Source organism: Melanostigma gelatinosum (assembly GCF_949748355.1).
Source record: "Melanostigma gelatinosum genome assembly, chromosome: 19".
Taxonomy (NCBI): domain Eukaryota; kingdom Metazoa; phylum Chordata; class Actinopteri; order Perciformes; family Zoarcidae; genus Melanostigma; species Melanostigma gelatinosum.
Window position 1 is genome coordinate 9,032,881 of NC_136652.1, and position 60,948 is coordinate 9,093,828.

General features: G+C 42.5%; 3 protein-coding genes across 6 annotated transcripts in view; 1 reads left to right on the forward strand and 2 right to left on the reverse strand.

Moving 5' to 3' along the window:
• kif3ca (kinesin family member 3Ca) overlaps positions 1–8,612 on the reverse strand; it is a gene marked incomplete at its 5' end in the record, with an annotated part of 17,582 nt that extends 8,970 nt beyond the window's left edge. For all 3 annotated transcript variants that reach the window (XM_079291296.1, XM_079291297.1, XM_079291295.1), the window contains one exon: positions 7,197–8,612. In XM_079291296.1, coding sequence (XP_079147422.1) covers positions 7,197–8,612 — 1,416 coding nt within the window. The remainder of the gene's footprint in view (positions 1–7,196) is intronic.
• Positions 8,613–38,428: 29,816 nt separating this feature from the next.
• Positions 38,429–50,912, forward strand: rab10 (RAB10, member RAS oncogene family). Its single transcript, XM_079290896.1, has 6 exons — positions 38,429–39,136; positions 43,467–43,527; positions 46,388–46,526; positions 48,166–48,255; positions 49,376–49,477; positions 49,901–50,912. Exons 1-6 carry the CDS (start codon positions 39,010–39,012, stop codon positions 49,985–49,987), a joined length of 606 nt encoding a protein of 201 aa, XP_079147022.1. The 5' UTR covers positions 38,429–39,009; the 3' UTR covers positions 49,988–50,912.
• A 1,581-nt stretch (positions 50,913–52,493) lies between these two features.
• Positions 52,494–60,679, reverse strand: lats1 (large tumor suppressor kinase 1). 2 transcript variants are annotated; one of them, XM_079291427.1, is made up of 8 exons: positions 60,540–60,679; positions 59,482–59,925; positions 59,004–59,121; positions 56,994–58,432; positions 55,889–56,471; positions 54,882–55,064; positions 54,665–54,771; positions 52,494–54,587 (listed from the first exon to the last, which is right to left on the reverse strand). In XM_079291427.1, exons 2-8 carry the CDS (start codon positions 59,827–59,829, stop codon positions 54,075–54,077), a joined length of 3,291 nt encoding a protein of 1,096 aa, XP_079147553.1. In that variant the 5' UTR covers positions 59,830–59,925; positions 60,540–60,679; the 3' UTR covers positions 52,494–54,074. The 2 variants fall into 2 exon arrangements, with proteins under 2 accessions (XP_079147553.1, XP_079147554.1); XM_079291428.1 differs by having other exon boundaries at positions 59,004–59,124.
• Between the last annotated feature and the right edge of the window lie 269 nt (positions 60,680–60,948).

Below are 60,948 nucleotides of genomic sequence, written 5' to 3' on the forward strand. Positions count from 1 at the left end.
TATGTCAAAAAACGAATTATACTAATTCACAAATGCAGCAACACCCCAATTAAACTCAAGCAATGTTTTGCTACACTGTCCAGATCCCCCGCTCTTTTTCTGAACTTGAAACAAAGACTTTCCGATAATGTCCGTCATTCCTTGTTCACGTAGTGCTCTAATAGCTGCAGGATGATGATGCCACATCACCAAAAAAATTATCGTTTTATCTGAAGAATACATTTTAAAATGTGGTCTACAGAACAACTACTACATGTGGTGAGATTGTTTTGTCATAAATGAATTATGTAATGTAATGTAATCCTGCTTTGACTTCATATCACATTTGAGTTCACAGTCTAGAAAGAAATGAACTTATTCACGGCAGTCATGGCGTCACAGGTTCCCATGACACTATAGGAATCATGTTTCTAATGTTAAGGTTCACAGAGGTGAAGATGAAAAGAAGAGAGGGGAGGAGGAGGAGGAGGAGGAGGATGAGAGGGGGGAGCAGGAGGAGGAGCAATTACTCAGTGACGAGTCCAAATCACCTTCAGTCACATGGGGGACGAGTCACTTCTCATTCGAGTCATCATTCTGTTTCCAGGCATCCATGCAGATTGATGTTTCGGTGTGTCTCACACACACACACACACACACACACACACACACACACACACACACACACACACACACACACACACACACACACACACACACACACACACACACACACACACACACACACACACACACGCACAGACAGACACAAAGAGATGCAGTCAGGATGTTTGATGATCTCTTCAGGTCACAGTAGAGCTTCAGTTTCTTCATAATGTCATTAGAAACCTTCCTGTATCTACTTCTCAGTCCTCGGCAGGCTCAGATTTAGAGTCCTGCATGGTTTCTCATACGCTCGATCAATGAAGCAGATGTAATGTCTTACAATGTGTGTCGGTGCTTTTGATAGATTTAAACTCTCAGCATGGTCTACCATGCGGCAACGCAATCATCTCCTCTGTCTGAGCAGGCAACATGATCTCATATTTACACGTCACAGAAGGCCCCGGCGTAGTATCTTGATGCAGACGGTTTGACCGTGGTGGACATTGTGAAGCGGTTGCAGTTAGAGCAAAATAAGTATGCTTGTTAAGTAACTTTGGCTACGGACGTAATGTCACGTGACTCAGTGACGTACCATCACATGACATAAAATCTGTACAGATCACTTAACTTTTGGTTCCACACAGGACACGAACACTGGTCCCCTGAGTAAATGTCCTGTGTTTGTTGGCCCCGTTCAGCCTCCCGCCCTTAGCAGACGTTGTCGCTCTCAATACTAATGACGTGGTCGGGTTTACATTGGAGTTAGTTGAAAGCCTGGTGCGTCTCATGCAGACGCTAAAGGGCGCTTTGTGCGTCGGTAGCAAGACGCCAAGGGCCACTGGCCAAAAGCGTCGGTGTTTGACAGTGGTGTATAAAGTACCCAAAAGCCATACTTGAGTAAAAGTAAAGATACCTTACTGGAAAACTACTCCAGTAAAAGTAAAAAGTCACCTATTAGAATACTACTTGAGTAAAAGTCCTAAAGTATCTGATATTTATTGTACTTAAGTATCAAAAGTAATTTTCTGATGTTAAATGTACTTAAGTATTGAAAGTAAAAGTACAAGTAAATGCTGTTAATGAAAAAGCAAAGGGTCAGAATTTTGAGAATTATGAAGTTTATTATTTTAAGTGCTGTGGCACCATGACCAATGACATGAGCTGTGTTGACAATAATTGGGTTGGCTGTGATTCATCCAGGAGCAACAATGTTCAACATAATATATTGTACATAAGTATACTTTTGCATCTACTATGAACTTATCATCATAATTCTCCGAAAAGCAGTCTGACACTATGAAGGAGTTGTAACAGTGCGTTTATAAGTCTGCTCATTAGACTAGAGGATGTAGAGGACCAATGCATAATATTATGTTCAGCAAAACATATCCACTTGATGCATCAGGTCAGTGTTTAGAGAAAGGACAGCTGCCTTGTAAACTCCTGTGGGCCTGATTTGAACACAATAGACAAAGGTTTTGCTCAAGCTGAATCTGCAATTGGGCGACTGCTGCCATCATAACTCCATCTGATCATCCACAACATGACTCAAATATCAAAACATGATCAATACTAAAGCAGCACCGAAAGGAACAACCCAGTCATTACTTGAAACTGAAAAATGTCCTGTTCATCTTCAAAAGAAGTTGGTTTTTAAAATTGCTCAGTCTCGCTCTTCTTGGGCTGAAGACTAGTCCTGCGATGCTAAATAGTCTTTCACAGGCCGCTGAGGCAGGTAGAGGTGTGTTCAGCGTCACAGACAGCTTGCGCACAGCTGCGAAGGATTTCCCTAATGCTAACGCTAATACTAACGCTAATGCTAACGCTAATGCTAACGCTAATGCTAACGCTAATGCTAACGCTAATTCACACTGTTTACGCGTACTGATAAGCTACTGCCATCAGTGTGTGAATGTGAATATTCTGATGGCAGGTGTCTGCCATCAGAATATTCACATTCACACACTGATGGCAGACACCTACCATCAGTGTGTGAATGTGAATATAACCAACAATGGGAGAAAATAATCATCAGACTAATAAATTATAAAAAAAATATACTTATGCAAATTCTCCTGATTATACTTTTACTACATGCTGTAAGATTTGTAAGTATGTTTACAGTGTAGTATGTGTTCTTTTACTTAAGTAAAGGATCTCAATACATCTACTTCCACCACCTCTTGTAAATCAAACCTGGTGGCACCTCCAGCAGCGCAGACAACAGTTGCAGCAACATTACAACACACAATCCACAGATGGAGAGCAGCACCTTGGAGGCCAGCGAGCTAATGGCAGCCTGCAGAAACACCAGCTGACCCAACACAGCTTCACAAGGCTGTTTCCTGACCCACTTACATGTGTTGTGTGGGTGAGAGAGAGAGGGAGGAAAAGGGAGAAGGGTTTTAATGATTGTATCTATAATTGGTTATTTCTGAGTTCATGTCTCCAGACACACACACACACACACACACACACACACACACACACACTTGCTCGCTATCTTTCTCTCTCAAGCTGTCTCCCTGCCTAGCAACCTGTATCTCATTGGTTATCAGAGCAGAGAGAAAAATGAAACCCTCAGGCCACACACTGTGATTGGTTGCCAAATATCACTCTCAGCCAATCAGAGGGAGGCAGAGCCGGGGCTTATTGATTAGAATGGAAATGTTTCAGGGTCACAACTTCATGAGTAATAAGGCAATAAATGATGAAGGATGATGTATTATTGACTATAGTGTATAATATAGGAACATATGACGTCATGTTAACACTTGACCAGTTATCCATTGACTTAAACATTAAGAAAATACCCAGAATTCCTCTCAGACATAGAAAAGATGTTTTAAGAGTAATAGGTGGGATTTAAAAAGAAACTTTCTGAGCATGAACAGTGACACCAGCACTGAGCTAAAGACTTTAAATGGATATAAAGGGATCTTTGTCCACATTCAGTCATAGTGAACTGACCTGTAACCAAAACATGTGACATATGCCTAGATTCAGTTGTATCCCCCCAGTGTACACATAAATAAAGCCTTTTCTCTTTAAAGGGTAATGGTCTTCTATTTGTTTTCTTTAAATATTGTCACCAAATGCTTTGAAAACATCAAAACAAGCAACGTGTTAGTTCATCTCCATCCATCAGCTGTGGCACTCCTCCTCAAGCCCTATTCATTCTTACTGAAGGTGTAAATCTTTGAAAAAAATGCTATCTGTGACGACTTAAAGTAAACTACAGTGAGTGTTCATGATAATGAAGGAACATGTCAGCCAGTACAACGGTGTGCTTCTTTTTGGACAACATTGGTGGTATTATGTATTTTTCTTATCGTCAACAAATCTCATGAACACCACAACCAACAGATTTGCGTCTTAGAATAAACAAGTGAACTTGTTCCTTGCATGAAGAACATTCCTTTGACCATATGCAGGCTTTCCTTCAGATACATCAAAGGCAGGAAATACCAGTTGTCCTTAATCATCTTCCTCCTCCTCGAGGGGGGGGGGGGGGGGGGGGCTTTTGCTGATTGTTAGCGCTGACAGCAGCCACACAGTCAGCATTAAACAAAAAATACAGCCACAAAGACCCACTGAACTGTGCCGTGTGATCGCAGATGATTTCACATGATTTAGCACAAAACAGCATCAGCCCCGAGTCACTTTGCAGGACAACGTGACGGGAAGAACTATGAGATGCAGAAAACGTATATGAAAGCACTCAGTGTGAAGGGCATCAGGATATACATTAGCTCTGTCTCATGGGACTTTCCCAGACCTCATACCTTCACTCAGAATGAAGAGGTGCCCCATATTAAAGATGAGGCATACTACAGAGCGTTAACACAGCCCTATAGTTACAGTTTATTGTCGGGCTTTGATACAGACTGCAATACTTTTGCCAATTTGAGGGATTTTGGACCTTTCGTTTGAGTCTATGCCGTAGTGTGCATTTATTATTAAAATAAACAAAATAGGTTTTTCTTTTGCGCATGTGAAGAGTTTTGTCTGATGTAATGCATAAAAGTAGAACAAGATTTGTTGTGTCTGATATCAACTGATTTTGCTTACATTAGCCATATTGTGGTAAACTGTGCATCCATGTCAAAATGAAAACAAATAAAAATGTTATACTGATCTCCACCATTTTGCCCAGCCAGACATGGAAGAAGAAGACAAACAGATCAACGTTTCAATAAGACCAGAATGTAATGCAGCCACAATGCATGCTGTGTTTTAAGATACGAGTTTAAAGTCTGGGTAAAGATTAAAAAAAAGACTTTCAAAATGCTATCTGACCTAATTGATAACATTGTGATCGTGAAACAAGTAATTGGGCTGTGGTAAGTTGGTGTTGGAACTGACAATCAAGCAGCAGAACCACTGATGATACATGTATGTGCTAGTTGTTATATTAGGGGAGGTGTTATATTAAGGATGGCTCCAGTGCGTCATCGAGCTATGATTTCAGCCCTGCCCATAATATCCTGAACACAAAAATGGTGAAAAACAGTTTAACGGTCTAACTCCACAGTTGAGTACTGTATAGTTCACTGTCATTTCAAGATTATTAAAATTATTTTTCTATAATGTACAATGTGTTTCGAAACAAATCTCAGATTTTACATTACCGGGACTTTAAAACTGTAACTTTTCTGAACTAGAAAATCTCTCTGTGTTATTACACTACCACCTACACAGGCTGTAGATTACCCATCACTCCTCTGCTTTGGGAGTTGTTAAAGGCATTCTGGTAGGTTTGAGGGAAAAGTAGAAACATATGCACAGAACATCACCAAATTGATAACAGAAAGAGAGGACACAACCTCAACCTGCCCTTCCATTGTTCCCACTGAAACTATCTTTTTCCTCCTCTCATTTCCTCACAAGAGGGCCTCTGCAGCTCAGTAAACTGATCCAGGCTGCAGCTACAGTGGACTGTCGTCACAAAGTCATTCTGCATGGCTGACTTATTGACTGGATATGGCAAATGAATCAGAGCAAGTAATTAATGCAGCTCCGACTCAGTCTTTGATTGCTGCACGTCGGGCAAAGAGAGAATTGACATTTTAAGCTACATTGGTCACCAGTTCCCGTCTGGACGTATGAGACATCCGACCAGACAGTGGGGAACGAGAAGCACATACACAAACACTGCCAGTCGTTGGAACCACTGGTGCCGGAGTCAGTTGCATCATCCGTTTGTCATCACAGCGAGTTAAAGTGGAGATTTAGCATCAATAAATGAAACCAGGCTGCACCTCACAAACTAGTTTTCACGTAGAGATTAGTTGTTCTTGCACCCAATAACTGCCAGAGGCCACAAAGCAAGTTTGGCTCTCTTTGGATTATGTATACAGATAGCAAAAAGTGATATTCAACCAGGTGAAATGTAAACAACATAATCACATAATTGGGAAAATCATATGGGAAATGTAGGAAATTAGTTTTTGAAGGGCTGGATCCATACTAAGGAACAAAGGTTGGGATATCACAGCCTCTGCTGCATATATTCTGATCATTGTGTTGTTTTCATCTGTCTCCAACAAGTCTCCAAGCTTTGTGGAAGTACATTACTCAATAGCTGGAGGGCCCCTTTAATGTAGAGCAGGGGTCTTCAACGTTTTTCAGGCCAAGAACCCCCAAACTGATAGAGATGGAGCAGGGACCCCCGACCTATTGTATAAAGTTGTGTTTTATAATAAACTGGGCCTAGTGCCATGTATAAACATACCTCTTTACTGTGCATTCAATACTAAGCTATTCAGATAATACATAGGTTCATATATTCATGTTTTTATTTTAAACATGTGCAAGGTACAGTGAGGGAGGCCGTGCCACTGCCATTTATAAACATACCTTGTCAGCTGATACCAATGGCAATATCAACATTGTCAATTGCATGATAATCATGCACACAAGCTATTCAGATTGATGTTTTCATTTTAAACATAATTGTGGAAACGAAAAATGGGTGATGGCCTATTAGTGCCACTGCCATGCATAAAGATACCTGTTATCTTGCATACAATACTGAACTATTACAATAATGGAAAGAGTCATGTTTGGAAAAAAATAATAATTTGTCTAATCAACTAAACATTTTGCGGACCCCCTGCAGTACCTCCGCGGACCCCCTAGGGGTCGCGGACCCCCGGTTGAAGACCTCTGATGTAGAGAGTTTATTTTCGACTAATACCTGTTTCACACACACACACACACACTGAGATTTAATTGGATATGAAGCTCTTTGTGTTGTAATGCCCCTTAATAACAGCTCATCAGATTATCACACTTGATAATCCCAAGGACCACATGTCCTTAATCTGACTTCCTGGTTAGTGTGCATGTGTGTGTGTGTGTGTGTGTGTGTGTGTGTGTGTGTGTGTGTGTGTGTGTGTGTGTGTGTGTGTGTGAAAGAGAGAAAGAGAGGGAGAAAGATGAAACCATGAGTGAATTCCATTTAAAAACTGAGCAGTTTATGGGTCTTGTTGGTTGTTTTACCCTGTTCTGTGTTTTCATGACACGTGTATTTCTGCATGTTTATCTTTTGTCTATGAATGTCAAGAATGAATGTATGAAGCTACTGACTCACAGGGTCGAGCTCTCACCTTGTACTTGGCGGTCAGTTGCTCAGTGGCTTCTTGCTCCTTCCTCAGAACTCCCATCATCTTCTCCTTCTCTCCCAGGAGCCTCTGCTTCTCCTCAGCCAACATGAATTGATCTTCTCTGATGTCCTGTTTTTCCCTCTCCAACCGCTGCTCCTCCAGCTTCACGTACTCCTCCGCGTCCTTCTCCACCCCTTCCTCCTCGTCCTCCTCACCCTCCGTCTCTTCATCCCCATCTCTCTCCCAGCCCTCGCCGTCCACCTGCTCCTTCTTCTGTTTGGTCCTCCACTTCCTGTGGTTGAGCTGAGCCCTGAGGCGAGCGATCTCCATCTGGAACTCGCGCAGTAGAGCATCCTTGGGATCTTCGTTGACTCTTGGCTGGTTCTGGATGTTCTTGGCCCGGTTGGCGTAGCGGAGGGTGGTGAGGGTCTCGTCGTAGTGCTGGGGGGCCGGGCCTAAGGTGGCGACCATGACAGTCTTTGCATTCCCGCCCAAAGAGTCTTGCAACAGCCGAGTCAGTTTAGAGTCCCGGTACGGCACGTGGCCGCTGCGCCCGTCGGCCAGTGCTGAGATCACGTTCCCCAGGGCTGACAAGGACAGGTTGATCTTGGCGGCCTCTTTCAGGCGCTCTCCCTGGACGCCTGACTTGGCCTGGCGCTCGCTGCCAGCCAGATCCACCAGGTTGAGGCGTCCGACCCGGATGTGTTTCCTCCCGTCGGGTCCGGGCTGGCTGCACTCCACTGTGATCAGGAACAGGGCGTGGGACCGAGACGAGTGCTCGTTCATGTCTGTGGCCGCGACAGCCCTCGCCTGGTTGCCCACGTTCATCACCTCCTCGATCTCCTTGATGCTCTTGCAGACACACGATGTGAGGTCGCGCACATACACCCCGGACTCTGGACTCTCCCGGAGCTCCAGGGCTCTGGCGTTGCCGTGGTTGGGATCGAGGAGATCCAGAACCTCCTCCAGGTAGATCTCGAGGTAGGACGCCCGCACCAGGTACTGCTTATCGGACTGCGAGCGAGATATGTGCGTGAATATGTGGTCGAAAGCGTTAGGGATCACACCCCGTTTCTCTGGGTCCATCCACGCCCCCTGCATGGTGTACGTCTTCCCAGTTCCTGTTTGTCCGTACGCAAATATGGTACCATTGAACCCTGCGAGCACCGAATCTATCAGCGGCCGCACGCTCTCGTCGTACAGGTCTCCCTGTTTGGAGTTTGCATCATAAACTGCATCGAAGGTGAATGTTTTTTGAGGCTCGCTGGCTGGTGCTCGAGGGTTTCGGAGGATCACCTGTCCGAGCCGCAGGTCCATCTGCACGATGCACCCCGCGGGCCCATTGGACTCATCCTTCCGGTTCAAAGGACGGCATCGAACTACCACCTTCACTGACTCACTGCTCTTATTTTTTGACATGACTGGCTTCCGTTTTTTGTTGTTGTATGCAACAAAAGGACAATCTATATCAGCTAACTCAAAACAGGCTGGCAATGATGCCTTTAATCAGACCTCCTGTCTGCCTGTGAATTGTGAAACCATTGATTTTTTGAAAATCATTAATGACAAATTCAGTATGGTTCTGGATCATATCATGAATAAAATAGCTACAGTGCCAAAGAACAGACTCCTTTAACCTCCAACACAATTCATGGAACATGCCACTAGTCGAATGGCTAATTCCCTTTCCTTATTGTCTGTAATATTCGCTCACAGATACACAGACGGTCATCAGCTTTCACGCGTTGGATCGACGCTCCATTGCCGGTCCAGATTCACTCGGTGAAAAAATAAATATTGAGCAATGCCGACTATAACAACATATTCAGATATCCCACTCATATGGTCCTGGTAGATCCGCTACACGCCGCCGTCCCGCATCCTCCTGCCCGCCGCTCACTGATGCTCCGATGGGCTTGTGGCTCTCGGTCTGTGCGGAGAAACGGAGCTTCCCGACTGTACGCAACACACACACACACACACACGCACACAGTCATTCAAATACCACACCCCACATCACTGCGGAGTGGAACAAAGGATCATGGGAAATGAAGTGTAGTTAGATAAAACATTATATTTGCTCTTTTTTTTCGTATGGGCGTCTTGAAAAAAATGCAAATGTTTCCTTTACATACATATTAATTAAGTATCTCTGGAAACTTTGGGAAAATGCTGTAGTTTAAACTGTATTTTACGGCCTCTATATACTATATTTTGTCTCTGTATAATTTCCAGAATCCTTTTACATTACATCACATTACAGTCATTTAGCAGACGCTTTTATCCAAAGCGACTTACAATTCAGATTCTATCATATATCACATATCTTCTCATAATCAAAAGAGACAAACTATTAGTTTAATTGGAATGGTCTTCATGCATCATAAGCTACTGTTAGCCCATGGTATTTACAATAACCAGGTGATATGATGAAACAAAACTGCATTTAAGTAAAAAGTCTAATTCAGATGAACTGCAGATAGAAAAGACACTGACAAATCTGGAGCTCCTACATCATGAATATCATTCTGACAGCCCTTTGTTTTGGAGATATGGGCAAACTCTTGGTACCTCTGCAATCAAATAAAAGTCCTTTTCATTTAATATAAAAAATCTCTCCAAAACCAATAAAATGTTACTTGATGACACACAAAAGGTATAACAAAGCTCCGATTTCTATCTCAGGGAGATATTTTTGAGATTATAATAATTGAGCTAGAACACTTGAATAAAACTACGTCAGTCCTATTATAGGGTGGGTTTTCTGTTTAATAGCAAGATATTATATTGAAATGGTATTCTTTCCACCTTTTTCTTTTGTTTGTTTTCTTAAAATGTTCGATTTGTGTTTTAATCCTGTATTCGATCTGAATTTGTCTTCAACTGAGTATTGCCTGTTCTTTTAAGTGTTGTAGCTCAAGGTAAGGAATCAAAAACAACACCAACACAATCAACAAATAGTTCATTTTCAAATGAGAATGAATCGGTTTGTACGATAAAAGACGAACCTCACACATCCGTTTCATCACATGTTTGATCTGACAATATGTCAAAGATTCGATGTCAGACACAAAAAGCTGACTTATTCTGTGAAGGTAAGTTTAGTCCACTAGATGCCTGTTTGTTATTGTATGAGCCCATTAATCAGTATTACAATATACATCTCCAAACTGCTGTAACTTTACCCCTGATTCCTAGTTGGACCCAGTGAATTGTATTTAAAACGTGTTTTTAAGAGCATGGCTCCAAAACGCCATATTTTCCACTGAATGTCCGCCCTGTTGTCCTGAAAAAACATATAACATCGTGACTTAACTTTTCAAATGTTGATTTCCAGGAAACTTTAAGTATAAATCGAGTAAGAAATTGAAACTGCAAGTGGCTCTTTTATCACCAGTCAGATTTTGGAACTTGTTTCCCAATAGTTCTCATACAACTGGGCTCCCAAAGCGGTACAAATTGAGGACAAGGGGACCAAATACAAAATGAATCATTACAAGGCTTTTTTAACAGTTTATTCATAACACAATACCACCACCTGGTGGAATAAGTTTGGAATACACTATGACCTGCAGGCAGTCGAAGTCACTGAAGGAGGCCAGGAGATCCATGAGAGCAAACATGACTGTTGCAGGTGTAACCTAAGAAGAGACACTGAAGGGGTTTCTGGGTGATTCCCATTAAAACCACCAACATTTCTCACATAGCATTTCCCTTTTATAAAAGTGTGCTTTGGAAATCAAATGACTGACTAAATATCCCTGAAATGTCTTGGGAAATGACTAAGAGTGATGCTGCAGTAACACAAAGCAGCTGGAGAATGCCCTCTGTAAGCTCAGCAGGGCTGGCCAAGGGAAAGAACCTGCAGCTCCTGTCCTCCAAAAACAAAGGGATATGTCTCTGTCCAAGGTGCTGATGCTGTTTTCGAGTTATTTCTTTTAAAACGTCCTCCTTTCAGAGCGAATGCACCACTTCTTGACATTCGTGCTTCCATCTACGGCCACCGGCCCTGGAGTCCTCTATCAAACGAATAGATTTGAACATGTGACACTGGGCTGAACAGGATGTGAATTGGTCCTCTATTAGAAGACAACCGTGGTGTTCCCTGTACACACACACACACACACACACACACACACACACACACACACACACACACACACACACACCTCATCCTAACTCTACATGGCAGTGCAGCGTTTGTCCCAGTGTTTTGGGGTTAATTCTTGCACAGCTATCATGTCCGATTGAGGGTCACGTGCTGTTGTTGTGACCGTCCAGACTGATGATAAATAGGGTACAGTGCTCATCAACACATGGATTAGGGGCCATTTAATCCCTCTTGTTCATTTACAAAACATAACCCCCCCCCCCTTCACTTCCAGCATTTGCATCTCATACAATTATTGCACCAAAATGTGCACGTTGAACACGTTCAAAATAGGTGATAGTCTCCTTTCTGACTGCCAGTAGACGAGTATGTCTCTCTGTGTTTTTTTCTCTCGCGTTATCTTCGACTTCACAATCAGTAAACGGTAGAAAATGTTCCAGTTTTTACTTGTTTTTCATATCTGTTACGTATGCAGTCTTTCTTCAAACTCGGTGCCGACTGATTTGGAACGATGTTTGAGTGCAGCTCGGACGACGACGGACAGATTTTGTGGCTGAGATGACAAAGAATCGGTCATAATAATCATTGCAACGTGCCGTGGGGGGTGTTTCCATCACTGCCGATCGGAGCTGGATCCGATAAATACCCGAGACTACTGCAGTCATTTGTCTGATGAGTGCTGATCGTAACCTTTCCCACTAAAGACACAAGCCAGATGTGAGTGTCCAGTAGGCTTCCTGAGCACAACAAACACTTATTTCATACCTTATCATCCACTCTCATATCTTCTTTCATCTACTCACGCTTTCTTCAAACTGAAAGCAACATAATAAAAATGTTCAATAAAGTTAAACAAACAGGGAAACTCACATATCACGGGAAAGTATCTGTATCATGCTGCTGTCATTTGGTCTTTCACTGGGATGTGTGGTTATTTGATTTCTGCTATGCCCAACATCGCCAGCAGAGGGCGCTCTAGGCAGTATACTGAGCATCAGCAGCGAACGTAGGTAGAGCAGAAGAAAGCCGTCAGCACTAATGAGTCAAGTGTCATCCAAAGAGAAAGCTGCTTCTCAACTGACCTGATAAATGTCCTATATTTACAGGTAAACTGACTTTAAACAGAAACATGTTAGATATAACATCTGTATTCACTTGAGAAGCCTTAGTAACTGTAAAATGCAGACATTTGATTGTAGTCGGGAATGAGTTTTTTTCGCGCTGCTATTGTTAAAATGGCGGAGCTCATTGAAATAATTCTGCTGACTAATGCTACTCTAAAAGACAGTCTGATTCTATGAGAGCTGAAGTTATATATATATATATATCTATATATATATATATATATATATATATATATATATATATATATATATATATATATATATATATATATATATATATATATATATATATATATATATATATATATATATATATAGATATATATATATATATCTATATATATATACATACATATAACGTTATATGATTTGAGGGAATGGTTATAGCAACGTAGTTAAGGAATGAGACAGTGTCAGGCTGAAGAGCTAACGTTAGTTAGCTACATGTACTGCTGTTTGAATGCTAAACGCTGCTAGCATGCTAACGTATTAGCTTATGTTAGTAATACTACATGCTATCCCTCCAAAGCCACGGTGTGAGATGAGAATGTTTTAAGATATATCTTTGAGAAAATAAGAGTTCAGTCAGTATTCACTGTTGATGTTTCTTTATCATCATTTCAGTGAGAAATGTGTCTGAAGTTGGAATCCTGTGATAGCTATTAGCTTGCTATTTGTGTGTGGGTGTAAAACTTAGCATATTGCTCCTAGCAGTTTGATATAACTCTTTCTTAGAGAAGACAAAATGGCTGACATAACTTTGTTTCATGTGATTTTATTTTACTCTGAGAGACGGGCAGCGTTGAAGAACTTGCTAATATTGATTGAGAGTGTGTGTGTTTGTAAAGTTGGAATAAAGTTCTAAAATACAGAAAAGAGAGAAGCGATATCTCAATTGAACCTCAACGATACTACTGGTAATATTGGCGTGTAACTATTAGGGGTGTAACGGTTCACAAAATTCACGGTTGGGTTCGGTACGATACAGTGGAGCCACGGTTCGGTACGTTTCGGTACAGTAGAAAACTATAAATGCAGAGAAATGTGGTTCGTTATGCGTACCGAACCGTGAGCCTCAACCGAACGGTTCAATACGAATACGCGTATTGTTACACCCCGAGTAACTACATATATATTTTGACGTCTTTGGGCAGTAGCAGCCACACTGTCAAAATGTCTTGCGAAATGTTCTAGTTTCAACGATATTTTATAAATTTTGAATTGTTTCTCTTGTCTGCGCTGCTCGTGGTTCATGTTAAATGTTATTGATGGCTGGTTCTTTAGCTATTTGTGCAACGTTTTCAGCAGAAGTGACTTTTGTTGTCGAACACTACCGGCATGGTTTTAGTGTCTTTTGCTTCTGGCAATGAGTAGTTTGAAACAAGTTTAATCTCACTGAAGAAGGTTTTTATTTCAACCTGAATATTTTTGTTGCCTGCCTACAGATGACTATATCTGGTTGTGTCCACGCAGGAACATGTCTAAAGTCCAAATGCTGAGATGTTTGGTCAACCAGCGACTAACTGCGGCTGCTGAGGAGATCTCTGGGATGTTTGAAAGAACCATAGCGGAGTACGAGGAGGAACTTTCTCGATCAAAAGAGGAGAACGAGCGACAACAGAGACGACTGGACGCTGTTCTCATCCCTCAGCTCCGGTTACACAGAGCAGGTTGGTTCACTGTTTATTCTCTCAGCTTCTTCATGACAGATATTTACACGTTGCTCTCTTTGATAACACCACGTGGATTTTGCAGCTTGTTGAATTCTAAAATGATTCATATGTTCATGGTCACATAAGAGTTTATTAAACATTATATTGTCTGGGTCCATTGCTACAATGGAAAGGGGGTGCAGCGTATGGCGGTGAAGGTTTGAATCCGAGCACTGACTATAACACTGTTATCACAACACTAATGTACAAAATCATCACAGAACACTACTCCCTAAAATATATCAGTTTATATACTCAGCAATACTGGTCATAAGTCAATAATATACATCAACAAACAAACAATTACTACAAGCATACTACCTAAAAGCAACAAACAATCGTGTGTGTGTGTGTAGGAGGGGGGGGGGGGGGTTCAACCGTGACCTATAGGTTCTAGGGGTGGGGGGGAAAACCGATACAGCATAGTATTGTGATATTTTGCGTGGCGATATTGTATCGATACACGGAAGCCAAGTATCGATCTTTTATTTTATAAACTATAAACTTTTTGGGAGCCTACTAGAAAAATAAAATCAATTGCTTTTTGAGTCCACTAGATGGTGCCGAGTTGTTTTCTGGCGAGGTCAGCAGAGGTGCCGGGTCAGCGTGATCGGTAGGAAGTTGGTCAAAACAAAGATGGAGACATCGGAGAAAGAAATCGGAAATGCACCGTCCGCGTTTAAATCAGACGTCTGGACTTATTTTAGATTTTTTAACAAGGAAGGGAAGAAGGACATGGATATGACACATGGATATGACTCCGTCGCAGCGTTTTTTTCACCGAAACAGCCGTGCCCAAGCTCTACAGAGAAGTGAAGCTTAAAGTTGAGGAATCTTTGAGTACAGCAGAAAGAGTTGCATTAACTTGCGATGCGTGGACGTCAAGCGCAGTGGATTCCTATGTGACTATAACAGCACAACATCTCACAGAGGACTGGCGACTGCTGTCTCACGTTTTCTCCAAACTAGAGCAGGACACGTAAATCCCACCGGGGCAAACAGACCTCCTGCAAAATGCAGCACAAGAATGTGGGATTGCAAACCTGGTGGTTGTAACCGACAACACTTCTAACATGCGGGATTCCTGCATGTGAAGTGTTTCGCTCACACGCTCAATCTGGCCTCACAACGGGGTTAAATCTGCCAACAGTAGCCGGCTCATGGGGAGAGTGCAGCGCATAACTGTCTCTGCCCTCGATGTCCACGCATCGCAAGTTATACTGAGTTATATAACTCTTATATCCTACTTATATAAGTTATAGACACGTTTGCATTCAGTTCAGTTGGACTATGTAGTGATACAAACACTTCAGTTGGTCAGGTTCATGCAACATTTATGACATTGTTGGTCAGTCTGTCTGCTTGACAATCATATTTTGCTGCAATAAAAATGATTGAAGTGAGATGAACAGACTGGAAACTTTATCTTATTAGATGAAACATGTTGACACAGTTTTCCTTTGGGGACATAATTTGAAGTTGAAAAAAGTAATAAATCGCAATATATGTTATCACAATACTCAGCATATCGCAGTATCGTGATAATATCGTATCGTGACCTAAGTATCGCGATGATATCGTATCGCGGGACCTCTGGTGATTCCCACCCCTGATAGGTTCCTGAGAGCAGTCTCTAGACCAGGGGCCACCAACCTTTTTGAAGCCGAGAGCTACTTCAAGGGTACTGAGCTGTACGAAGGGCTACTTGTTTGATACAAACTTCCTGAATAACAAAATTGCACAGATCACCTTTTAATAATAATAATATATGCGAAGAGACTGTCTGATCACGTTTATGTTAATTATTCCTCACAATAATTAACAATTATTTCCACAACAATGATGGTCGGAAACAGATATATTTAAACATGAAACATTTATTTGTTAATCTCTTTCAACATTTGAAAGTCAGAGGACTGTAACGTTTTTGAACAAATCGTGAACTCTGTCCCATGTTTATACAAATGATCAGTTATGTAAGATAAAAAAATCAACTCTTTCACCTTTTTAAATGAATCCTATCACATCAGTACTAATCACCAAATCTGTAGCATTTTTAACAAATCAAAATCTTTGAACACACTTTTTGAACATATTATTTTTCACATTTTTGTACAATATTTGAGTTGAATGTTGTCATGGTGTTTTAAATGAAAACATGTTATCTCTTTCTTTGTCTGCAAATGTTAGTGGGAAGCCTGGCACTGCATACCGTTTACCAACGCACTGTAATCTGGTGTATAATTTGACACTGCAGCTCTGAGTGAGTCTTGTAGATGTGCATCAGTGAGGCGTGTTCTGTGTTTGTTCTTGATGAAGTTCATGTCAGAAAAGGCTGATTCACAGAGAGGTTGAACCAAAAAGGCAGGCAACTTTCAAAGCTGCTGTGCATACACCTTTGTATTTGTCTGTGTCCACAAGGCACCAAAAGTTTGGTGCAGACTGATGGGCTTTGAGGTGGAGGTCATTTTGCAACGTTACGATTTCAATCTCCACCTGTCCAGCATCCAAGTTCAACGTAGCACTTAGTTGCTCAGCAATGCATATCATGTCCACTTGCATGAAAGGATATGAAACAAATGACACACATGGCTCAAGTTGATCAAAGTCACAAAACCTGTTCTCAAACTCTTGCCCTAGTCTGTTTATGACTTGAGAGGACTTTTCTCCTGCTTTGTCAAAAACCCCAGATGCTGAAGCATCGTCATTCAACACTGACTGTACGGAGGGAAAGTGCAGCGCTTTGTTTCTCTGTAAATGCACAGAGAAAATGTTCAACTTAGCTTTAAATGCGTTTACAGCACTTATCATGTCAGCAACAGTTTTACCTTTGCCTTGCAGCTCACAGTTCAGATGGTTCAGTTTCCCAGTGATGGCCGTTAAAAAGGCAAGGTCAAGGATCCACTCAGGGTCCTCGAGCAGCGAGGCGTCTTCCCCTTTGGATTGCATGAACTCTTTGATTTCGCCCAAAAGTGCCAAAAAACACTGCAAAATTCGTCCCCTGCTGAGCCATCGGATTTCTGTGTGTAGTAACAGGTCACCGTATTCAGCTGACAGCTCCTCCAATAGCACCTTGCATGTCCTGTGTTGTTTGGCTTTGGAACGGATGCCATTTATGATCTTCACGACAGGAGTCATCACATGATCAAAGCCGGTCACTTTTGCACATAGCGCCTGCTCGTGAATGATGCAGTGGTAATGGATACATTTTGGAAGTCTGGGTCACCTTTACATTGTGCAATGAAGCCGACATGCCGGCCCGTCATGGCGGGAGCCCCATCTGTTGTCACCGACACCAGCTTTTCTAACGGGACCTTTTTCTCCAGAAACTCTTCACCGCGTTGTAGATGTCAATTCCCCTCGTTGTTGTCTTCAGGGGCAGAAGTGTCAGGACTTCTTCTTTTGTGGAGCAATCATCGAACATCATCGGCTGAGCTGTACTGGTGCTGTCCACGGACTCGTCGCACTGGATGCTAAACCACCTGCACTGAACCAGATCCCGGTCCAGTTGCTCCGTTAAGTTTTCGGATATAGCCGACACTCTTCTTACCATCGTACTCGCCCCCAGTTGCACATCAGAGAGAGCGGAGATGGCATCGGGACCATTCTTCTCGTCTTTGAGCACAGTGTTTGCAACTATCATCATTGCTTCTTTCAAGACCTCCCCGTCCGAAAAGGGTTTCTTGTTCAAAAAACAAGAAACTGTGCAGCTCTAAACGAAGCTTCAGTTGTTTTTTGTGATTTTAGCACCGGTCTCGTGAAAAAAGACTGTTGTTTGCCCAAAGCTGCCTTTAAGTCACGCACTTTTTCTTTCCGTAGTGCGCCGCCAGGTGGGTAGTTCGCATGGAAGCTATTGTGACACGTACTGAAGTGTCTCTCCACATTGTGCCTCTTTACCGTCGCAACAGTTGCCCCGCAAATGACACACACATTTGTCTTTCACTGTCGTGAAAAATAACTCTTCCTCCCAATCATTGTGGAAGGAGTATGTTTTCTTTCGCTTTTCTGCCATGTTTTCTTCAGTTTGGGGGGTAAGAACCACATCTAGCTTCGTAGCTTTTCCCATCGGAGCTGCGCCCACTTCCTTGTCTCAGCAAAGAGTGAGCTGGCCATTTGACATTTGACATGCGCACAATATTGAACTTTGACTTCAGACAGTCAGAGTCCATATATATACATAAAACATTTTAGTTTTTAAATGTTATATTAAATATTGTCATATTACATTAATTACATTAATGCAAGCGTTTTTGATCAGAAAAAGAACAGCGACTACATTATTTTAGACAGAGCTCCATGGTGACTCGTGCTATTTTTAGAACATGCCTTGCGGGCGACTCGCGTGGTGCCTGCGGGCGACCAGGCGCCCGCAGGCACCGTGTTGGCTACCGCTGCTCTAGACGAAGTGTATTAGTTCAGATTGTGTCAGGAAATAAAAGTGTATGTTCAGGAGACTATTTGCTCAATACTAATATTTCTTTGTAACGTCTCTGTGTGTGTTTACTTTTTCCTGCAGACGTCCAGCAGCTGTTGGTGGTTAAAGAAGAGGTTCCCCCTGAGCAGCAGGAGTGGAGCTCCAGTCTGGACCAGGAGGACCCAGAACCCCCACACATTAAAGAGGAACAGGAGGATCCAGAACCCCCACACATTAAAGAGGAACAGGAGGATCCAGAACCCCCACACATTAAAGAGGAACAGGAGGATCCAGAACCCCCACACATTAAAGAGGAACAGGAGGATCCAGAACCCCCACACATTAAAGAGGAAGAGGAGGAACTCTGGACCAGTCAGGAGGGAGAGCAGCTTCAAGGGCTGGAGGAGGCTGATGTCAAGTCCTCATTCACTCCTGTGAAGAGTGAAGATGATGAAGAGGAAGCTCAGTCCTCACAGCTTCATCAAAGACAAACTGAACAGATGGAAACAGATGCTGATGGAGAGGACTGTGGAGGACCAGAACCAGGCAGGAACTCAGATCCAGATAGACATCCAGAACCAGATACTGATGAGAAGACTGGAGACTCTTCTGACACTGATGAGGGTGGTGATGGGAAGAAGACCAGAGCACCTCAGTCAGGTTTAAACTATGTGAAACCTGATGAAGTCCATGTCAGTGATTCAAGACGTAGTGCTGGTGAGAAACTATTTCGCTGCTCTGAGTGTGAGAAAACATTTGGCAAGAGACAGACTCTGAAGAGACACATGAGAACCCACACAGGAGAAAAACCTTTCAGCTGCTCAGTCTGTAAGAAATGTTTCAGCCAGTGTCCAAATTTAAAGAAACACATGAGAACCCACACAGGAGAGAAACCTTACAGCTGCTCAGTCTGTAAGAAATGTTTCAGCGAGTGTCCAAATTTAAAGAAACACATGAGAACACACACAGGAGAGAAACCTTACAGCTGCTCAGTCTGTAAGAAATGTTTCTGCCAGGGTTCAAATTTAAAGAAACACATGAGAACACACACAGGAGAGAAAACTTAGAGCTGCTCAGTGTGTGATGAAAGATTTCGGCACAAGTCAGCTCTGAAGCTTCACACGATTACTCATACAAGAGACAACCGGCTTCATTCATTGATTGATCCTCTCACGTAACTTTTGTAAAGAAAGTGAATACAAATGTTCCTCTAAAATGCTGTTCAAGCTACTGTACATAACCTAATATAAAGTAATAAAGAAGTGTGAGCATGTTCATGGTTATGTTAGTTTTCATAGCTCATACACAATAGACAACACAAGCAGTTCATGAAATAGTTCCGACATTTTGATCCAGTGATTCATGAACAACATGGACACACATTTTGCCATTTATTTCGTGTCGCTCAGTAAACTTTCAAATAAAAAGTATTTCAATTGGATTTCTTTAAAAATGTTAACAGAACGGTCAAGTGGATGCGTTTAAATCGCGAGTCCACCACCAATGAAAGGTTCCTAATTGACATTCCATGGTCTTCATGCTGAGCGACACACAGAAACAAGACAAACCGTATCCATGTACACAAATGACTTCATTTGACTGTTTCACGCGTAACACTTACCACGTGGAACTGGCTGCAGCCCGGGTACAGCACATGGGCCAGGAACAGCTCCGCAGCAATGCAGCCCAAAGACCACATGTGTTAGTGAGAAGTCCCAAGATGAGCTCTGGAGACCGTAGAAAACAAAAAGATACATGCATTGTTTTAGCTTCTTTTTTTGCTTCGGCTGCTTTAGTAGTAATAAAATCGAACTCTGCAGTGTTACCGATTACTTACTGGAAGACATGAATGAAACATGTTAAACGGTCAGTCGGCTGTGGCGTACGCCAGATCAGTTCATATTTAGTTTGTTTGTTTTGACGTTATTTGATTGTTTATGTATCAAAATGGGCCTGCAATCTACATTTGGTTGTTTAACCCTGTTGTATGACAATGAATGAATAAAATTAATATAAATGACCTTGTAATAAAACCTGCCGGTTATACATTAAAATGGATTGTCGTTGGCTGATAAAGAGAAGCCGACTTTTGTCTAACTGTCTGAATTCAAGGGCCCATTGTTAAAAAAAATAAAAACTACCAAGAATTTCAATGAATTCTGTCATTGTTACTGCAAATGTGCCATCATGCAGGAATGGAGAGTTATTCCTGCAGGTGTCCACCTCCTGCATGCCTTTTACATAAACCTCTTGTGATAGCCTACCTGCTGCAGTGTTGGGCGGATTTCTTTCACAGAGAGGGAATCTAGTAAAATAATAATAGTATTAAGAGGCGTCTGTTTGCAAAAGGACCACAGACTTGTTTTTCTCATATTCAGCCAGAGGAGGATCGGTTTAAAATCCACATTGTTTGACATTTAAGGATGTTTCTCTTGTTCTCTCCTCTTCATTGAAAATACATGACAGTACTTCATTACTCAAATAAAACGCACTTCATCAGAAAGTCTTTCAAAGTCAGGAATGCACGTAAAAATACCCATAAAATACAAATTTCAGTCAGTTTTCTGTTCTGAAAAATAACAATTGACTAATTCTTTGATGCATCCATGATTGTAGCTGTGAGAAATGTATGAACATAAACTTTGTGTTTGAAACAAAAATAAAAACAAATGTGTGGCCATACGTGCAGAGAAGCACCTGTCAATGAGGATCCATGTAGGTGTGACATGCAGGATGTTCATGCTATTCCCCCAGATCTTCCAACCAACTAGACTCTACTGCAGGCATGGGCAAACTACGGCCCGCGGGCCATATACGGACCCGTGGGCTTTTTAATCCGGCCCGTCCAATATTGGTACAAAATTATCCAAATTATAGTCAAGACCGCATTCATTTTGCCTTTTTCCTGCAATACCCGGTGTTTCAGTTGATCCCACTGGATCAGGGGTCGGCAACCTTTACTATCCAAAGAGCTATTTTTCACCAAATAAAATTTGTCTGGAGCCGCAAAAGCTATTTGATATCATAGCTTATAAAGTTTTATATAAACGTTTTATTTATATTTATATTATATATACAAAAACTATAGTTTTGTCGTATTTATGAAAATATAGAACAAGAATAAAAAATTCAACAAAGTATCTTACAGTAGCTTAAAGGCTATAACATGTTTTACCTCAGACAGACTGCCAGTCGCTGCTCTGGCTCAATAGGATGCTGGTCGTTGGTCCTCTGCCTGCGTGGATCTGTTCAAAGCTTTTAATGAAAAAGTGCTGCAACAGTCGCAAACTCGCATCTCTGCTGGTGTCAATAGTTTCCTTCCAAAATATTCGCAGGCTCCTGTTGCGTAAAGTCCATAATAGTGTACAGCCTGTTAGGTATTTAAAAACAGCAGAGCTTTGAGCTAACCGCTAACATTAGCATGATGACATGCTCACAATGACAATGCATTTGAGAATGCTGAACTTTAGCAGGTACAATGTCTGTTTTTAATCACATTTGTTTTGCAGATGTTTGCTTGTTAACCAAAAATTTTGACAAAGTGAAAATTTGACCTGAAGATGGTCCTCGAGGAAAAGTCAAGAGATTGCTAAAGTAATTATGATTCATCCTTTGGGGAATATGAACATCTGCATTCAATTTCATGACAATCCATTCAAAAATTGTGAAGATATTTCATTTTAAATCGCATACATCAACCTCATGGTGGTGCTTAAAGGAAAAGTCGGAGGATGGACAAAATGAGTCAGATTCATCCTCTGTGGATATGAACATCTGTACCAAATTTCATGGCAATCCATGCAGTGGTTGCTGAGATATACATAGTCACATGGATGCATGTAATTTGTGAATGAATTTGTCTCCTAATTGACTTTCCATTGGCATTAAAAAAAACATACAAGTCGTGTCCCTGTAAAGGGGGTGCGCGAGAGGAAAAATGTAATGGCGGTGCAGTCCTGTCTCCTAAAAATTACGTTCCCCCAAAACTAAAATGCATTCTCAATTACGTTTTACCACGAACGTATTTTCTCCCTGATTACGTTTGTGTTTGACGTACAAATACGTTTCTCATCAGCATATCTTTGCCGTACTCTAGTCTTTATTATTTTTCTGTGATCTGCCTCGCCTCTACCCCGCCACCCACGAGTTGTTGACCCGCGGCCTGTTCCGAGGGCTGACAGACCTGACGATCAGGTGCCTCACGGCGGGGACGGCTGGAGACCTCGCGTCCCAGCGCCAACGGGTGAGCGCGCGCCACTCGGAACCATAAAACCAAGTCCCGGATTTCACCCGGGGGACATTCTGGAGGTATTGTGACCGGGTGATGTGCCTCGTTGCTGGGGAGGTATGAGCGGCGGGGTGTTATGGAGGTATATATTACAACTCGGTGTTGTTCCCGTGTGTGGATGAGCGCATTTCTGCCGAAGACAGGCGGCGTGTTGTGGTATTCTGACCGCGTAATAGGGAGAAGGAAAAATGTTAAAGAGATGGTGGAATGTATGATTGGAGAGAGAGAAGCGAAAAAGTTGGACGTGATCCCGGTGTCCAACAACACTGTTGCGCGCATCGATGCTTTGTCCGAAGACATCCTGGCTACATTAGTCGGTCGCGTGAAGAAGAGTGAGTTTTACTCTCTGCAAGTAGACGAGCCTACAGATGTGGCCAATCTGGCCAATCGTCCGTTACCTTCGTAACGTTACGTCCGTTACCTTTTCGAAGGCACGGTGCAGGAAGAGTTTTTGTGTTTTTTATCTTGTAAACAAACGCCACGCGCGAGCAAACTGTTCTCTCATTCGTCCGATTTGTATGCGGCTCTGTTGCTTTTTTTTTTTTAAGGTGCGTGTGTGTGGGGGGGGGGGGGGTTGGGGGTGCGCGAACCCGGTCGGGATGTAGAAGGGGGTGCGTGGCCTAAAAAGTTTGGGAACCGCTGGTTTACAGGGACACGACTTGTATGTTTTTTTTAATGCCAATGGAAAGTCAATTAGGAGACAAATTCATTCACAAATTACATGCATCCATGTGACTATGTATATCTCAGCAACCACTGCATGGATTGCCATGAAATTTGGTACAGATGTTCATATCCACAGAGGATGAATCTGACTCATTTTGTCCATCCTCCGACTTTTCCTTTAAGCACCACCATGAGGTTGATGTATGCGATTTAAAATGAAATATCTTCACAATTTTTGAATGGATTGTCATGAAATTGAATGCAGATGTTCATATTCCCCGAAGGATGAATCATAATTACTTTAGCAATCTCTTGACTTTTCCTCGAGGACCATCTTCAGGTCAAATTTTCACTTTGTCAAAATTTTTGGTTAACAAGCAAACATCTGCAAAACAAATGTGATTAAAAACAGACATTGTACCTGCTAAAGTTCAGCATTCTCAAATGCATTGTCATTGTGAGCATGTCATCATGCTAATGTTAGCGGTTAGCTCTGTTGAACACGGTGGAGGTTTTGCGAAGTCGTGATGTCTCTACCGGCAAAGCCGTTGTTTAAATCAGGCATATGACTCTGAGGCTCTCATAAGGTTGAACCTGTTAAACAGACATGCTTCTGTCGTCAAGAACCCTCCGTTGCACTGAAGTGTACGGTGGGACACATACACACATACACACACACACACCCCCAGGCGTGCTTCTTGGTTCATGGGAAGTCCAAGAGTTGAGCCAGCAAATTCACACAAAGAAGGAAGACTGAGGCGCCACCTAGGCGGGCGGAAAAAATAGGGAACTTCCAGACAAAGTAAAAAAAAAAACCGAGTCAGCAGTTCTAGGAAGCTGGTAGGGCGTTAAGGTCATTAGTTAAGCCTCGGGGTACATAGAAATAAACTTACCCATGACAGTGAAGTCACGGGAAATGCTGACGGGGTCATATAAAGACAAAAGCAGACTGGGCTTTCAAAGATTATGCTGGAGTAAGGGTTTTTGGGCCTAATCAATCAAATGATGTTGGAAATTCTGTTTGAAGATGTGTTCGATGTGAAGGGTAAGAATGCGTTTGAAGTTAGGGATCAGAGGACCAGACTAGTATAAATACCAGCAGTTTTGAAACAGTTGGAGTTGAAGTTGGGAGGAGGACGGAGTTCGGAGTTGGAAGGAGTCTCGAACCCCGTGCGGGCTTCTGCCTGCACGGAGGTGAAACTTTAACTTTTTGCAGAATCTCCGGACTTTGAGAGTCAGAGTTTTTAAGAATACTTAGAAGATTCTTTTTTGAAGTCGAGTCAGGAGAGAAAGATTACTCTGTCCAGTCCTGCGCTGGGTGAATCATTAACTTTTTCCTCCGTAGGCTACACAGCCAGCCCGTCTGCTGGCTGAGTCAGTGCTTTTTAAGATCCTTTGTCTGTAAACTACTCTGAAGGGGTTTTTGAATACTTAAGTGATTTTTCTTATATTTTTCAGTTAACGATTTCTTCTCTGTATTTTGGACCAAGAGACTACACTTTGATTTAAATGCAACTAAATAAATAACGAATTAGTTTCTTCGACCAAATCCTTTTCTTCATATTTTCTTGAGAAGCCAGCCCAGAGAAGGGGTTACGCCTCAGCAGCGGATCCCCTTCAGCCCCTGAGGTAAGTTGTGTTTGATCCAGCTCGGTACATTACTGATGGCATTCTTTATATGCTCCAAACTCCACCTGATACTTATTCTAATAAAAAAAAAAAAAAATGAATTAATTAATTTTTCACTTTTTTTATTATCGGATTAAAAATCGTGAGGGGACACCCCCCGAAATCACGTAACAGCTCAAAGCTCTGCTGTTTTTAAATACCTAACAGGCTGTACACTATTATGGACTTTACGCAACAGGAGCCTGCGAATATTTTGGAAGGAAACTATTGACACCAGCAGAGATGCGAGTTTGCGACTGTTGCAGCACTTTTTCATTAAAAGCTTTGAACAGATCCACGCAGGCAGAGGACCAACGACCAGCATCCTATTGAGCCAGAGCAGCGACTGGCAGTCTGTCTGAGGTAAAACATGTTATAGCCTTTAAGCTACTGTAAGATACTTTGTTGAATTTTTTATTCTTGTTCTATATTTTCATAAATACGACAAAACTATAGTTTTTGTATATATAATATAAATATAAATAAAACGTTTATATAAAACTTTATAAGCTATGATATCAAATAGCTTTTGCGGCTCCAGACAAATTTTATTTGGTGAAAAATAGCTCTTTGGATAGTAAAGGTTGCCGACCCCTGATCCAGTGGGATCAACTGAAACACCGGGTATTGCAGGAAAAAGGCAAAGTGAATGCGGTCTTGACTATAATTTGGATAATTTTGTACCAATATTGGACGGGCCGGATTAAAAAGCCCACGGGTCCGTATATGGCCCGCGGGCCGTAGTTTTCCCATGCCTGCAGTAGAGTCTAGTTGGTTGGAAGATCTGGGGGAATAGCATGAACATCCTGCATGTCACACCTACATGGATCCTCATTGACAGGTGCTTCTCTGCACGTATGGCCACACATTTGTTTTTATTTTTGTTTCAAACACAAAGTTTATGTTCATACATTTCTCACAGCTACAATCATGGATGCATCAAAGAATTAGTCAATTGTTATTTTTCAGAACAGAAAACTGACTGAAATTTGTATTTTATGGGTATTTTTACGTGCATTCCTGACTTTGAAAGACTTTCTGATGAAGTGCGTTTTATTTGAGTAATGAAGTACTGTCATGTATTTTCAATGAAGAGGAGAGAACAAGAGAAACATCCTTAAATGTCAAACAATGTGGATTTTAAACCGATCCTCCTCTGGCTGAATATGAGAAAAACAAGTCTGTGGTCCTTTTGCAAACAGACGCCTCTTAATACTATTATTATTTTACTAGATTCCCTCTCTGTGAAAGAAATCCGCCCAACACTGCAGCAGGTAGGCTATCACAAGAGGTTTATGTAAAAGGCATGCAGGAGGTGGACACCTGCAGGAATAACTCTCCATTCCTGCATGATGGCACATTTGCAGTAACAATGACAGAATTCATTGAAATTCTTGGTAGTTTTTATTTTTTTTAACAATGGGCCCTTGAATTCAGACAGTTAGACAAAAGTCGGCTTCTTTTTATCAGCCAACGACAATCCATTTTAATGTATAACCGGCAGGTTTTATTACAAGGTCATTTATATAAATTTTATTCATTCATTGTCATACAACAGGGTTAAACAACCAAATGTAGATTGCAGGCCCATTTTGATACATAAACAATCAAATAACGTCAAAACAAACAAACTAAATATGAACTGATCTGGCGTACGCCACAGCCGACTGACCGTTTAACATGTTTCATTCATGTCTTCCAGTAAGTAATCGGTAACACTGCAGAGTTCGATTTCATTACTACTAAAGCAGCCGAAGCAAAAAAAGAAGCTAAAACAATGCATGTATCTTTTTGTTTTCTACGGTCTCCAGAGCTCATCTTGGGACTTCTCACTAACACATGTGGTCTTTGGGCTGCATTGCTGCGGAGCTGTTCCTGGCCCATGTGCTGTACCCGGGCTGCAGCCAGTTCCACGTGGTAAGTGTTACGCGTGAAACAGTCAAATGAAGTCATTTGTGTACATGGATACGGTTTGTCTTGTTTCTGTGTGTCGCTCAGCATGAAGACCATGGAAGGTCAATTAGGAACCTTTCATTGGTGGTGGACTCGCGATTTAAACGCATCCACTTGACCGTTCTGTTAACATTTTTAAAGAAATCCAATTGAAATACTTTTTATTTGAAAGTTTACTGAGCGACACGAAATAAATGGCAAAATGTGTGTCCATGTTGTTCATGAATCACTGGATCAAAATGTCGGAACTATTTCATGAACTGCTTGTGTTGTCTATTGTGTATGAGCTATGAAAACTAACATAACCATGAACATGCTCACACTTCTTTATTACTTTATATTAGGTTATGTACAGTAGCTTGAACAGCATTTTAGAGGAACATTTGTATTCACTTTCTTTACAAAAGTTACGTGAGAGGATCAATCAATGAATGAAGCCGGTTGTCTCTTGTATGAGTAATCGTGTGAAGCTTCAGAGCTGACTTGTGCCGAAATCTTTCATCACACACTGAGCAGCTCTAAGTTTTCTCTCCTGTGTGTGTTCTCATGTGTTTCTTTAAATTTGAACACTGGCTGAAACATTTCTTACAGACTGAGCAGCTGTAAGGTTTCTCTCCTGTGTGGGTTCTCATGTGTTTTTGTAAATTTGAACCCCTGTTGAAACATTTCTTACAGACTGAGCAGCTGTAAGGTTTCTCTCCTGTGTGGGTTCTCATGTGTTTTTGTAAATTTGAACCCTCGTTGAAACATTTCTTACAGACTGAGCAGCTGTAAGGTTTCTCTCCTGTGTGTGTTCTCATGTGTTTCTTTAAATTTGGACACTCGCTGAAACATTTCTTACAGACTGAGCAGCTGTAAGGTTTCTCTCCTGTGTGGGTTCTCATGTGTTTCTTTAAATTTGGACACTGGCTGAAACATTTCTTACAGACTGAGCAGCTGAAAGGTTTTTCTCCTGTGTGGGTTCTCATGTGTCTCTTCAGAGTCTGTCTCTTGCCAAATGTTTTCTCACACTCAGAGCAGCGAAATAGTTTCTCACCAGCACTACGTCTTGAATCACTGACATGGACTTCATCAGGTTTCACATAGTTTAAACCTGACTGAGGTGCTCTGGTCTTCTTCCCATCACCACCCTCATCAGTGTCAGAAGAGTCTCCAGTCTTCTCATCAGTATCTGGTTCTGGATGTCTATCTGGATCTGAGTTCCTGCCTGGTTCTGGTCCTCCACAGTCCTCTCCATCAGCATCTGTTTCCATCTGTTCAGTTTGTCTTTGATGAAGCTGTGAGGACTGAGCTTCCTCTTCATCATCTTCACTCTTCACAGGAGTGAATGAGGACTTGACATCAGCCTCCTCCAGCCCTTGAAGCTGCTCTCCCTCCTGACTGGTCCAGAGTTCCTCCTCTTCCTCTTTAATGTGTGGGGGTTCTGGATCCTCCTGTTCCTCTTTAATGTGTGGGGGTTCTGGATCCTCCTGTTCCTCTTTAATGTGTGGGGGTTCTGGATCCTCCTGTTCCTCTTTAATGTGTGGGGGTTCTGGATCCTCCTGTTCCTCTTTAATGTGTGGGGGTTCTGGATCCTCCTGTTCCTCTTTAATGTGTGGGGGTTCTGGATCCTCCTGTTCCTCTTTAATGTGTGGGGGTTCTGGATCCTCCTGTTCCTCTTTAATGTGTGGGGGTTCTGGGTCCTCCTGGTCCAGACTGGAGCTCCACTCCTGCTGCTCAGGGGGAACCTCTTCTTTAACCACCAACAGCTGCTGGACGTCTGCAGGAAAAAGTAAACACACACAGAGACGTTACAAAGAAATATTAGTATTGAGCAAATAGTCTCCTGAACATACACTTTTATTTCCTGACACAATCTGAACTAATACACTTCGTCTAGAGCAGCGGTAGCCAACACGGTGCCTGCGGGCGCCTGGTCGCCCGCAGGCATGTTCTAAAAATAGCACGAGTCACCATGGAGCTCTGTCTAAAATAATGTAGTCGCTGTTCTTTTTCTGATCAAAAACGCTTGCATTAATGTAATTAATGTAATATGACAATATTTAATATAACATTTAAAAACTAAAATGTTTTATGTATATATATGGACTCTGACTGTCTGAAGTCAAAGTTCAATATTGTGCGCATGTCAAATGTCAAATGGCCAGCTCACTCTTTGCTGAGACAAGGAAGTGGGCGCAGCTCCGATGGGAAAAGCTACGAAGCTAGATGTGGTTCTTACCCCCCAAACTGAAGAAAACATGGCAGAAAAGCGAAAGAAAACATACTCCTTCCACAATGATTGGGAGGAAGAGTTATTTTTCACGACAGTGAAAGACAAATGTGTGTGTCATTTGCGGGGCAACTGTTGCGACGGTAAAGAGGCACAATGTGGAGAGACACTTCAGTACGTGTCACAATAGCTTCCATGCGAACTACCCACCTGGCGGCGCACTACGGAAAGAAAAAGTGCGTGACTTAAAGGCAGCTTTGGGCAAACAACAGTCTTTTTTCACGAGACCGGTGCTAAAATCACAAAAAACAACTGAAGCTTCGTTTAGAGCTGCACAGTTTCTTGTTTTTTGAACAAGAAACCCTTTTCGGACGGGGAGGTCTTGAAAGAAGCAATGATGATAGTTGCAAACACTGTGCTCAAAGACGAGAAGAATGGTCCCGATGCCATCTCCGCTCTCTCTGATGTGCAACTGGGGGCGAGTACGATGGTAAGAAGAGTGTCGGCTATATCCGAAAACTTAACGGAGCAACTGGACCGGGATCTGGTTCAGTGCAGGTGGTTTAGCATCCAGTGCGACGAGTCCGTGGACAGCACCAGTACAGCTCAGCCGATGATGTTCGATGATTGCTCCACAAAAGAAGAAGTCCTGACACTTCTGCCCCTGAAGACAACAACGAGGGGAATTGACATCTACAACGCGGTGAAGAGTTTCTGGAGAAAAAGGTCCCGTTAGAAAAGCTGGTGTCGGTGACAACAGATGGGGCTCCCGCCATGACGGGCCGGCATGTCGGCTTCATTGCACAATGTAAAGGTGACCCAGACTTCCAAAATGTATCCATTACCACTGCATCATTCACGAGCAGGCGCTATGTGCAAAAGTGACCGGCTTTGATCATGTGATGACTCCTGTCGTGAAGATCATAAATGGCATCCGTTCCAAAGCCAAACAACACAGGACATGCAAGGTGCTATTGGAGGAGCTGTCAGCTGAATACGGTGACCTGTTACTACACACAGAAATCCGATGGCTCAGCAGGGGACGAATTTTGCAGTGTTTTTTGGCACTTTTGGGCGAAATCAAAGAGTTCATGCAATCCAAAGGGGAAGACGCCTCGCTGCTCGAGGACCCTGAGTGGATCCTTGACCTTGCCTTTTTAACGGCCATCACTGGGAAACTGAACCATCTGAACTGTGAGCTGCAAGGCAAAGGTAAAACTGTTGCTGACATGATAAGTGCTGTAAACGCATTTAAAGCTAAGTTGAACATTTTCTCTGTGCATTTACAGAGAAACAAAGCGCTGCACTTTCCCTCCGTACAGTCAGTGTTGAATGACGATGCTTCAGCATCTGGGGTTTTTGACAAAGCAGGAGAAAAGTCCTCTCAAGTCATAAACAGACTAGGGCAAGAGTTTGAGAACAGGTTTTGTGACTTTGATCAACTTGAGCCATGTGTGTCATTTGTTTCATATCCTTTCATGCAAGTGGACATGATATGCATTGCTGAGCAACTAAGTGCTACGTTGAACTTGGATGCTGGACAGGTGGAGATTGAAATCGTAACGTTGCAAAATGACCTCCACCTCAAAGCCCATCAGTCTGCACCAAACTTTTGGTGCCTTGTGGACACAGACAAATACAAAGGTGTATGCACAGCAGCTTTGAAAGTTGCCTGCCTTTTTGGTTCAACCTCTCTGTGAATCAGCCTTTTCTGACATGAACTTCATCAAGAACAAACACAGAACACGCCTCACTGATGCACATCTACAAGACTCACTCAGAGCTGCAGTGTCAAATTATACACCAGATTACAGTGCGTTGGTAAACGGTATGCAGTGCCAGGCTTCCCACTAACATTTGCAGACAAAGAAAGAGATAACATGTTTTCATTTAAAACACCATGACAACATTCAACTCAAATATTGTACAAAAATGTGAAAAATAATATGTTCAAAAAGTGTGTTCAAAGATTTTGATTTGTTAAAAATGCTACAGATTTGGTGATTAGTACTGATGTGATAGGATTCATTTAAAAAGGTGAAAGAGTTGATTTTTTTATCTTACATAACTGATCATTTGTATAAACATGGGACAGAGTTCACGATTTGTTCAAAAACGTTACAGTCCTCTGACTTTCAAATGTTGAAAGAGATTAACAAATAAATGTTTCATGTTTAAATATATCTGTTTCCGACCATCATTGTTGTGGAAATAATTGTTAATTATTGTGAGGAATAATTAACATAAACGTGATCAGACAGTCTCTTCGCATATATTATTATTATTAAAAGGTGATCTGTGCAATTTTGTTATTCAGGAAGTTTGTATCAAACAAGTAGCCCTTCGTACAGCTCAGTACCCTTGAAGTAGCTCTCGGCTTCAAAAAGGTTGGTGGCCCCTGGTCTAGAGACTGCTCTCAGGAACCTATCAGGGGTGGGAATCACCAGAGGTCCCGCGATACGATATCATCGCGATACTTAGGTCACGATACGATATTATCACGATACTGCGATATGCTGAGTATTGTGATAACATATATTGCGATTTATTACTTTTTTCAACTTCAAATTATGTCCCCAAAGGAAAACTGTGTCAACATGTTTCATCTAATAAGATAAAGTTTCCAGTCTGTTCATCTCACTTCAATCATTTTTATTGCAGCAAAATATGATTGTCAAGCAGACAGACTGACCAACAATGTCATAAATGTTGCATGAACCTGACCAACTGAAGTGTTTGTATCACTACATAGTCCAACTGAACTGAATGCAAACGTGTCTATAACTTATATAAGTAGGATATAAGAGTTATATAACTCAGTATAACTTGCGATGCGTGGACATCGAGGGCAGAGACAGTTATGCGCTGCACTCTCCCCATGAGCCGGCTACTGTTGGCAGATTTAACCCCGTTGTGAGGCCAGATTGAGCGTGTGAGCGAAACACTTCACATGCAGGAATCCCGCATGTTAGAAGTGTTGTCGGTTACAACCACCAGGTTTGCAATCCCACATTCTTGTGCTGCATTTTGCAGGAGGTCTGTTTGCCCCGGTGGGATTTACGTGTCCTGCTCTAGTTTGGAGAAAACGTGAGACAGCAGTCGCCAGTCCTCTGTGAGATGTTGTGCTGTTATAGTCACATAGGAATCCACTGCGCTTGACGTCCACGCATCGCAAGTTAATGCAACTCTTTCTGCTGTACTCAAAGATTCCTCAACTTTAAGCTTCACTTCTCTGTAGAGCTTGGGCACGGCTGTTTCGGTGAAAAAAACGCTGCGACGGAGTCATATCCATGTGTCATATCCATGTCCTTCTTCCCTTCCTTGTTAAAAAATCTAAAATAAGTCCAGACGTCTGATTTAAACGCGGACGGTGCATTTCCGATTTCTTTCTCCGATGTCTCCATCTTTGTTTTGACCAACTTCCTACCGATCACGCTGACCCGGCACCTCTGCTGACCTCGCCAGAAAACAACTCGGCACCATCTAGTGGACTCAAAAAGCAATTGATTTTATTTTTCTAGTAGGCTCCCAAAAAGTTTATAGTTTATAAAATAAAAGATCGATACTTGGCTTCCGTGTATCGATACAATATCGCCACGCAAAATATCACAATACTATGCTGTATCGGTTTTCCCCCCCACCCCTAGAACCTATAGGTCACGGTTGAACCCCCCCCCCCCCTCCTACACACACACACACGATTGTTTGTTGCTTTTAGGTAGTATGCTTGTAGTAATTGTTTGTTTGTTGATGTATATTATTGACTTATGACCAGTATTGCTGAGTATATAAACTGATATATTTTAGGGAGTAGTGTTCTGTGATGATTTTGTACATTAGTGTTGTGATAACAGTGTTATAGTCAGTGCTCGGATTCAAACCTTCACCGCCATACGCTGCACCCCCTTTCCATTGTAGCAATGGACCCAGACAATATAATGTTTAATAAACTCTTATGTGACCATGAACATATGAATCATTTTAGAATTCAACAAGCTGCAAAATCCACGTGGTGTTATCAAAGAGAGCAACGTGTAAATATCTGTCATGAAGAAGCTGAGAGAATAAACAGTGAACCAACCTGCTCTGTGTAACCGGAGCTGAGGGATGAGAACAGCGTCCAGTCGTCTCTGTTGTCGCTCGTTCTCCTCTTTTGATCGAGAAAGTTCCTCCTCGTACTCCGCTATGGTTCTTTCAAACATCCCAGAGATCTCCTCAGCAGCCGCAGTTAGTCGCTGGTTGACCAAACATCTCAGCATTTGGACTTTAGACATGTTCCTGCGTGGACACAACCAGATATAGTCATCTGTAGGCAGGCAACAAAAATATTCAGGTTGAAATAAAAACCTTCTTCAGTGAGATTAAACTTGTTTCAAACTACTCATTGCCAGAAGCAAAAGACACTAAAACCATGCCGGTAGTGTTCGACAACAAAAGTCACTTCTGCTGAAAACGTTGCACAAATAGCTAAAGAACCAGCCATCAATAACATTTAACATGAACCACGAGCAGCGCAGACAAGAGAAACAATTCAAAATTTATAAAATATCGTTGAAACTAGAACATTTCGCAAGACATTTTGACAGTGTGGCTGCTACTGCCCAAAGACGTCAAAATATATATGTAGTTACTCGGGGTGTAACAATACGCGTATTCGTATTGAACCGTTCGGTTGAGGCTCACGGTTCGGTACGCATAACGAACCACATTTCTCTGCATTTATAGTTTTCTACTGTACCGAAACGTACCGAACCGTGGCTCCACTGTATCGTACCGAACCCAACCGTGAATTTTGTGAACCGTTACACCCCTAATAGTTACACGCCAATATTACCAGTAGTATCGTTGAGGTTCAATTGAGATATCGCTTCTCTCTTTTCTGTATTTTAGAACTTTATTCCAACTTTACAAACACACACACTCTCAATCAATATTAGCAAGTTCTTCAACGCTGCCCGTCTCTCAGAGTAAAATAAAATCACATGAAACAAAGTTATGTCAGCCATTTTGTCTTCTCTAAGAAAGAGTTATATCAAACTGCTAGGAGCAATATGCTAAGTTTTACACCCACACACAAATAGCAAGCTAATAGCTATCACAGGATTCCAACTTCAGACACATTTCTCACTGAAATGATGATAAAGAAACATCAACAGTGAATACTGACTGAACTCTTATTTTCTCAAAGATATATCTTAAAACATTCTCATCTCACACCGTGGCTTTGGAGGGATAGCATGTAGTATTACTAACATAAGCTAATACGTTAGCATGCTAGCAGCGTTTAGCATTCAAACAGCAGTACATGTAGCTAACTAACGTTAGCTCTTCAGCCTGACACTGTCTCATTCCTTAACTACGTTGCTATAACCATTCCCTCAAATCATATAACGTTATATGTATGTATATATATATAGATATATATATATATATATATATATATATATATATATATATATATATATATATATATATATATAACTTCAGCTCTCATAGAATCAGACTGTCTTTTAGAGTAGCATTAGTCAGCAGAATTATTTCAATGAGCTCCGCCATTTTAACAATAGCAGCGCGAAAAAAACTCATTCCCGACTACAATCAAATGTTTGCATTTTACAGTTACTAAGGCTTCTCAAGTGAATACAGATGTTATATCTAACATGTTTCTGTTTAAAGTCAGTTTACCTGTAAATATAGGACATTTATCAGGTCAGTTGAGAAGCAGCTTTCTCTTTGGATGACACTTGACTCATTAATACTGACGGCTTTCTTCTGCTCTACCTACGTTCGCTGCTGATGCTCAGTATACTGCCTAGAGCGCCCTCTGCTGGCGATGTTGGGCATAGCAGAAATAAAATAACCACACATCCCAGTGAAAGACCAAATGACAGCAGCATGATACACAGATACTCATATACAGATACTTTCCCGTGATATGTGAGTTTCCCTGTTTGTTTAACTTTATTGAACATTTTTATTATGTTGCTTTCAGTTTGAAGAAAGCGTGAGTAGATGAAAGAAGATATGAGAGTGGATGATAAGGTATGAAATAAGTGTTTGTTGTGCTCAGGAAGCCTACTGGACACTCACATCTGGCTTGTGTCTTTAGTGGGAAAGGTTACGATCAGCACTCATCAGACAAATGACTGCAGTAGTCTCGGGTATTTATCGGATCCAGCTCCGATCGGCAGTGATGGAAACACCCCCCACGGCACGTTGCAATGATTATTATGACCGATTCTTTGTCATCTCAGCCACAAAATCTGTCCGTCGTCGTCCGAGCTGCACTCAAACATCGTTCCAAATCAGTCGGCACCGAGTTTGAAGAAAGACTGCATACGTAACAGATATGAAAAACAAGTAAAAACTGGAACATTTTCTACCGTTTACTGATTGTGAAGTCGAAGATAACACGAGAGAAAAAAACACAGAGAGACATACTCGTCTACTGGCAGTCAGAAAGGAGACTATCACCTATTTTGAACGTGTTCAACGTGCACATTTTGGTGCAATAATTGTATGAGATGCAAATGCTGGAAGTGAAGGGGGGGGGGGTTATGTTTTGTAAATGAACAAGAGGGATTAAATGGCCCCTAATCCATGTGTTGATGAGCACTGTACCCTATTTATCATCAGTCTGGACGGTCACAACAACAGCACGTGACCCTCAATCGGACATGATAGCTGTGCAAGAATTAACCCCAAAACACTGGGACAAACGCTGCACTGCCATGTAGAGTTAGGATGAGGTGTGTGTGTGTGTGTGTGTGTGTGTGTGTGTGTACAGGGAACACCACGGTTGTCTTCTAATAGAGGACCAATTCACATCCTGTTCAGCCCAGTGTCACATGTTCAAATCTATTCGTTTGGTTTACAGGCAGCTCGCGCACCCCTGGGGGTGCGCGCACCCCACTTTGGGAATCCCTGCTCTATAACATGAGATGAAGTTTGTTTTCGTGACTTGTCTGAGTATGTGCCCCTGTACATGTTTTTCATGTGACTGAGTCGGGGGAGTTTGTCTGTTTACTTTGATTGCAGGTCAGTGAACACAAGACAAACAGGGACTTTGTGGGCAGCCCAAATATTCTTGCAGCCGGACGAATATGGCTGGCAGGAGAAGGGGGCAGGAGCTGCAGGCCAAGTGCAGCCAACCATATCAGCCTGTCTTCTTCACAGCTGGGAAACATGGTCCGCTACACGCTGTCAGCCTGGGCCTGAAGCCGAGGAGGCCATGAGTTTTTGATGCCCAGGAATGAGAACGGGAGTTTTACATACAACAGGCCATCCCACTGATATTGTCTCCAGCTACCAGTCTACACTCCATACCCTCCATGCTGGACTTGAATCAGCTACCCCCAGCTCCCAAGTAAAGTCCCTACGGACTGAGCTATACTGCTTAATTTATTTATTTGTTTATCTGTTTTATCGAACAGGGATGATTCAGAGCTGAGCTAAACACACAATGCAGTTGGGACGTCCTGGTGGCCGAGTGATTAACATGAATATGACCTGAACTGTGCTCAGTGTTGGTCTCCTACTCTCCCCCTTTTTTCCTGGCACCTTTCAACGTCCACTGTTGATTGAAGGCGTAAATGCTCAAGTAAGAACAAAACCATGACGCCATCTGGTTTCGCTGTCAAACAGGCAACATGTGAAACCAGAATTCCTCCTTAAATGTACATAACTATCACAGCCAGTACAGTGAGAGCTGTGAGTGGTAGTCTCTGGATGTTTGTGGGAATGAGAGAGGAACCCTGGGGCCCCATGCAGCAGAATACAGGAATGCATCCTGACCAGGGAGGATTTTTGTGTTAAGACATGATTTATTGAAATAACAAAGATTGCTTAACTGTTGAACAGAGCAAAAAAATACAACAACAAAAAAAATGGGCTGACATTAAGATGTTCTTCATTAAGCCAATGACATTTCATGGTTCTGCCCAAAGAAAATCGGTGAGCTCACATGCAAACTTCTGCTGTGTATCACATTTTAAACCTCTGTAACATCTGTTTCAGGCTTTGCATCAGCTGGTTTCTGTTATTGGCTGCATCTTCTTTCTCTTTTTGGTCATGCTGTCGGTGTGGCTCTGAACTTTTCAATGAAAACATTAGATGATTAATGTGGTATTGTACAGACAGTCATGGTTCCCAGAGGATGAAGAAGATCTTCCTGATGTACACGTCATTTGTGATATTTCACTTATTGATAATTGTTGATAGTTATACACAGTGAACCGCTGACTATGTCTTTAAATGACTCTGTTGCCCCCTAATGGCATGTTAACAAGACACTGCAGCACAGAACTGGTCGCTGTATTATTTCCTTTTCTCTGACGTACTCCTATTTCTTTCTACCTATCATTATATCTTTATGCATTTAATTTCAGGCTATCTATTTCTGTATTGCTTTCATTCCCCCCCCCCCCATCTCTACATCTGTCTTTCTTTTTTACTTTTGTGGCAAGTCTGTACTCGGCAGTAGAAAGCAGGACATACTCAACATTCCGAAGGAGTGTCTGAGAGTCGAACTCTGACAAGCGGAAGAAGGAAAGAGTCACACTCTCACAAACACACACACAAAGAGCCCACATGAATGCTGTGTACATGCATACTCTCTCGGTGTGTTTCCAGTTATTAAAGGACTTTAGAGGATACATGTCCTCACAGTTCACAGGGCAGAGGATGTGGAAAACGCCCGTAACAAGCACACGAGTACTTATATGTGACATCACTTTGCCTGACTCACAGCTGGGATAGTCATCGCATCAAATTTCAGCTTGCCATGAAAACTGAAACACACATCCGGCTGTGAAAGATCCGCAAGAAACTGGTCGCCATATTGGATCATTAGATGCGTTTTTATACCGTGATGTGATGGGAGCATTGAGCCTAAATGTCCGACCAATTTACGCAGTAACGTTTGCCCTTTCTGTCAATCTAAAATACGCCTTTTTTACCCCTCGATGTGTGCGACTGTAGCCAATCATAATTGAGTATTCAAATAAATGACAGCGGAGTCGGCCAATCAGAGGCGTGGATTTTGACAGAAGGGGCGGGAGAAAGGCGTGTCTGTGGGCCTAGGGTGTCGCCGTGGAGGCTCCCATTCGAAGGCGGTCGTCTATATTTCGGTTGTAATCTCTCCAGAAAAAAAGGCGAAATAACTCCGAGAAGACTGTGAATTCAACAGACTTCAACGTTGAGATACTTTTCTAATTCTTCCTTGTCCCGCATGTGGCAGGGCTGTGGAATGACGGGGCGTGCCGAGAATTTGAATTAGCTCGCCGTTAGTTTTGAAGAAAGAGTGAGTCGAGAGAGAGGAGCCATTTTGTCCCGACTGTGTGGGAGAAAAGAGAGTGGAAAAGAGGAATCACACGGGAGGAGATCCTATTTTTTGCTTTCTTTTCTCATGCTGTAAGGGGGGTAAACAGTCGGGCTTGGGAAATTGAACTTCTCGGACACGTCCACGGGCACGTTATTTGGGAGGTATTTAGCCAACTAACGTTAGCTTGCCAAGCTAATCAACAAATCCCAGATTGTGAACTGTTTCACAGTCAAGAGAAGCGGGGCAGTTTGGTCAAAGGAGCTGGCTTTAGACTCTACACAGGCGTGCTAGGTTATCCGGGGTTGTTTTTTTGTAACTTGTCTGGGTCAACACAAGCTGTTCTTCAATGGCGAAGAAGACGTACGACTTGCTGTTCAAGCTGCTTCTGATCGGAGACTCGGGCGTGGGGAAGACCTGTGTGCTGTTCCGCTTCTCTGACGACGCTTTCAACACCACCTTCATTTCCACCATAGGTAAGAAGACTACATATACCGGATGATGTGTTGGTACAGGTGTGTCTGATTTCTAACAGCTGTGGAGACTCGCCTGACTTTCTCCTGCAGCTGTAAAGGGTCGGCAGGACACAGCGTTATTAGGTTAGCCGGTATGCTAGCAGCACGTTAGCTTCTTTCCAGGCCTCTCCTGGACAGCTAGCGTTACTTGTGCCACTTTATATGAGCTCTTAGCTTAAACCACAGTCACCCGTGTTTCAAAATGACAGCGACTTTAATATCACACATGGTTGTTATTTTGGTTCAGCTCGTTAGCAATGGCGAAGTAAAACCGGTTTCGGTGCCATCATTAGGTTGCTGTCATGGCACTTGACCCAGTGGCTAGTGAGCTAACGAGGCTAATACCGGGTATCGGTACAGGGCCGTGCTGCTATTACAAAAGTACTTAAACACAATCTCCCCCTGTAACTGAGAAGTGTTTACCTTTCAATATCAACATTCATAACTATGTGCATTTGTCCATGTAAGGCATTATACATTAAAGGTAACTAATCTCTGGATCTTTGTTCAGAATTATAGATGCCACTTCATTAGCATTTATTAGGTAATCAGTTATTTTTACTGAAGTAAAAGAAGGAATATTATAATACAAACATTTAATTACATATTAAAGTCCTGTTAAACTACTCAAGTTTTATTCGTGAAATTAACTTGACGTGTCGAAAGGAAAGTACCGACTACTGAAGATGTCCTGGTTTCAGATTGTCATATACTGTCGTTACCGCTACATCAATGTGTAAACAAAGTTTTATGAAATCATATGATTTTTATGTAAAATCTGAATCTGCCATGTACCTACTAGTGTCTAGTTGGCGACTAATTTAAGTAGAGTATAAAGTGAAATATTTCCCTCTGAATTGTTGTACAGTAGAAAAATAAAGTTGCAGAAACTGCTACTTAAAAAATACTTAAATAGAAGTACCTAACTACTTCAGTAAATGTACTTGTAACTTCCATGACCGCTCCAAAGACGACCATAAACAATTTATCATGGTGGCATCAACCCCCCCCCCCCCCCCCCCCTACGCATCAAGCTCACATGAGTCAAGTGTCAAACTATGTCAAATCCCTGCACGGCTCCATTTACTCCTGTTGCCCAAGATCAGAGCTGAGTAATAATCTAACATTATGTGCTTTGCGTAACCACATGAAGCTGATTGTTTGCAATGCACTGGCATTATATCCTTGATCTCTACATTTCAGCTTTAATTTCAAGCCATGCTTTTTTGCAACTTACAGTGTTGACAACTTTGCTGTATGTCTAAGAACACACAACCATAATGGGGCGACAGTGTTCCCAGTGGCTTCCAGTCTGGATTACATTTGTTGAGGTTCAGCAATGAACAATCACTCTGTTGTAAAGCTGGCTGTCACATCTGTTTGTTTGCGGTTCTGTTGATGTTTTGCCTTTGCTCTGTCTCAGCCTATAGTGATTGTGTTGTATTACGCTCTCAAAATGTAGTCGTAGTCTGCTACCATATGAGAGTCCAGTCAGTTTAAGATGTGATGGTCAGTTGCAGTCAAAGACCAGCAGTGACCTTTGCTCCGTGCAGCGTTGCTTTAATCAATGCCTGTAAGTGTTTGCAGTAACTGCAGGTGCTTTTTCCCTTGCGTGCTAGAACAACTCGGCATATTCAACATACCCTGAAGCTAAATTTAGGAATAAGCTTAAAAAGAACCTGTTTCACATAAAGGATGACATTTTAATATAGGATCCATATTATGTGCTTTGTTTCTCGTCTAATGTATCCAAAATCTTTTGTTTACAAGTCATTTGAAAGTATCAACATGATAAGAAACGGGGACAATCATAGTGCTGTAACTTCTCCGCAAGACCTGAGAGATACTGACAAGGAATCACAAACCAGCATAACTGTCATGTCAGGATTTTTAGTAAAAAGTTTCCCTTCGAGAGCTGTGCCCTTTACAAGCTACAACACAGTCATGAGCGTCTGTCTCAACTTGTCTTTGTTCTACATCTGTATTCAAAACAAAGCAGCCTGCCACATGATCAAAAGTTAAGAAAATGGACAACATAACCTCTCAGCACACCATACAATCAGACCTGTAGTGATCAGGGAGCTCAGATTTGTAACAATAGATTTTTAGATGTTGCTTGTTGGTTCTACTATAATTAGTGGGTTCGTCTTTCTGCCCGGTACTTTTTAGGGCTGCGATGGTTGCTAATGTTTTGGCAGACCCTACTATAAGTCCAGTGGACGCAACAAACTATTTAAGTGATTGCTTCATAGCGCCGTAGTGCAGAAAGTACAAAATGTACAGTCCAAAGTTTGCAAAGATTCTACCCCTTAGCTTTTTAGAAAAGGCCCGACACAGAAATCGGGTACAGCCCAAGATGTCAAAAGTGTAAAGTCTTTGCAGGAACAGGACTTTGTGAAGAAGCCGCAAAACCAGGACATATGAAACAGGAGTGTGTTCGTCTTCTGACACAGTGCTCATACCTTTGGAGACACGGATGCACAGCTGCTTCTCAAAATACCCCCACTGGAAACCCCCCTTAATCATCCTCATTCCCAATCTCTCTCTCTTCCCCCTTGTATGTTTGAGGTTATGCATATTAAGAGGGCTGAATATGCATGATGTTGCCATCTGAAATTTCCACAACGCGTCATGAATTTTGCATGGAACTGGTGATGTCTGCAGTGGAATTCCTTGTTGGTGAAGGAATGGTTCCCCTGGGTTTGATTAAAAGAGAACTGACTGTAAACCACGTACTTTCTGTTAAAGATGTCCAATTCAAGTGTCCTCCTCCTTGTGTTGGAGTGTTCCCGTTTTGCAGCGATCGGGTTAACGTGTGATTGCACAATGCACATATTTTCTTTTCATCAGGGGAAAACAAACTAACTTCTTGCTCGGAGGAAGACATTTAATATTGGGTCGAACCCGCTGAGCTTGATTTTTAAGAACACAACTTTTAGTAATAGTAAGAAAACACACCTTTCGTCCTTTTGTATTATGCCCAATATTTAATTGCTTCTGTTGAATGTTTGTAAGCCAAAATGTCAACGTAGACTGGGCTTAGTAAGTCTTATCTGCAGGAATCTTTGTCTCTTTTTGTTCCTGTCCAACTACATCTTTCTGTCCCGTCCCCCCTCCCTCTCTCTGGGGAGTGCATGATATTTAGTGAGTCACACATTGGCAGCCAGTTCCTCCATTATTCTGTAGCCCTGCTCCACCTAGAGCACAGCTGTTTCTTGGGACTTTTTAAACCAACCACAATGTCTGACCAGAGCTGAAATTGAAAGCTCACGATTTAACTGGAAAAGTCAGAAAACCGTAAACGTTCATGCATCGCCCCCTTTGCAATTGGCCTCCTCTTGGGTTTCATGATTATGACACAGATGATCATCTCCGAAACCTTACTATATATTATAAACATAACAATAAATCATTAGAATTGTTTGTGTACATTTCACTTATGCACCTTGTGATTTATACTCTTTAGCTGCAACTAGAAGCTGGTAGTGACTGCAAATAATGCTTGTTTTCATTATTGCGTGATCTGTTGATTATTGATCTATTGAGTCACTTTTCAAGCAAACGTTTTGTGGCTCCAGCTTATCTAGAGGGATGATTTGCTCCTTTTCTCAAATTTACTCAAGCCACCGGGGTCGTTGTCAGTACTTTTAATGAATTGCCTGTTTCAGATAGGTTTTTTTTACGAGTCAAGATAGAATACAGATTAAAAATGATAATAAGTAGGATAGAATATGAGGCAGTTGGCCAAGAAAGACGTGATGGCAGCCAACCTCCCGAAAGAACACGCAGTGGAGCGTCCTCGTATCGAAAGATAATTAAAACCAAAGCCCAACCCAAAGGGAAACTGAAAGAAGTCTGTTTCATAGGAAAAATGATGTGCTTTCCCACCACAGCTGGTCCTCTCATGCAGCATGAGTCCAAAATGCTCCAACTAGAAATAAATACTAACACACTGGAAATATGTATAATATGATGTTTCTAACCAGCTGCTTTTAAGCATAGGTTTTACACGACACAAGGTTATGGCACAGTATCTAACGGCGTTCTGGGTTTCCCTGTGGTCACCTGACTTTTCTCAGTAACCTGATTTGTTATCCAGCTGCTGATCTCCCCAGCTGTGCATTGATTGGCTCAAAGGCTGGGCATGATATTGCAGAATTGGGGAAGAGATAATGTTATTGTCTCTCTGTTATTCATCTCTGTCTCCCATTGTCAGGGCTCCATGTGCTAGTTGGTCATATATTTTTGGTGGCTGCGTTTACTGATGTGTTTTTCTTTTTTTTTCCTACAGGAATAGACTTCAAGATCAAAACTGTTGAATTACAAGGAAAGAAGATCAAACTACAGATCTGGTGAGTCAATACAGTTTGTATACGAGTGCTGACTGATAAAATGTGTTGTGATATGTGCATGCACGATAAACATGAAGGGAAACACTGCCTGACGCTCAATGAATACGAAAAATCATTTTATTTAGGTATGGTTACCTAAACCCGGTATTAAACCGGCCCCGGGGCTAAAGACCGTAGCATTCGTTATCACGCTGAAGCCTCTCCCGCAGATCAGATAGGCCACGGTACGCAAGTTGACAACAACTACGCTAGTTACTCTTAAGTAAGTGCAATTAAAAAGCTTCGCAAGTATGAAGCCAATCATTTATAATAGACGTGTGTAAAGCAGAGCCGCAGTCTCTTATCCACCGCCGCTTTGTTCCCACAAGCGCAGCTCGCTAGCTCGGCTAACAGCAAATAGTTACAAACGAGAGTACGTTATTTTGTTGAAAGACTTGGAGTTCCCTTTAGACAGCAGGGTTCCAGTGTATGTGTCCGAGGATTTATTGTGACAGGTGAAGCGGTGACGCACTGCTGTTGTCTGAGTAAGAACGTCGTTGCCGTCTTGGTGCAGACTACAGAGCCTCCGTGTTATTATTTCATTACCTTCGTAAAATATAGCTGCAACACAACCCGTGGCTATACAAGCTAAAACATAAGCTGTCTGTTTAGCTTCATGTCCCACGTATCTTAAAATTGAAAAGATTCTTGCAAACTCAGCTGCTAGACAAAGCAGCTCCTCCCCCTGCAGGCAGTGATTCACATCAGAGGACATCAGACACCGACTGATGTCTGTGCTCTTCATTCTGTCTCAACTTTACTCATTTTAGATTTATTCCCAGTAAGATGCTGAGTTTATAGGATGACTTTCCTAGTTATGTTTAAAATATGAAATTCTAATCCAGTACTGAATCAAACAACAACACTGACATAGATGTACTACTAATATGCACACTTTGATATTTATTTATTTATTGCGAGTCATATCCTCTGCGCAATATAGATTTCCCTCATGTCGCGCAGGCCTGCTTTATACCCAGGTCAGGGTATTGTGTTTACAGGAGTACTGGGCCGAAAAATCCACTGACGATGCGAGAATCGTCTTTCACGTCAGCCTCTCCTGTTATATCATAGTGGAACATCTGTTGGACAAACCTCCCTCAAGCCCAGAAATATGCTGGAACAGGAAATGTTCATCAGTCCATCAGGAGGTCTGCTGCGGGGCTGTCATTGTAGTCCGTAGCTGCTGGTGTCGGGCAACTGACTAACAGTCTGTAGTGCTATGTGGAGCCATTTTCTCCCTCATACATGGCTGTTAAAGTAAACGGAAAATTAAAAACATTGTAGGGATGCTGGGATTAACCAGTTTTGCCATAACCCTGGTTTGTTAACGTCATTACGTAGTTTCAAAATCGTAAAAATTGAAGAAGTCACAATATCTACGGTGTCATGAGCCCTGTGTTGTTTCCTTGTGAAAACAAGTCTAGCAAGACATGTTTGTTTGTGCGGTGAAATCTCCGCTTGTGTGAGTCACGTAACACGTGTGTGTGAAACAAGGAATGGACATACCAGCCTCATATCTGCCAACAAAGTGCCTTAAATCGGCAGCGTGGCAGCATTTTGGATATAGAAAATGAGCAGCGATTCATGTGAACTGCGGATTAATTACAGTTTCTACATCGTCAAAAAAAAGTTTTACTTTGTTTCGCAATCGGCTTATATTCAGTAAAAATATGCAATCTGGAGATAAGCTAAATGCTTTCTTCATACTGCTACATTTTTTAAATCAGCAGCAGGATGAGAGCTGGTAAATTTGGCAGCAATGACGTACGGAGGTTCCCTTTAGTTACCGTACAATCCTGTAAAATGTAGTTTTGGTGTGAGACTTTATTAAATAGTCATTTGAAGGAGATGTTTTCACAGCGAGATGTAATTATAAGCAATCACAGCTCTCGTCACCGACCCGTGAGCGCTCATCAGAGACGCTCCGTCACGAGGATGCGCCCCCGCTCTTATCACGTGCGTGAGCCTCGGCTTCACGTGCGTGCGCCCCGGCTTCACGTGCGTGCGCCCGGGCTTCACGTGCGTGGTGTGAGACTAATTAAACAATGCAAGGTTCTGACCGACGGTGAAAGTGTGGAGAGAGACTGAGCCAATGTCATTGATTAACACCAGTGGTGGAAAAGTAGTGACGCCACTATTTCACAACAAAACAACACTTTGTGAGAAGTAAAAGTCCTGCATTCAACATCTTACTTCATTAAAAGTATGTATTTGAGTATATAGTCAGGAAAATGTACTTATAGTAAATCCACAAGTAAAGTGTGTGTGTGTGTGTGTGTATGTATGTGTGTGTGTGTGTGTGTGTGTATATATATATGTGTATATATATATTAGTTGAGCGGCGGAAGCACTAAGCAGGCTAGGTAGAGATCACACACTAATGTAATGTGTCTGCCGATTGATTCGATTACGATTCTCTTCTCTTCTCCCACATTGTTCTGTTTTACTGCACACGTCTACTTCTCGAAGAATTAACACGAGCAGTCTGATAAATCTCAACTCCCGTTTCACTGAGATACTTCTAAACTGTTCTAAATAGTATTATATGATAATACTGCTATTATTCCAGCTATTTGCTGGCTCAAGCTAAAATGTCAACATTTATGGTACTATGTGTTGTGTTTTGCACTCATGAAAAGCAAAAAATCTGCATATATTTTGGGTCCTTTTTTTTTTTTTTTTTTTTGCCATGATGCCGTTAAATATGACTTACGGGACCGATTATCGTTTGGGATAAGGGTTTGAATTTATACAAACAAAATGGGGAAGACAAGCCAATAACAGCGGTGTGTGTGTGTGTGTGTGTCTGTGTGTGTAGGGACACAGCGGGCCAGGAACGGTTCCACACCATCACCACCTCCTACTACAGAGGAGCCATGGGCATCATGCTGGTCTACGACATCACCAACGCCAAGAGCTTCGAAAACATCAGCAAGTGGCTGCGCAACATTGACGAGGTAACACACACACATGCACACTCCACAGTGAGTCCATAGCATCATGTTGCATCAGAGATGTTCACAGGGTGTTTTGTGTTAGCCCTCTTTTTTAACTATAGCTTTAGCATCATGACAAAGGGACTTAAATGCTCGGGAATGCAGCCAACGTTGGTAACTAGCCGATCAGCTGAGCAGATGTCTGCTTCCATCCGGCTCATTGTGAGAGACCGAGGGGCTGTTCTGTTATGCTGTGTGAATATCAATGGAAGCAGAAGTTTAACTCCAGACAAAGTAGGGGTGGAAGTTATTACCGGTATAGGAAGTACACGGTATGAACTTGACGGAGTGGAATAATAGTATTTCGTTACAAAAAATGGAAATGCTCAAGTAAAGAACAAGTGCCTCATAATTGTAATCAAGTACTGGACTTCCTGTCATCTGCCAGTCGAGCTCGGCATATAAAAGCACATGTCGGCAGTTTTCTTTATAATTACTCATTGTTTGGTGAAAAAGGTCTTTGTGTGTACTAGCTTACTTTTTTATCGCCGCACTGATTATTCTATTATGTGAGTAATCTTGTGGGATCCGTGCCAGATCAAAGACGTCGCGTTAATTACTGTGACTGTTACAACCCATAGCTGGTATATTATCTCTCTCCATTGGTCCTGGGTGATAAGTAAGAAGGTGTGAGACCGCCGGGCACAGTTCCTGTCTGGAACGTTCCCACCCTCGCTGTTTAGGAGCTTTGAGTCCGGTCAAGGAAAGGAAACACCGAGCATTTCCTGCTCACTAAGAACTCTGCCTCGCTCTTGTGTGACGGTTAGATGTTGGCTACATGGAGGGTTTGAAGAACCCTTCAACAGTAATCTGAATACAGTCTGGATCAGTGGTTTCCAACCTTTTTGTTGGCAGGCAGTCCCTTCATACAAAGAGATATCTAGTGCCACGTCTCCTGCACGCTTGTGTAGAAGTTGTGACCCCTTCAACCAAAGAGTCCTTTCATCTCATGTCAGGGCTGCAGAGAGTAGTCAATTCATTGATTATTTGATCAACAGAAATTTAATCTGCAGCTATTTTGACAATTGAATAATCATCTAAGTCGTATTTATTTGCTCAAATGTGAGGGTTTGATGCCGGTCTTCTGTCGCACACGTTAGTGAACGGCGCATCTTTGGGTTTTAGGCTGTTGGTTTGGCAAAACAAGACATTTGAATACATTACCTCGATCCGTTGAAGCATTTGTCCTGATATTTAACAGACAAAACAAATCAATCGATCCCGCCCGAGTTCATTTTTATTAATTAAAAAATGTATTAGAGCTTAAACAATAAGTCCATGAATCAATTGGGTGATTGACAGAAAATATATTTTTTTTTAAAGCATTTAAATAATCTTTACAAACACAAATGCCCCAATTTCCCCATTTTTTTTTAATTTAGTCATTCTACATTAATGGGGCAGTTTTCACTATTTATGTTACATTTTCTGGACCGACGGCCTCATCGTGATAGTAACTCTTCAATAGCTCGTGCGTCCTGCGCTGGTTGTTTGTGCTTCATTGAGTCGATTGACCGCTTGGCTTGTGGGATCATGTGTTGTGAGGGTGAAGTCCCAGATAACTCAAATAATCGACGTTTTCTTCTTTTTACTTTTTCAGCACGCAAATGAGGACGTTGAGAGGATGCTGCTAGGCAACAAGTGTGACATGGAGGACAAGAGGGTCGTACCAAAAGCCAAGGGGGAGCAGGTGAGATGGTGCAATCCAGTCGTAATCACCGTTCTGTGTTTCGATGAGTTGTCCTGTTACTTCGCCGACAGTTCATAGACATGAATCAAGAAAACCTCCCCTGAATACGTAAAGTGTCGGCTCAGTGACCACTAAACGGTGCATCCTTGTAGACGGTGCAGTAACCTGCTGTTTGTCTTCGCATGACATGAAGGCTTATTCTGTGTACTGTTAACAACTTGTGACAACAGCTACTCAAACAACAGTCTTTGCACACAATCCCTCTAAAACGAATAGAAAAGAAGAAGGGAATATGTCGACTTAGTGATGAAACATGTTTTGGTAGCGTCCCATACTGCAGGTACACACGGAAGTTATTCATACATTGAATTTGAAAATGCAGCTGCTGCAGCGTAAAGGTCAGAGAATAACTAGAGGAGCTCAGAGGATCAGAGCCGAGGAATGTGAGCCTCTCTACTGTCTTAACAATTACTATTGAAGTGCCCTTGAGCAAGCAACCAACACCAGAGGCTTTGTAACAACGGGACACGTAACACAGACATATCTTTTTGCTGTAACTCATATTAAAGGTGTTCGTTATCTTTCTCTAAATGTCTGTTTTTTTTAATGAAATATGACATTATATTTGAGTCATATGGGGACAAATTCACATATTTGTACCTTATTGAAACAAAGCCTGGAGGTAGACTTCAGTCATAGTCACCTAGCAGTTCAGTGGCAAAGGTACCGCTTTACCCCAAAATGTTCACGTATCAAAACGCACAAGATGGGATCACCAGTGATTTCCTCTTTTGGGCGGCGGTGATCGAGGTGACGTCACTCAACTGTACATGTTGCGTGTCCTCGAGGAGGCGATCTAATCAGTGATAACATGCCAGTGTTCAAGAGCTCCGGCTTTGTGCCAACGCAAACTAGCAGTGACGAGTCAGTCTGCAGATTTAGCAACATCAGATACAGATCTGTTTACACACACACGCACACACACACACACACACACACACTGACCGGACTAGAATGGAAGTGTGTGTGTGCGGGATCTCTGTTCTGCACACTTTATTTCTGGACTGAACCTTCCTAAACTGCCCCCCCCCCCCCACACCTTTGTGACTCTTCTCCACAGATCGCGAGGGAGCACGGCATTAGGTTTTTTGAGACGAGTGCTAAGGCCAACGTCAGCATCGAGAAGGCTTTCCTCACGTTAGCAGAAGACATCCTCAGAAAGGTGCGTGTGTGCTCGGCAGTCTCTGACAGTGTTTGTGCGTTACGTTTCACTACAACGGAAACAACACAAAGGCTTTTATCTTAAGACTTTGGGGAAGTTGTGATGCGGCAATTACAAAGTGTGGATATGGGGAGTGCAAATATAAAAGTCTAAGATAACATAAATGTTTGAATTGTTGTCTTTAATAGATAGAATTAAGTTCAAGTTAAGAATTATTATTCTTATAATGTATTAGTATTCATATTACTCTCCAAGTAGCCATTAATAGCGTCACTCATTGGAGGGTACTTTTGTTTATCACGTCAATGATAAATCTAGTCAATGTAAAATTGTAAACAAATTGTATGTTTTATAAGTCCACTCAGCCGCACACTAGAATAGAGTATTTAATAAGATGTATCCTTCATGTGTTTTATTCCACAGACGCCTGTAAAAGAGCCCAACAGTGAAAACGTCGACATCAGCAGCGGAGGTGGAGTCGCAGGCTGGAAGAGCAAGTGCTGCAGTTGAACAACTCCTCGGTTACATGCATACTAACGTGCGCGCACACACACACACACACACTCTCATTCTCTCGCTCTCTCTAACTGCTAACTCTAACTCTCTCGCTCTCTAATATGTCTCATGAGTTTTCTTGCACACTGACACTCTGTCTGTCTCTTTATCAGAATAAAACAATAAACTACTGCACTCGTCTAATCCCCCACCTCCACCATATTCCTCCATCTGATCATCATTTTTATTTCTGATAAAAAGAGAAATTCAGTCACGTTTCTTGTCTTATTTTAAAAGTTGTTAAAAAAAAAAAAAAGCAGAAGTAAAAAAGCGTGAAAAGACAAGCTCATATTATTAATATTATAATTAATATTGCCTGAGCTCACCTGGTCGGACTCCTTCGACCACCCTTAACCACAGCACTCACCTTCAGTCAGAGGAAAATAAAATCAAACAAAAAAAAAAAAGGATAAATGTAGGATTAACATTTTGTACACTTAGTGGGGTTTCTGTTGTCTTAACAGTATTTGGTCATTTACAATTTGTTACCAAGTGACAGAGGCGTGGCTAGCTCCTTTTGTATGTGGGGGTTTATTTTGTCCTGTGCCTTATATGGAAGCCAGGGGCGGGGCTGTGTGGTGGGCGGAGCCACATCCACCCAATGAAATTACTGTTTAATACTGTCAGTTGGGGCTCCTGTCATGAGGACACCAAAACTGAAGCAGAAGGTTTGAATTTCTCCTCCGGCCAAGAGAACGCCATTATACAGTTTGTCCTGTTTATTGATGTTTTACTTTACTTTTATTTCTTTTCCCCTATTTGGGTTATTTTTATTTTATTTTTTTTTTCTCCTGCATGCAGATTTCTTTGGGTTGGAGTTGTTCTGTAACATTGTGTAACGTTCTGCACGGGGTAACTGTGGGCGGGAGGGACAGAAGTTATCTTTGGAAATTCAAACAGTTTTGCAGATCCATTAAAAATAAGCTTGTTTAAGTTAACTTGTTTGTCCTCAATGATGTTTCATTTCATGTTGTCTACTCAAGTCAGATCTAGAAATCTTTGACATCTGCAAAGTAGACTCAAACGTCCATATATATCTATTACACAGGAGACATTTAGACATATCGGTGTATTTAATGATGGCTCTGATACATATTGGTGTCCCAGTAAGCGATAGCAATGAGCTGCATGATCACAAGACCCTGTTACAGGCTGACATCAGTGGAATGCGGCCAGTGTTGATGTCATTAATCATTAATAACTTTGCTCAGCCAGCCGGATAATTGGACTGAATTTCCTTTTCGTTTAGTTACGCAAGGTGTCTTCTGAGGCTGGCAGCAACGGAATATCAGTAAATGTCTCCTCACTGGATGAACAGCCTTCACTCAGTGACTTGATGGAATATAAGGAATTGCAAGTTTTTTAATATGGTGAGAATTTAGTAAAGTCCATTTATGCAATTAGGGTCAAACCACTTAAATACCAGTATAAAATGTTTTCAGATAATCCTGTTTAAACTCTAATTAGAATGAGTAGAACAGAACAGACGCAGTAAAAATATGACATTCAAATACTTCCTATCTTTACCCTTATATAATGCAGGCTGGACAAATGGTGTCTTTTTGGTGGGCAATGAAAAGCAGGTGCATTGATTTACTTGACTGTCTTATTCCAGTGTTGCAGTTTTCAACAGAAATAAAGGAGATACTTAGGCTGGAGAAAACATCTCAACATTAGTACATACAAATATATGTATATGTACAGCAGGGCCTTTGTGAATGGGACATGGGAAGTTGTATTGCTGTTTATCAAAGGTCTCTGTCAGAAGAGAAGTAAAATAAATTACATTATGGTATGTCAAAGAAAGTCATAAAATAGTACGAAATATATTCCAATAACTCATCAAATGTCATAGAATGTTAAGTCATGTCATGGTAAACGTGTCTACAAAGATTGTAAAAGTTGCAAAATAGTATTACATGTCAAAAAAGTGAAGTCATAATATAAAATGTTAATAGTAAAAATAAAATATATAGGATATTTTTACTACTTTTGTCGACATGCTATACTATGACGTTTTCATGACTTATTTCAACATGCAATATAGTTTTTTTCAAAATGTTATGGCTTTTTTACTACATTTAATTTGTACAAATTCTACCTCCTTTTTTAAACATCCTATGCTATGACTGACTTGACATCTTTTTTCGATATCTTTATACAATGTTTTCATAACTAATTTCGACTTGTCTCAACATTTTACAGATTTTTTTAAAACTATGATCAGCATACTATACTATGACCTTTTTCAATATTTTATACTACATTTATACAAAGTCATAAATGGTCATAGTATAGCATGTCAAAAAAAGTTGCAAAAACTAAAATGTAAAGTCATCTTTGAGTCATCGTGGTGGCAGAATAATTGATCATGAACGTTATTAGTTGCAGCTCTCATCTAAACCATCAGTCCAGTCGTCCGTTACGATACCAATAACACAACATGGTCGGTGTGCCAGTAAGACGTTTTGTTCTTTACATTCTTTATTTATCCCCTCCTCCTTGTACTAAACCTCCCAGAGCAACAATGTACACAAAAATAAAACTCTCACAAAACCAGTGCAGAGTGCCAGTGGTCACCATTAAGTCCAGAACTACATTCAGAGATCTTTTCCTAAACACGAAGAAGTACAGCGGCTCACAAAATCATCTCGATATGTGATGGAGAGCAGCTCAGTCAGTCCAGCTAAAAATAATAAAACCAGTACAGAGACACGAATCAACACATGACAGTCAGCTGTAGTGATTCTTAAAAACGGTAAATAAGATTACTTTACAGGAAATTAGTTTCAATACTCAGGAATCCTCAACACCATGTAGAGTACTATATGATGAAGTGGTTAGGTGCCTAAAAGCAAGGCATTTCTGGCTGCTCGTGTAATAACTCCACAAATACTAATTTCACAGTCTTGTGAACATTATCTTCTAAACATGAGTATTTGTAACAGAAACAGTGAAAACCTATTTAGTGCTTTGGTTGAGAGACGAGCGTGAAGAATCTATTGAGAGTGCTGCGAGTCAGTGTTTGTACTTTGTGAGGAAACACTAACAGAGTGCAGCAGCAGTGGATACTACAGAGGGCCTGCCCTAAGGAAACAGCTGACAGGGCAGGAAACGTATTTACATAAACTGTATGCAACTTCATTTATAAATACATTTTAAGTATAAATTAGAAAAATAAAAAAACCTAATGTAGTTCAATCAGGTGATGCTACTCTAAAGTCTGATTATTAACCCTCTTTATATTTGGTGAAAGATTAAAAAAAAAGAATCACAAAAAGGCACAGCAACGAATAATTAGAGCAACTTATCCCTGCAACACTTCTATGAGACAACTAAATCCCCATTGCAACGGACATTAAGATATAAATTAAGACAGTTTTAACCACTAGATGCAATTTCATGAAAATAATAAAATCCCACAGTCAAACAGCATCTACACTGGCGTCACCAGGTACAATCTGCTTGAATAAATTAAGGCTTAAAGGGGAGTCTGCGATAAGTCTTTTAAAAAGAGCACCCTGATTATTTTCAGCTTTCTGTTCCTCAGGCAGCAAACACCGTACAGTTTATACTATTAATAGCGACATTTAGGGAAAACACACTTAATTACCCTCTTAGACGAGACAATGGATACCTCTCTCATTTCTTTATGGTAAATATGAAACTGGTGCCATCAGCTGGTTCGGCTAGCTTACCTTTAAGACTGGAAGCAGGGGAAACAAGTAGCCTGTCTCCGTCCAAAAGGTCAAAAATAAATAAAATGAATCTACCAGAGCCTTATAAAGCTCACTGCAGCTTCATACATCGTATCGATCTAACTAGCCAAGAAAGTAAATAAGCGTCTTTTCCCAGAATGCCCCTGACGATTCCTTGAACTTGTAGTGTGAACTAACAGCTTTGATCAAATGTGCTACAGAGTGTTCTGGCTGCTCCTAAAAACATACTTTCCTATGTGCAAGGATTTAAACGCTGTACCGTTGTATTACCCTTCTCTCTCACAGACACACACACACTCAACAAACTCAGCTAGCCTCCAGTGCTACACGTAGACCAGGTCCCGGCCCTGAGGGGCTGAGCTAGCGGCGGCCTCCTTCACCGGGCCCTCGGAGTCCGCCTCGTCCCCGTCGTAGCCCTCGTACTCGATGGGCTTGGGGCAGCTGTAGGGATGGCCGTTGTCGTCGAAGAAGCGGCGGAAGGTGAACTCGTAGAAGGCGTGCTCGGGGTGCTTGCCGTTGCGGAACCAGCCGTTGAGCGTGTCGTTGAGGTTGTCCTCGCCGTCGCTGTCGCTGCTCCACATTTTCTCCGGGTCCACGGGGTCGAAGTTGGAGGTGTCCGTGGAGTGAGCGATGGTGGGGACGTACGGCGCCGCCTGCTGCCGCAGGTCGCTGGAGAAGTCGATGTCCTTGAAGAAAGGGTGGGCTTTGATTTCGTCCGTGCCGTTCTTGCCCAGGCGGTCTTCGGGGCTGCGGCACAGCTTAACGATGAGATCCGACGCCTCGGGGCTGAGCTTGGCGGGCGGGGGAATGTGCAGCATGCTCTTCCAGTTGATCACCTGGTGTCCAGGGGCAGAGGCGACAATAAGAAAACGACGCAGTCAGCAGTGCGTTTCACTGCGGGCGCTTCACATACCTTCATCTGTGTCTCCAGGGGCGTGGTCGCTAAGAAGGGCGGCTGTCCAATGACCATTTCATACAAGATGACGCCGACACTCCACCAATCACAGAGCTGGGTGTATCCTGGAGGAGATTAAAGTCATTTATACGTCAACCACACTGGAACAACATCTCTCTGCTGGATTCTAAAGTGTAAATCCCACAGTGCCCCCTCTAGCCGTGGTCCACTGTACCTGTCCGGAGCAGCACTTCAGGCGCTATGTAGTTGGGAGTCCCGACCAGTGAATGAGCCAGGCAGCGCTGGTGCTGCCGGGCCTTCCTCCTCTCCAGAGGCTTCAGGCGGTCTGTACAGCGGCAGTTGGTCGGGTCCTCCCACTCCTTACTGAAGTCCATGCTGTCCTGCCTCACGTGGTCGCCTGAGAAGAGTCCACACAGAACAACACACATGACGTCTCTCACTACGCAGACACCTGGCTGAAGGTAGAAGGTGTACATCTAAACAGTTTTATATTTAGTCTTTGCGTTTAGCAATTACAGGCAACAATTTATAACAACCATGATCATTAAATTCCTGGTAAAATGAACTTGATATTTATATCAATAGTGTTAACTAAATATTAGTAAACACTCTATAATATTTGAAATACTACATGAAGTATTCGTTAATGATTACCAAATAATTTGTAGACCTTTAAGGAATTGCTTGTAAATAATCTATAAACATTACATAGATGGACCAGATATGTGCGATTATATACCCAGTTAAATGGTTAATAAATACTTAATAAAGCATCTATAAACATCATTTAAATAGACAGTGCATACACCGTCTATGGTTAATAATTGGTTTCTGATCCATCGATCTACGTCATGTTTGGAGAATATCAATAGACAGAAAATGTATCTGCAAATTTGATAATTGTTTCAGCAAGACCTCCCCAAATTCACTGGTCCCATACTCAAATGTAAATAGTTGTTAGTTCTTATCCTTCTATGATAGTAAACTTAATATTTGGGGGTTTTGAACTGTTGTTGGGACAAGACAAGTAATATGAAGAAGTCGCATATTTAACCATTTTCTGACATATTATACAACAATTACTGAAGAATATTTTTTGGACCCAATGAATACAATGGTGAGGAAATGCTGAATTTAGCACAGGAGCCACTATACTGGGTAGACCATCATAATCCAGGCTCTTCTGTAGACATAGGCCGATATTTAGAAAGTGAAACCCACCGCTCTGGTAATACTTGGAGTCATGCGTCCAGCGGAAGCCGGTGCAGAGGCCGAAGTCGGTCAGCTTTATGTGTCCGTCTCGGTCTATGAGGATGTTGTCGGGCTTGATGTCCCGGTGGATGAAGCCCATCTTGTGGACGCTCTCCACGGCACAGGTGAGCTCTGCGATGTAGAACTGGGCCAGCTCTTCTTTGAAGATGCCGAGCCGGATGAGGAGGCTCATCATGTCCCCTCCGGGAATGTACTCCATGACAAAGTACAGGTTGTCTTTGTCTTGGAAAGAGTAGTAGAGACGCACCACCCACTCGTTGTCCGCCTCGGCCAGGATGTCCCGCTCGGCCTTGACGTGGGCCACCTGGTTCCTCAGCAGCACGTCCTTCTTGCGGAGCGTCTTCATGGCGTACAGCGCTCCCGTGTCCTCTTTTCTGGCCAAGCACACCTCGCCGAAGGCTCCGATGCCGAGGGTCTTGATTCTCTTGAACATGGATTTGTCCATCTTGGCTCGCTTTAGCCGGATGTAATTAGACTCTTTCTGGCACAGCATCATACGCATCTGCTCCTGAGCTTCTGAAGACAAACCAACCTGAGCGCAGGACAGAAAAAAGGTGATTTAATGGCCCAAATAAACTCAAAAAGTTTTAGTTGGATATAAACTGGCATCAAGGGAATCAACTGAAGACACAGAGGGAAACCAGTGCAAAATACATTTTAAATGATCTGTAAGCGCAAACGTGCTGTATTCGCCTCATGAGTTAATCACTTTAGTCCACAACAAAGATGCATGAGCAGTGACATGATGAGTGAGATGGAGCGACATGCTGCATACAGCACATTTCAAATACAAAGACCAGGCTTTCAACAACAGCTTACTTGACGTGTGAGGACTATTCTGTGTCACAGAACAGCAGAGAAACCGGTTACCTTTTTAGGTCAGCTGTTAGTGACAGCAAAGGAGAGAGAAGAAGAGGAAGAACCGCTCAGACAAAAAACAGAACAGCATGAAAAGACACAATCTCAGAGACGGATACAGTTTGGAAAGGGTGGAAGAAAAATCGACATAAATTCATTAAGAGAATGATGCGACCAGGGTTGTTGACATTCTCACCCTTTGCATCTCACTTTCCAGCTGATTCCTCCTCCGAATCCTCTGCTGATGGTTCTTCAGGATATTCTCCACGTGTTGCTCCATGAAGAACTTGAAGGCCTGGGGCGAGTAAAGTGCGATTCGTCCGGACTCCCCTCTCGGCTCTTCGTCTTTCGTGTTGCGGCGGACAGGAACCGGCGATGTCGTGATTTGCTTCTTCTCCTTCTCCGTCGCTGCAGTGCTCTCCGCCGTCTTGTCTCGGGAGCAGTCACCGCCGCCGCCATCCTCTTCGGCGGGCTCCTCTCTGCCCGTGCTGAGTTTATTGGCCCCTAGATCGTAGGCAGGGGGGCCGGGTGCCGCTTGCTGTTGGAGGAGATGCTTAGGATAGGGCGGAGGGGGCCCCTGATAGCTGGGGGCTTCTGCAACAACGGGGATCTGAGGTACGGGTGCTGGGGGTTCTGGGTAAGCAGGTGCAGCTGGAGACGGTGCGGGTTGCTGCATCCATGGAGGGTGAGTGGGAGCAACAGCGGTGTGCAACTCGGGTTTCTGGACACGTATGCTTTTGACCGGCTGCAGGATGGGAGCCTGGGTGATGGCGGTGACTGTGGTGGCAGAGGGCTGGGAGCTGGATAGGTGGGCCTGTCTGCTGTTCAGCTGCTGGTTGTTGAAGGAATTAGAGCGCACTATGTTGTGCTGCCATGACGGGGACAGGTCCTGGTTGCCAGAAGAAGACTGGGAGGGGTTCAGAGGAGCCTGGGACCAGGACTGAGGAGGACCCATATTGTAGATGTCGAGGTTGTGACTGTTCCAGCTGGGAACCATCATGGACTGAGGGATATTTCCACCGTTGATGTAAGAGGGAGAGGATGCGGGTCCTCCGGACTGCATCTGCTGGTCAGTGGGACTGTGCCGGCTGCTCTGGTTAACCGGGTAAGGAGGAGGAGGAGGCTGTCTGCTGCCCCCTGCCATGTAGTCTGGCTGAGGGGAGCCATTCTGAGACCAGCTGGAGGGGAAGGTGAACTTATTCCCCCCAGAGCTTTCCCCCCAGAACTTTTGCTGGTGGCCCACGGGGCCTGGGCTGATCCCACGCTGGTTTTGAGGCGCAGACGACTGGTACCCATCAGCCCAGGCCCCCTGGGGTACCGGAGAGATGCGCGGCAAAAGGTAATCCATGTTGCCAGAGTAGCGCTTGGTTGACGGGTTGCTGTCCCAGGACGGAGCAGGAGGCATGGCACCGCGGTTTGGTGGAGGCGTGACGCTGCGCACCTGGGGCGGCAGTGGAGGATTGGCCCTCTGGCCGTTAGCAGGGTGACCCTGTGGGAAGGCAGGAGGAGGTCCGGGACTGTCGGAGCGGTACATCATCCCATCCACCATGAGCGGACCATGTCGAGGCACCAAAGACTCCTTCGAGCCTTTCCAGCTCGGCCTCCTCAGCACGGCCTGTTGGATGTGAGAAGATCCTACAGACACAAAGAACAACAGAGGTGAAGGGATGAAAAGAAAGCCATTACCCATAGCACCGCAATATTGTAACCGAATAGTTCAAATCAAAGTCCATCTAAAACTGAACCTAAAACAAATGGGTCCAACTACGTTGTTTTTTCCATTTGTCTGTGTAAAATATATAAAATTCCTATATAAGCATGAACACACAGAAACGGTGTGATCTCTCACCCCAGAGGCATGATCCCAAGACTCAGTAATTAACTTAGTATGTACAATGTTATTAAACTCAATAGGAGCAATAGCATACAAATGTAAAAGGAGGAACAAAGCTGTAGAACATCGCTTGTCGTAAGAACTCTTTTCTTGAACGTACCATTACTGCCATTATGAATCACAACATAAACCTAATTTCCAGTCACCGTCTTCCATTGTGTGATGTAATGACTCATTCTCATTTTGTCAGCATGTATTGTCATTTATTCAACAAATCAAGATTCCAGATTGGATATCCAGATTGGATGAACACACCTGGATGGAAAATGAAAGAGGAAACCCAGCATTTAGTCCCAGTGGACAGTGACGTACCTGGGGCTTTCAGACCTGTAGTGTTGGGGTTGGCAACAGCCATCTGTTCCCACCCCGAGTCCTGGTAGCTCACCTTACCCATGTAGTCTATAACGGCCCCCATATTGCGACTGTTACTCTGCTTAAAAGGGCAGAAAAAAAGGACAATTAACATTTAGCGTTTGGGCAATCGAAGCATAACACGATGCAGTTGAACTGTAAATAAATTTATGATAGGATTGATTATTTTTTGCTGTTGCTCTGCATCTCTTCAGTCTTCCAAAAATCATGCAATACTTTTGTATTGTCACCTGCACAAGCTCGTCATTCCACTGCATACTTTTCATTCTTCTAATAATTCCCAGGTAAACAAAGTGCAGCCAGGGTTCATTCTCTATTACAGAGTCATGTTAAGAATGAGATTCCTCCACAATCCTTAAACAAAAAAACAAACCCGTCTCTGTGACAAACAAACCAACAAGAAAACACCTCATCTCACCTCCTCAAACCCAGCACTGGGGAGCTCCAGCGACATGTGTTGGTTCCCCTCAGAGCCTGAAGTACTGGTCTCGTTGGCAAAAGGCAGCAGGGATTTGCGGATCTCTTGCAGGGCCTTGTGGTGGGGGTTTTTGCCATTAGTGCTGCGCCCTTGTTGCCTCGGGTCCTCGGGAGGCAATTTCCCAGCACCTCCATTGTCCACTTTAGGAGGCTCCGAGGGTTTGGACAAATTGCGCAGGCTGTTCCGTATTTCCTGCAGCATGTGTTGGCTGTTGCCGCTGTAGTTACTGGTGGGAAACGTCTTGGGTCTCATCTGTCTGTATCCTTCGGGTTTCTCCCCTCTCTTCATGTAAGAGCATGTATGACGACGACCAAGGGGATGAAGGGGATGTCACTCGGTCCAGGGTAGCAAGAGGTCTCCAGTGTCTGACTTCACATCTGCATGCTGATGACAGAAATGTAAGTTACAAATGCGTCATGAACATGTGTTATGTTACCGAACAGGTTCGGCAAATGTGTGGAAAGTATTCATTAGCCAATACTTACAGATACACATTAGCTATGTGATGATTCTTATGAGGCAGTCTGCCAAATGTGGTGACTCATATGAACCAATAGCTGAAAAAAGTTTGGTTTCAGTGCTTTACCATTTCACTATGAAATAATCTCGTTGTTTAAAGCTTTACGGTAGAGAAAGAGAAAGAGTGCGTCAGAAGAAAAACTACGTTATTCCTTCACAAAGAGAACCACTTGCTAGCGTCGTTAGCGGCTCAGGCTAACAGAGCGCTACTTTAACGCTAATTCTCTCTCAAGTGTAAAATTAAATGTGTATGTTGTTTGTCATATTCCCCCAAAATATCTCCAACGTATAGACACCAATGAGCTCCACGAACGGCAAACTGGTGATCTCACAATTTCCCTTTGCATGACATCAAACGACGCAGCAGCGGCCTGTGTGTTTAAGGCATCCATTTCTGCTAGGCTAGCTCAACAACAGGTTGCGCTAGCTGCTAGCTAACGCAACTAGCAACCGTTAGTAAGCCATGTCCAACGACTTACCAGTGTCTGTGGGGGCCGCTTCTTCTATTTTGACAACAAACGATGTTTCCGTGACCTTTCACGGCGTCAATGACGTGATTTTAACTAAAAAATGTCCTTGTTATGCCGAGCTGGCTGGCCCTAGTCTTGTTGAATTCCTGGGATGTCTGAATGACAAGTACAACAGGAACATGTTAAAGAAGAAACGCACATTTCCGGTTATTGTACATTTCACAATAAAACGAGGACTCCTGAGGATAGTTGTAAGAACTATGTCAATCCTGCAGCTTTACAAAGACACATTCAGAAACTCGAACATTTTGACCATAAAATACATAAAAAATGTAATTGTAAAATATAAATAAAAGAATGAAAATAAGAAAATAGACCAACACGGAAGATCATGTAAATAACATAGAAAATAAAATAA

Coding starts and splice junctions, on each gene's coding strand:
- lats1 (XM_079291428.1), bottom strand. CDS start 59,829: ATGAAGAGAGGGGAGAAACCCGAAGGATACAGACAGATGAGACCCAAG. Junction 58,433..59,003: donor TACAGGTCTGAAAGCCCCAG/GTACGTCACTGT, acceptor TTGTGTCTGTAG/GATCTTCTCACATCCAACAG. Junction 54,772..54,881: donor TGAAGTGCTGCTCCGGACAG/GTACAGTGGACC, acceptor AATCTCCTCCAG/GATACACCCAGCTCTGTGAT.
- rab10 (XM_079290896.1), top strand. CDS start 39,010: ATGGCGAAGAAGACGTACGACTTGCTGTTCAAGCTGCTTCTGATCGGA. Junction 43,528..46,387: donor AAGATCAAACTACAGATCTG/GTGAGTCAATAC, acceptor CTGTGTGTGTAG/GGACACAGCGGGCCAGGAAC. Junction 48,256..49,375: donor CAAAAGCCAAGGGGGAGCAG/GTGAGATGGTGC, acceptor TCTTCTCCACAG/ATCGCGAGGGAGCACGGCAT.